At 34.1% G+C, this 72,089-nt stretch overlaps 1 protein-coding gene across 1 annotated transcript; it reads right to left on the bottom strand.

Moving 5' to 3' along the window:
- Nucleotides 1-8,457: 8,457 nt before the first annotated feature.
- On the bottom strand, nucleotides 8,458-40,963 carry LOC128223635 (DBH-like monooxygenase protein 1 homolog). Its single transcript, XM_052932910.1, has 12 exons — nucleotides 40,487-40,963; nucleotides 30,587-30,742; nucleotides 30,040-30,219; nucleotides 28,793-28,873; nucleotides 27,831-27,995; nucleotides 21,011-21,110; nucleotides 18,518-18,702; nucleotides 15,422-15,610; nucleotides 14,578-14,637; nucleotides 12,014-12,136; nucleotides 11,585-11,719; nucleotides 8,458-10,189 (listed from the first exon to the last, which is right to left on the bottom strand). Exons 1-12 carry the CDS (start codon nucleotides 40,817-40,819, stop codon nucleotides 10,097-10,099), a joined length of 1,800 nt encoding a protein of 599 aa, XP_052788870.1. The 5' UTR covers nucleotides 40,820-40,963; the 3' UTR covers nucleotides 8,458-10,096.
- Nucleotides 40,964-72,089: the final 31,126 nt, after the last annotated feature.

The raw sequence follows: 72,089 nt of genomic DNA on the forward strand, positions 1-72,089 counted from the left end.
CAAATTAAACCTGGTGTCCTTGATAAAAAGACATTTTTTTCAACATTTATTCATCCGTCATGGTATATTTAAACAATTGTATTAATCGTGGTAAAATTTATGTGGGATTAAGAGTGCATCTTAACTTTGGCAATTAAGGTAAAACATTTAACATATTACATGTTATTGCCGTGCTCTTATTACAGACAGTAATTTGCTTTGGATTTTGTAATTTTCTCATAAATCCAGTCTAGGATATTTTACATTGGTTCTTTTAAAAGTGATACTTGTATTTAAAATCAATACAAACACATGTATAACAAATATAAATTTTCAGTGATAAACTTTTAACTACTTACTAAAAACGCATTTATGGAAAAGATAAGTTACTGATAACAAGATAATAACTATGAGTCTATGTATTTAATAGCTGAAAACGCACAAATATTAAATGACTTGGAAGTTCTAATATTTTTACAGTGATCATCTCATAAAGTAGCATTACCATGTTTTATGCAACTTATTTTCAAATTAAACATATTAACCTTCATAAGAACCATTGTTTTCATTATTTATTAATCCATTTTGGTAAATTAAAACAATCATATTTATTTTGCTACATTTATTTTGGGAGTAAGAGTGCATCTTTAAGGAGTCCAACCCACACATAAGCTAGTTCTCTGAAATCTAGATTAACAATGACTTAGTACTGTGAAAGCTCAATTTACAGTAATGTTAAATTGTGTTGCCTGTTAACCCAACTATTACAATTTATATATTTGCTCTTTATTTTAACTGAAATTGGATATGAAATTACTCATTTTCCTTGTTTAAGGTTAAAAAATCTGGTTTGTTAGTATAATATTTAGATATTATTTTTATTGACTTGTTCTACCCTATTCAGTTAATTCTAAAATAAAATGAGGTCACTAGGCATCCAAAATTCACATATTTGTGGGTCGAATACCTTAATTCACATATTTGTGGGTCGAATACCTTAATTCACATATTTGTGGGTTTCACATATTTGTGGGTCGAATACCTTAATTCACATATTTGTGGGTTTCACATATTTGTGGGTCGAATACCTTAACACACATATTTGTGGGTCGAATACCTTAAAACACATATTTGTGGGTCGAATACCTTAACACACATATTTGTGGGTAGAATACCTTAATTTACATATATGTGGGTCGAATACCTTAATTTACATATTTGTGGGTCGAAAACCTTAACACACATATATGTGGGTCGAATACCTTAATTTACATATTTGTGGGTCGAATACCTTAATTAGCATTTTTGTGGGTCGAATATCTTAATTTACATTTTTGTGGGTCGAATACCTTAATTTTCATATTTTTGGGTCCAATACCTTAATTCACATATTTGTGGGTCGAATACCTTAATTTTCATATATGTCGATCGAATACCTTAATTCACATATTTGTGGGTCGAATACCTTAATTTTCATTTTTGCTTTGTATTGAGTGTTTTTTTGTAGAAAATTACAAATAAAATAATTGAAAAATTATTGTTTTAGTTTTTAATGCAAAATCTTAAACAAAGAAAATATATTATCAGTATTGAAATCTGTTTTAATCACATTTATTTTTTATTTTTCGCCATAATGAATGGTAATGCAAAAGTACTGTACAAGCTAATGAATATGTTCTGCTAAACAAAGCATATTAAATGCAACAATGTTCATATATTCCTGTATATAAATATGACGAGTAAACATTTAAAACAGCCATGTCGTGCATATCCATTGTACATTGTCTTAAACATTAAAACTAGACGTCGTGCTTCGGATATCCCCGACATGGCTGTTTTAAATGTTTACACTACAGCCATATTTGATGAAACTTGGCATAAATGTTCCAGAAAGTTTGAAGTTAGTTTAATGTTAATAAGAAATAAATTCTTTGAACAGTTATGAAGTAAAATAAATAACCCCTCGTTTGCTTCCAAACATTTATTAAACCAGAATCGTCGGTTCTGAAGTATTTTGATGTTGAGAAAGAGAACTGAATTTGCATGTAACAATTCAGTGTTGCAAAGTTAACTAAAATGCATACTGTTAGATATTGAATTCATTATCTACAGAATATCGTCAGACTAAGCAGCTCAATTTATTATTTTGGGAATGTCACAATTTGAAATGGAAGTTTTACTTGCAAAAACATGTACACTTTGCCTGAACTGACATGTGGAGCTTTTGTCAAAATAGATACTAGTAGATCGTCAGATACCCCCAATACACACTACGCTATGCTTTATTGTTTACCGTGGGCTATTTGGCTAGGAAAATCTCGTAATCATGAATAATTAATGGGGAAGTTGTATTGGTTCCGCAAGGTATCGGATGCTTTCCGGTTGAAATATATTCTCAGTACAATACTATTTGGCAGTAGTCATTACCACACGGCCACGGAGGCTACTGACACTTTAACGATATTTAATAATATTTAAGTGTAACATGCGAATTAATTGGAAGAAGAGTTGTCTCTCCCGCCTCATGCATATTCATTAAAACAAGGGTTTGTCAATCAATTGTCATGAAGTGTAACGGAAAAAAGTACCGTGGTTGCCGACGATGGTACTAGTATGAATAGACTGATATATTATTAATTCGAGATAAGCGATCGCACGATACGTGATAAACTGGCTTTATAATGCGGAATATTAAAAACAGTTTAGTATATAGAGTCAGGGGTTCCAGGATTCGATGTTAAAGGGGGCGTTACCTTGGGGCATAACCTTTTGACTTGCGCATTTCCCTCAGAACCGAACTTGAGGTTTAAAGTGTTGGGGGAGGGGGGGGGGGGGTACTCCCCTTTAATAATTTTAAGTCAAAAATGGTGCATTTCGGACGTATTTTATTACTTCTTTTCTCATATATTGAAATAAAAAGTAGACTGACGATTTTAGGGGGCGCCTGCCGTGTCAATCGTAACAACTCGGCCATCTCCGGCAACCTTCGAGATAGACCTCGTAAATAGTAGTAAGGATATACGAAAGTGCGATGCGGCTGCTGGCGATTAACACCGTTTTCAATCCGCGTAAAGAAGGCCCATTGTAACAACAAGGAAATGGATTGTGTTAAATTGAATGTGCTTGTTTAAGAGAAAATATTTATTGTAACCTCAAAGAATGTTCGTTTTATGAATATTTAGATGTTTCCTTATAGTTGAAGCACTCTATTTCCTCTAGAAAAAATCGTGAGCACACAGAAAATGTACTTGACAGTCATTGAAATGATCGTACGGTTAATGGCATGCATGAATCATTACATCGGATTAAATGCATGCATGGACTAAATGTCAACATTTTCTCAACAGTTATAGGAATACCCTATGAAATATAAGTTTTAAGTCATACGTTGCCGTGTTATTTTTCACACCATGCCTTGCCATTAAAACAACATTACTATTCTGTAAAATCATTGATTGCCTTGTGCAGAGTTTTGTGGGTTGTGGTAGGATGGGTGTGAGCTTGGCACCCAGTCAGCTTTACCAGCTGAAATTTATGCATGCCTTTACTTCAGCATTGTTGGGTTTGGGCTGCAGATTTTTTTTTGTGTAAACAGTTCTGTGGGGTTGGGGTGGAGCGGTGACTATCCACGCAGTAATCTCAATTGTTAGAGTACCAGTACAACGTTCATGTGGATATGCACCAGACAATTGTAACCACGCCCCCACCCCCAGGTCTGGGGAAAAGTGGAGACTTTGACTTTCAGTACAGCCAACCCCGGCTAAAATCCCCACCCTGCGCGGACGATCCAATGGCAAAATCCCTGCCAAATGCCCCCACACCCCAGGGACTCTAGGTAAGGTCCATTGAATGCGGGGGCTATATTTTAAGCGAAGATAAAACCACCGCATTCACCCAGCACTGCAGGGCCACCTGATAGGTAAAAACACGGCCCATTTCCCCGGGTTAGCCCCAGTATTCCCCCGGACCTGGGGTGTGTGTGTGTGGGGGGGGGGGGGTACAATTGACTGGTGCACTAAGTTGACAGAACTTTTCTTAAAATTGTATTTGTTCAAGGCAGATCATACTTCACTTTACCTCCTAGGCTGTGGATAAAAACCACTCATTAGAAGTTTCCTTACACATTATATTTGTCTAAATCTATAATTATTAGTCTCAATATCTTTGAGTAAATTGTCATTTTTTATTAAAAACAACAACACCAAAAGAGTAACTGATAAGATACTCAACTGATTTATTTTTTTGTAAATAAAAGCCTTAAACAAATATTTAGCCAGGTTACTAAGCTTTTCAGCAATGTATACCAGACTTTTTTCAATAATACTTAATCTATTTTGAATAATTAGCCTTTAGATCACTCTTCACCAAATGACTCTTTTATGTCCAACTCCATAAAATGCAAACAAGAATAATTACAGTTTGGATCAACATGTCTCTTAATTTTATTTTTATTATTAGTCAAGTAATAACAGAGCCATCTGTATGCAATCCAATGTAAAATTAATGATAAATTCGGTTTTGCTCCCATTTTTACGTTCATTTCTGTGCCAAGCCCTTTTAAGTGCATTGAGTCTTTTGAGAGACTTCACAATATTTCTGGCGTTTAATCCCCATATATGGCTTTAAGTTGCCATACAAATTTAAGTCTTCATTATACAAAATACTGTATGTCTCCACTTTAACCATACACACACAATGAGAGGACTATTTAAAGCATTACCATGTGTCAGAATTATAGATCTTTCTTTGAATTTTATTTTTCTAAATGTATTACCGGTCTCTTTAGCAATATCCTTGTGCCTCTTTGAGTACTTGGCTTGACAGTTTGGTTTTTATTACATTGTTTTGAATGTTTTATTTGTACACAACAATGATGATGATGATGATGACACTATGCTATGCCAAAACCTCAACACATTTTCTTCAAACAAAAAAGGACAGTCATTCAGAATAACTTTTATAACATCATTTGAGAAAAAAAACTCATACAATCAACGAAATAAACATGCATCTGTAAAATCACAAGTCATGTTATGTGTTCGTTAAATTTAACTTAATAAAGAAAATAAATATTGGTTGCAGTAAGCAATGCGCATCTCCTTCAATAAACATTCCAACAGACTGAAAAATAAATCAACACAAAAGGAAAAACTGTTTGCAAGTCAGCTAGTATCTTATTTTATGCCTTATCAGATTGCTATGCAAGCTGGAAGCTTACAAATCACTCTTAAGTCTGTTCCCTAAGTAGAAACAAGTATGGACATCCTTTTCCTGCGGTCAAGAGAAAGTATCTTGGAGGTCTTGAACTCACAACCTTGAATTTGAGACTTATCCTCTAGACCACTTTCACCTTTTCACATTTTAAAGAGCCCAGTTTACAATATGGCATTTGCAAGGATGTGCCCTATTAACGGATTTTCTGAAGTCTTAAAAATTGAACTGAACAAAATAGTTCTCCTTTATTTGGTCTGCCGATGCCATCTGTTTCTGTTTTTGTAGTTATCTTCCCTCCATAATATAGGAAAACCACTTTAAGCGTAGATAAATCCTTTACCATGTTACCCTTTTAAAATATATGTTCGGATTTATTTAATAATCACGGACCAACAGATGACTTTTATCTTCAACTTCACATCAGTATGTAAGTCATCAAATATTTGAGATGACAAGATGTTCCACTGAACGCTTTGTTTCCATTTTGCACTCATTTTTCCAAGGTAGGCGTTGCAGTTGTGTTAGATGATTTCCACGGATTGCAGGTCAATCCTCATACAATGGCATTTTTAATTACATTCGGATTCCAGTGCCTGAAATAGAAAACAGAAAATACAACAATAATAGGAATTATATTTTCAGATCAATTATTTTAAAAGCCTGTACAACAACAGAAAAGTATTCACAAGACATTTAGTGCAACACCAATTTAAAGCTGCATCCTCACAGTTTTACTGTTCTGACACCTTTTTTTATTTTTATCTTTAAACGAGCCAATTGGCAATTATTGTGCAAATGTATGGAAACCAGTGATATTAGACTGCTGACATAATATCAGATCACAGTCTTTCATATACAAGTTTGAAAATTTGGTAAAAATTCCTCCAACTAGTCATATAAGATCACACATAATAGAACAGATTTCAATGGTTTGGAAAATATTTTTTTGCTATTGTTTTAAGCCATATAATTAATTATATGTGTAAATTTAATTTAATTACTCCTTTGGGCTTTTGAAGAATGACCAAGAAGAACTGTCAATCTGTGAGAGAGCAGCTTTTAGCTCTGGACTACTGGTAAATTAAAAACTATGAAATGAAATTGTTATCATGTTTAAATTCATCTACAATGTTGATATTTTAATACTGTCAATTCTTGTTGGGATTCTGGGAGTAAGATTACGTATTATTGGTCCCAGGTTAATTGTACAAACATGCAGGTACTTTTGGGCTTAAACCAATAGGATACTTGACTGTTAAATTATTGTCCGAAATTCGAAAATAGTACAATCATTACGTCATCTGCCATTAAATTGTTCGATACCAACACTCACGGACATATAAACCATACATCCTTGGTTAAAAGAATGTAAATTTTAATTATAAAAAATTAAAGTTAATGGTATGAAATGTATGAGATAAATACACTGAGAAAGAAAGTCTAACCTATTATCGATCTAAGTAAAGTCAGATTCAGACTTATTTGTTATTTAGAAAAAAATCAAATAGAGTATTTGTTTTCTTAATTTTTGCCACTGATCACTGGAGCTTCAAAATTGTTATTTACTATATTAGAATCTGTCAAATGAAAGAAGACTTTACCCCACCCACTAAGAATTAATGACATTTCCAATTAGTTTCTCATTAGGGCTCTTTTAAAACTATTTTTATATTTTATTAAAATACAATAAGTATAAAAATAACACTTACACACAAATAAGTGGTAAAAGTTCGCTCCTCATTCTGTCTTTGGACTAACATATCTCTTGGTTGTTTGAACATCTTCTTGGTGGGCCATGATGGACTATTTTCTTACGACCCGTATTATATCCGAGGCCGTATCTTGATACTAGCCGAGGAGTTCCGATTGCTGCCGTGTGCGCCCTTCCCCTTGGATGGCGGCTGTAGTTTACACACATTGCAATGCCCTATAACAATGTCTTTATCACTTTTGAAACTTAATGCTTCAGTCGTTGCTCTTGGTGGGCGAGAGGGGCGTTGGCAGTGTTTCACGTATTAAAGGGGTCATTTGAGCAATTAGAGACAATTGTAAGAGAAAAAAGAAAATTGTCAAAAACTTACATAAAGCTGACATTGTTGTGTAAAACGCACTGAATTATTCTTACAGATGTATCACATCGCCTTTTAAACGGGGAAACACAGATGAGACAGCAGCATGATTGTTGCGTTAATTATTTTAACCACGTAAAGTGATGTTACTAATTAACGGCCTCCTACTAGCTGACATTGATAACTCTTGTTTTGAGGAAACACTGAAGTTGTCGATTTGTCGACCATCTGGTGTCTAACCCCTTTAAAGGGACTGTACACCAGATTGGCACCAAAAAAAGTTTTTTTCTGTAACGAATCTAAGGATTATTATTTAATAAAATGTTTTACTCGTTGATATCATAATTGTAAAACATAATACCAAAATAAAAAAAAAATGTGACAAAAACCGGGTTCGAACCGGTGTCGCCAAAATTGCAGTCCAGCGTTGTTTCAACTGAGCTACGAAGGCTTATGCTTAACGGGTGATTTAATTAAGATATACACCTACAACTTGGTAATATTACGTGATAACATCGACTAGCCAATCACGCATAAGTAATGAATTCTACTAGATAGACATACCCAGTAATCTTTTTTTATGGAAAAATACGAAAACACTGCGAAAAATAAATTAATTGTAAACTATGTCGTACTTCAGTTAGTAAGTTTCAATGCATTGTACATATCGATACCAAGATTATGTCAGTTTTCGACAATTCAATTTTCTTTTTTCTTTTTTCGCTATTTCATCATACGGAGTACATTAAATGAAATGTTCCAATCAGAGAATGTTGTAGGCATACTTTCCTTTCGATTGATTTTCAGATCTATTTCATTTTCTCAGGTCACTGTCATCAATCAGTATATATATATACAGCTATACGACGAACTTGCCATGCTTCAAGTATTTAATATGAGGTGTGGACAAATAAGGAATCTTTCAGCAATTATTGCAGGTACAGGCTTCTTAAGTCGTAATTTTAGACAACAATTATGTCTGAAAATCACAGACAGAAACAGGTGTATTTAATTTTAATTTTCATTATTTTGGTATCAACTTTCATTACTGGTTCTAGTTGAATTGCAGACAGAAGTAAAGCAAAATACATTTTAATTAAAAAAAATCAATATTTATTGCCGCTATTTGATAAGAGGAAATTACAGATGTAGGCAGAACAAAAGGACAAAAAACAAAACAAGTATAAAGTCAAGTTTCTCATTTTACTACAATAAAGGATAGCATGCACAATGTCTTTGCTTGAATGTCAAAGAGCTACCAATGTCATCATATATAAATAAGATATATTATTTATCGTTCAAGTACAATGCTCGGTCGTTTATATTCACAAACCATTGACCGAAAACGCAATCAATTATGCACCTATCATAATTTTTCCCCACCGTGGGGGGACGGGGAGGTGGGTGGTGCAACGGAGGATTTAGAAAAACTGTATATTTTGTTGTCTTAAAAAATCACCCAAGAGGATTTTTTTGGCAAAATCGCTTGAGTCGGAAATGTTTAAGGCATCGATAATTCTTTGAAAGACGTATCCGACCAAGTCTATTTATTCCTCGGTTGGCGGTCTCGCCGGGCCTGTCAAAATTCCTAATTTCGGGAAGCACCCTAAATGTTAAGTCATCTATTTGCACGCCGTCCTCCCCGGTCGGGCAAATCATTGATAGGTGTATTCATTGCTTTAAACAAGCTTCCATGTTCAGTGTATGTATAACTAGTGATAAATTACGTCATATATGCTACATCGGAAGGCAACATTCTGCGTTAAATAATGACTTAAATCAAAGATACTTTTTACGACATAATTTTAAATAAAACAAAGGGCAGTCTATGCCCAGACTTCGTTTTATTACCGAAGTTTGATTAGGTGATTACGAAACGCTTCAACAAACCTGTTTCCAAAATAATGTTTTGACAATGCTCCGTCAGACGGCTGTATTGTGAAAAGGTTTGTCGAAGTGTTTTAAGAAACTAAACTCTCAATCGACCTCTTGTAAACGTACGAAGGCGCGGCTCCGTAAGCGGCATAGACTGCGCAATGTTTCATTGAAAATGGTGAAGAAATAGTGAAGTAATCTTTGTTTAATGTCTTCATTGGTTGAAAAATATTGCCGTCCGACGAAGCATTTATGACGCAATTCATCACATGGTATACACACACTGATGTGTTATCAACAAAAGTAGTGAGACGATAGAACGACTGTTTTAACAATATGCAGACGTGCTTCGCGTATAAATAGCAGTAGATTTTAACAATCGTTTTATTGATTTTTTTATTTGCGGACCGATTTTGAGAATGTTCGATAATAAAGCTATTGAAATTCATATATGTATTTTGTAACCGATGTTTTTTATAAAAATATAACGACGCTTTCTGCAATATATCAGATAAAAATGTTCTTATTTTAATTCGTTAAACAATATAAACAAAAATGTATTTTAGAAACTTGTTTTATATATTCAAAGTATGAATTTTCAGATCTTTCTAGTATGGCATATTATTAAATTATAAGTAAGAGAAATTACTTTATAATTTTTAATTACCGAGGTCTACTTTTAATTAACCAAAATGTTTTGTTTTTTTGCACACGGCTTATGGCTTAGCAGCGATCTGTTACTATTTATAGAATCAAAAACAATAACATGAATAGGCAGAAAGCCAAATATATCAATGGTAAAAACGACATGTTAATATCTGAAATAATTGTTCTTAGTCAGAGGTCATTATCAAACAACTGAAACTAATGTAAAATGTAAGCACACACACAATATATATATATATATATATATACATATACATATATATAAAAAAAATTCCGGTAGACATTGCAGGGCCTCAGTTGAAGCTGTTCAGTTTGAATTTCTGGCACTTCTCCGTAGGAGCATGGGGTGTCTTTATTACAGGAATCTCGAACCTGTCTATGGCGTACTGAAATAGACATACGAATACATTTTATAATCACCTGATTTGAACGGACACCTCAATTATCCGGCCATTCCGAACTCCTTTCGTAGAGGTGTCGGTATGGCATATAAAATATGCCATACATACAGTTGTTATTAATCATGTACATAAGAAACTACATGGACCACAGGTGATAGTTTCGGCTAGGGATGGAACAGTTTTGATTTGAACAGAACAGAATAGAACATCGTCATAAAACAAAATAGGCAACGAGATTTACCGAAGTTACATGCGTACTCAACAAAACGAGGCACACATATCTAGCACAGTATAACATTTTGAATTCATGTTTGTTCAGTTTATAACATATGTAAACATCATATATTATAAAGTTTAATACCACTAATAGTAACGTTTAAACAGTGTTATGCTATTTTGAATTCGATTGCACAATGGAAAATTTATCGAAATTGCCTAACTGATTATCGCTGACCTAGCTCATAGTGAAAGCTGCGTAAGAAAGATTATCAATTGAGAACGTATATCACTTTCCAAAGGTCATAACCTTCAATCAAAGAGGATGATGCGTACACATATTAATGGTGTCTTTGAAAAAAGGTTTTGTAACGGAGAATATTAATAGCATCATACGACCAGAAGTTGATATCCATATCCTTTAAAAATGAATTGTGGTTAATTTAAATTGAAAATAAGCAGATGTTCTCGACATAAAAGATTTTTTTACTGAAAGCAGTGCATGACCTATTTTCAAATGCAATATAAATGAGTCGACTTTGCCAGTGGAGGAAAAAATGGCATGCTACGCTAGTCGTGGTCACGGCGAGGGTTATGGCAACATAATATATTTAGGTGGTTGCCCTACATTTATGCAACAGTCAGTTGTAACCACGGCCCCCGGGGAAAATGAACCGTGTTTTTTACCTTACCTTCCTGGTGGTGCCGATTGAATGCGATGGTTTTGTTTTCGCGCCGAAAATAGCGGGGTATGGGCCTTACCTAGTGGGTCCCCGAGGGTGCGGGGGCATTTGGCGGGGATTTTACCAGCAGTTTGTCACCGCAGGGCGGGGATTTTACCTGGGATTGGCTGGACCGAAGATTGATATTTGCTTTTTTTTAACCAGGGAGATAATTAAATTCACTATTTTTCACCAGTTTATCGAAAAGTTTTATATTTGAAAGGATATCACCAAGAAATAAAAGTCATTGTTGATTAGGTAGTCTAGAGCATTTTGGCACACAAACCTTTTTATATTGTCGACAGTCCTTTTCAAATTTCTTTCGAAAATGTGCCTAACTCTTTATTATCTCGTGAAAGTTAACATATTTATTTGAGCACTTACATTGGCAACCACTAACAGTAACTGTATATCTTGTTAAATGACATGTCTTTCAACCTACCGCTGGTTGTCGTGATATAGAAGAGCAAACGGACCGCTCGTCGGACATGGTGAGGGCAGCCTTAAACCTCCTTCTCAGATCGGCATCCCACGCCGTCGCGTTCTGTAGGTAGCCCATGGCATCCTTTTCTGGCACCTGTTAAGGAAAGGCATAAAACAGTTGCTGTAGAATTTACGCAAAATGCTATGCTCATGTAGGCAACGTACGTTTTAAACCTTAAGTTTATGTTTTTTTAATTTAAGTTTAAAGCTTCTTAAGTATTTTACACTGGTACTTGTTCAAGTAAGTCTCGCAACGTCAGTCGTTATTGTTATGAACGTTCTTGTAAACAATACAATAATTACACAACGTTGAGTTAGGATCGTAACGTTTGTAGCCTAAATATTATCTTTTCTTTTATATCTTCTGCCATCTAAGGGCTAGCCTTACTATATTTCCTTTTTCATTCTGAAGCTTATCGAAGCTGGACCAACTGAGGCACATATCAAACTGCTTGACCGGGTAGTAGATCAAGGTGGCACGGCACAGCTCTTGGACGCGGGAAAATCCGCCCTGGAACACAGGTAGGTATATTTATGTATAGAGACTGGAAGATGGGCTAGACCTGTATCAATACCCGTACATGAGAGAAAATGTATCGATTCTTATATTTTAGAAGACGAATACCATTTTGTTATTGAATGTCCATTGTATAATGATATTCGAAACTCTTTATTGTCATCCTATTATTTACCACATCCTAGTATGCACAAATTTATACAGATAATTAACACTAAAAATGAAGGAACATTAAAGAATTTAAGTGTATTTGTTTACAAAGTCTTTCACATTATGTCAAATAGACATTTTGTAACAGTCTAGAATAAGAGGCATTGTCATAAAATGTATTAGTTAATATGTTACCGCACAAGTACATATTATTTGTATTTATCACCATTGTGCACTTTATGCCTCATGGGTCTACGACCTTTTGGTTTATTATAAATAAACTTGAAAATAGAATTTGAAACTTGTATTTATATAAATAATAACCCGCCCTGGATAATATGTATTCATATATTAAAATCCCTCTAGAACACTCAAAGCGCTTTTTATGTAGAATGCAATATTGATTATAATTTGATTCAAGATTGGTGTAACTAATCGGAGTGCATATAGATAACGGACCTATACAGTATATCACGTCAAGTATGAATGACCATAAGACGGACTTAAGTTGCAAATTGAATTTACAAGCAGAAAAGTAATGCTCGAAATATTTGGAAAACTCAGCAACAGTTCACAAGAATAAATCACAGTACTAAATTTGATAAATGGAAATAATTCTGTTCTTTCAAATATTTACTATTTCACTAGCGGATCCAGGCTCTCCCCATTAATCGTTTAGGTTTACTTTTTATTTAAAAAAGCAATAAAATACGCCTAAAATGCACCATTGCGTATTTAAATGATCACGAAAAAAAAACACCATACGATTGGTGTACAGATAAAAAGATATTAGCGATATTTGTTACTTCACGAAGCTATCAAATAAAACAACAACATTTTTTTGCATCAACCCATATTCAGTGTGTGTATACCACGTGATAAATTGCGTCATAAATGCTACGTCGGAAGGCAAAAATTTGCTTCGATTGAAGACTTTAAACAGTGATATTTTATTTTATTTACTATTTTAAATGACACATAGCGCCGTCTATGCAACTTACGGAGCCCCACCTTCGGTCTTTTACCAAATTTTGATTGAGAGTTTAGTTTCTTATAACACTTCGACAAACCTTTTCACGATACGGCCGTCTGACGGAGCACTGTCAAAACATTGTTTGGGAAACAGGTTTGTCGAAGTGTTTGATGAAACTAATCACCTTATCAAACTCCGGTTATAAAACAAAGGTGGGGCTCTTTAAGCTGCATAGACTGGCCTTTGTTTCATTTAAAATGGTGAAGTAAGCGAAAAGTTATCTTTGATTTAAGTCTTTATTTTAAGCAAAATATTGCCTTCCGACGTAGCATAAATGACGTAATTTATCACGTGGTATACACACACTGATATTGTGCGCCAACATATTCTAACATATGCAGCATCGCAATGAAATATCATTACCAGATCAAGGCGGATCAAGGGGCTGGCGCCACAATTTGGAGCCCTGTTGTAGTTTTGTAGGTTACATGTATGGTATCTGATGAATCACGTGAAATTTTAACAATTATTGATTACTCTACTTCTTCTTACCTCCAGGCTTATATTCCTAATCACGCAGCGATCATTATCTCTACTAAGTCCATTATTCATAACTAGTTAAATCTAAATAATCTCATATTAAATTTGTAGTCCAAGACCACTTACACCATTCATAATTTTCTGCACGTGCTTTTTGTACCGTTAGCCAACGAAACGAGGCGAATTTCCATTCATAAAATATCCCGAGTTTAAGGGACTTGTTTTTACAACAGATCTGTTAGTATACATGCCAAATTTTAAGCTGTACAACTTTGTATTATATTGATTTCCTTAATCATGCCTGTTAGCGATTTGTCACTGTACCCGGTGGTAAAATTGCCTCAATTGTTATTTTCCGTCATGTTGTTTACCCAATTGCCTGTATATGTTATTACATGTCTGTTGTAACGATATGTTACCGTGACAAAATAAAAAGTGAATGTGTGTGTGTGTGTGTGTGGTAAATTGTTCTTATTAACATGACTGCAGCTTATAAACTGTACATGTGTATAATTCGTCGCTAAAAATAGCGTATGCTAATTGACCAGTCGCCAGTTGTCAATCAAACAATTAGTGGACCAATTACATGATTATATCTTTTAGACAAATAAAAGCACATGGTTGCATTGTCCAATGGATAACTGAAAAACCTTGCCAATAGAACTCGACATGTTGCAGTAATTCATTTGGCGTTTAGTCCATTGTTCAGCGTTGAGACATTAAATACACATGCTTTATCATTATCAAGAAGCAGTCTATACAGACAACCTACCCGCGTGGGTCCAACCCTATCACTCGTGTCGTAGGTACATTCCACGGCCAGTGTATCATTCTGCAAACGAGGTATATATTATATTAATATTTCATCATATACTTAAAGTACAGTGACCATGCATGTTTCCTGTACTTATTTTTCACCGGGCAATACCATATACTAATGTTAAATATTTGGCATCAAATCCGTAGTTATTGTATAAGTACATGCATACATAGGGATTATGCTTACCTCATGTAGCATTATGCTTACCTCATGTAACATTATGCTTACCTCAATAACAACGTAAAACATAATTTCATGTCGTATAGTCAAGTGATATATAATTTTAAAAATACATCAATTTTTGACAGAATAATGGCCCTTTTAATTTTATTTTTTATCAATCTTTCTCCCAAAATAGGTCAAATTCAAAACCTCGAAAGCTAAGCAGTATTCCCAAAATCTTCTCGTTAATCTTTCAAATTCAGCGCGGCCGCCATCTTTGGTGTCGGAGTTTCATACAAGGTCACGTGATTAAGTGACCGGAGTCAAGAACTAACTTATTTAGCACCACGCAGTGATCTCCCTTGACTAGCAGAAACGATCTCTACCATCACGCTCGCACATATAATGATTTCAGCGTGTTTTTCTCTTTTTGAAATACACATACTCATGCCATATTTTAGCAAATAGCCTTGTTTTATTGTCAAAATAGAAAATTCAAAAAGAAGAAAGTTCATTGTTTTAATAACGTCACGTGATTTAGATTATCATCATGTGGTTTGCGTATTGACATTAATAACTGTTCGGCAAGGAAAATACCTCTGTGTGGAGTTTGGTTTATTAAATAAATACTTACAAATTTTACTTGAACTGGGACGTTGAGTCTCCGAGGCGCCTGGAAAAAGTTGGAAAAAGCGCCATCTGAGTCAATCCAGGGCAGTTCCGTTTCATTACGGAAGTGACGCACCTTCAATGACCTCGCTACGTCATTTCCTTTCAGCAGAACCCCAAACACGTTCATTGGCTCGTTATCGTTATTGAATCCCTGTATCAATAAAATGTTTGAGTCAAAAGTATGTTAAGAATTATCATAATATAATAATGTAGTGCGAGTGCACTCTTTGACCTGTTTACTCATGAAGTGCTGACGTCACTGGTGCGCGCAGATCTCGGGGAGTTCGAGACCAGCTGTTGAAGAAGAAAGACCTTCTTGTGAACTGCTAAGTAAAAGTCCTCCTGTGTTCATTCCTAATACTAAATGGTAAGCTATGTCTGTATTAATAATAGGGAATACTTTAATGGTGGCAGCGGTGTTTTATTAAGCCAAGTGCAATTGTTGCTGAAATTCTGTACTTAAATACATGTACACAATCAAACTAGTTTTACAGACAGCTTTGCTATCGCGAGCAAAACGTAAGCATATTCGTATGTCAAATGTAATTAGAGTTAAACCGTTCTCAGGCGAAAATAATAAAGAAAAAAAATTCCATTTGCAAACTCCTCGGTCATTTTTTTTCGAAAACAAGGATGTTTGCCGGAACATTTGTAGAAGTAGTCCGTAAACTTTTTAATTATATCATTAATTAAATTTAAAGTTTTAGCTTGTATGTATTGATATAAGTTTAATTGATTGCCCAGTGAAGTGTATTATTGCAAACATAATAAAGATTCACAAGAGTTAAGTCGTTAAGATTGACTGTTGAATTAAATAACTACGCGAGCTCATTGTAACACACCATTTTCTGGGTATGTAAACCGTTCAAATACATCCGAGGTTGTTTTCGATAAAAAATGTCCGAGGAGCTCCGCTAATTTCTGGGTCAATGCAACGTTTACACAAGATTTTGAATCATTTAACTCGAATGTAAAGCTTAATAGTTAAAGTACTTTTTAAGAAAGAATGTACTTTTAAAGCGACTTTTGTCAAACAATCAAACTGGCTTACATATTGATTTGCACTATACATTCGTCAAATGTTGACAAGAATATTCGCCTATTGGAACCGGTGCACACTGATTAACAACTAGGTGTACATACGTCAAATGTTAACTAGAATATTCGCCTGTTGGGAACAGCCATTATTGTCGAAACAAATATAGAAGTAATATATTACGGGTCAACGCAAAAGAAGATATTTCCATATAAATTGAGCACATTTTACCAAACATATGTGAAAACAAATTAATTACTATTTCAATCAATGACTTCCTCACTTATTTCGTTAAGAGCATGAATAATTGAAAAAAAAAAACATAAACCAAACTAACATTTCTTGGTCAAACGATATAGGCGAAACATAGTCTTGATTGCATGGCTTAGCGTACTGAAATTTCATGGGCCATAATTTTGGACTTTTAAAGCGATATACTTCTTTATGAAAAACAAATATATTCATTTTGCCAATTATAACTGTCAACCAAGTTGGTACGAGTTAGATACGAGATGTTTTAAAGTGGCACTCTAACTCAAAATCAATACATACACATGTATAACTATCATCAATTTTGAGTGATAAACGTTAACTTCTTACTAAAAATGCATTTATTAAAAAAAAATAATTACTGATTAACCGTGTATTTATAAGTTGAAAGCGCAAACATATTATATGATTGGTGAATGCTTAAAGATTTACTGTGCTTTACTATCGCCGTATAAGGTAGAAATACCGTGTTTTTCGTGTATGCCAGTTTATGAGTAGAAGTTGTTCCTTAAATAATAGTATTAATCAATTGTAGTAATCATCCGAGGATGTTTTCGATGGAAATTAGCCGAGGTGGTCCGAATGTTGTAAATTCTACGGAGAAGAGGAAAAGAGGAGCAAATCCCCATATGGCATGATTCCCTGATTCTCGGTAAACATCAGTAATCTATAGTCATGTAGCAACCACTATAGGAGTAAAACCATTAGTATATGGTACATGTCAAATTGAGCCCGGTCTCCAAACAGTTGGATATATATTAAAGTGTTAGGTCTTGGGGTGTACAAACAATGACAGTTTACAAGGGTGTAACGTTGTTTTCGATGGAAAATGGCCGGGGAGTTCCGATTGACGTATTGTTTTCGCTATTGGCATGGAAACGTGTTATCACCAAATAGGCGTTCTTGTTACACCTTGATTAGCAGGTATAGATGACAAATGTTAACTGGAAATCCTGCGAATCGGGAGCGCCCGCTATTGTCGGAACGAATGTATGAGTAATGTTTTACGTGCAATAGCGAGAATAGACAGTTGAATATAAATGATAAAAGCTGTTATATATTCCTTACATAGTTTGAGAAAATCAATGATAATTCAACAGTTAAACATTTGAAAAATTGTTGATAACTCAGCTCCTCGGGATATTCATGCAAACAAAAGATTGTTTGGTTAAAGGATATTAACGAAATATTGTCCTGGTTTTATGGGTATGTGTACTGAAATTAACAGCGCGAGTTTCACGAAAGTGGAACAATTTCATGCACAATAATAAATTTGGACTTTTTATACGATATAATTGTTTATCAATAGCCACGCGTACTGTTCGCATATGCAAAGGCACAATTCCTTAGCCAACGCTGATTTAAATGACGTCACAAGATCTTGCAGTGATTGACATGTTTTTTTGACAGGGGCACAGCTTAATTTTAAAGCTGATGCAATTTGGAAGGGGCTAACACTAAGTCGGTTAGAGCTTATTAAGTATATTTTTCGTGAATAAGAGACCACAGTTGCTTCACTGCGCTCCGCTCCCTTAGGTTACTTATATACAAATAAATTACTTAATAATCTCTAACCTAGACTTGTCACCAATATTGAGCTTACAAACCAAGTTCTTGCAACCCGCCGAGCAGTGGTTGTGGTTGTGAAGTATGTTTTGCGTATGTATAAACTGAAACAAACAATAGGACAAGCCCTGTCTGGGCTCGTATGTTATCAGGTGACCTACATTGTCCTCAATATTCTATACGTACCCATGTCATACATTTCGGTGAGCAGTAGGCTGTGGATGTGAAGGCTGTTTCTTTATCAGGTATCAGCTGAGACCAACCACTCGAGATAGCCCTTCCTAGCTCCAGCATTCCAGCCAAGTGGGTGACGGGGGAGGTCGTGTAGGTTAGACGCAGGCCTGACCCGTCGGGAATGGTCACTGGAGAACCTGGGCGAACGTGTAAAAGAGTAGCATGAGAGTTGTACATGGACGAAATAGTTAATAGGGTTTCACAATATACAACTATTAACACTAAAGGCACTAAGAGTGGCTGTGAAACCACTCTGAATTGTCCATGGGAAGGGTTGAAAAATACTTTTAAAAACTGTTACAAAATGACAGATAAGAGTTTAGGATATACAACGTAAATAAACTTGCTAAAGGCTTAACTGTCAGTAGGGGACAATTTAATGATTATCAAGAGTTACATTAAAAGTTAAGTATTTTCCTTTTTTTATATACCAAATTTGTTTTAATTTGGATCATATTAAATTGTTTCTATGTTTAGCGGCAATCCTTATGTAAATCAGTAAGTAGTTGATGATATCATATTTTACCCAAGGCAACGCTTGGCGTTTGGAATTAATTCTCGTTGATGCTTATATCCCCTTAAGACATATAGGTATAGTCTGTAATTAAATATTCTTCGCGTTAAAGCGTTCAACAGAAACGGTGCATAACTTTTGTAGAAACGCATTTGTCTATCTCAGGCCCTGACGGGAACCATCCTAGCATACCCAATGCAATATCAGTTCGTGTCCACGTTGGTAAATGTTGTATGCATTTAGCTGCTGAACTGATGCATTTTTTTTATCTTTAGACGATCTTTTGCCGATATTTCATGCCAGAGCTCGGCACCGTAAAAGACTGTAGGGACACATGCTTTCTTAACTAATAGGATAAGTGTTAGCGGGTTAACGTCACCAGAGGTCTTTTTCATTGCGAGGAATTTGGTATATTCGTGTACATTGGTGTATTTAAATCTCCTTTCAAGTATGACCCCCACATGCTTTGCTGTTCTTATGCTATGCATATTGGCGAATTTTATGTGTTGCATTATTGTGTTTGTTATGACTAAACAATATTGCTTTGCTTTTGTCAACATTGAAGACATATCCTCACGTACAAGCATATTTTTTCACAACATGCAATTGTTTTTTCTAATGCTGTTTTATTTCCACATATCAGTGTTAAGTGGCAAAGTACTCCCCCTTGCCAAATTCCTTACTTGACATCGAATTGGTTTGATGCTATCCCATTTATCAAAACGTATCCTTTTAGGGCACTGTATATGTTCGAAATTAAACTTTGAAACTTTGAAACTTTATTCTCGAGAACGATACAACCTTCAAACATAATTTCATTAACATTTTAGGCTATTGTGCTTGTCCTTGCAGTTTTCCAGTGGTTTGCAGAACATACAGGGTGAACTCTACTACTAAAACAGCTTCATTCACATTATATTTACCGTTACACGTAAATCTTTATTGACCAGTCGCCAAAGCAATTACTGTAACTTGTTGAGATCTTTGGGCGGGGGTGTTCAGTTAATATTGTGGGCAATGCAACCAAGTGTTTTCATTAATTGATAAAATATATTCCTCTTATTGATCAACTGGTTGTTTGATTGACAACTGCCGACTAGTCACTTAGAACACATTTGCATTTTTGGCCTTAATGATATGAATGCAAACCAGCTATTTTTCTGTTAGGCCAATTTTTTTTGTTTGTTTAGGGTAACCTTTCCAAAATTTCTAGGTAGGGTAGGTAGGGATTTTTATATATATATTTTTTTTTCAAAATCTGTCGTAAGTTCAGAGTGTTTTCTTGCACATGGCAGTCTTTCTTACATTACTGTCATTGCCTGACTTTGTTTAATCATATAAACAATAATTCTGATTAAAATCTGCATAAATCCGCCCTTCGTAACTCTCTATTCGCTAACGAATATTTTTTTTGTTCAGAAACGGAAATAAATAGTTAGGGTCGGCCCAATTGTATAGGTAGGGTCGGGTTACCCGAAATAGACATATTTTTTTTGGCCTTATCAGGTATATGCAAAAACACGGTGCCGTAGAGGTGACATGTGTTTTATCTCGTGACAACGACTTACATTCTCGTTGCCACGACTAAGTCAACGACTTAGGTATGTCTACGTTTTGGCCACGACATACTTAGGCGTAGGGACGAGTTAGTAAATCTTAGCCACGACATAACTATGTAAGTAGTGGCCATGAGATTAATATGGGAACGATAATGCAAGCCTTTGTAACAAGTTAGTACGTCGTTGTAACGAGATAAAACACATGTCAACTTACTGCCACCGAGCAAATATATGACCGAAGACTGTGGTGTGTGTTTATTGTTTTGGTGGAGTATTCTTATTTACAATGAGTACTTACCTGGCCCTAAATTGCACACCCATAGCCAATGCATTGTGGAAAGATGGGACTACTTATCACTAAGGTCGGCTTACCATTCTCATCTGTCATTTCTTGCCATTTAGAGTAGTGGATCTCTAGCACATAGCCTAAGCCTGCCATTGGAAGACCAACCCCTTCCGGCATGTGGAATGCCTGAAATATAAATTGTGCAGCAGACCTTTAATAAAATAATGGATACATACTAAATGCATTAATATCAATTGGGTCATTTCTTTCATTAACTTATTTCCAAGAAGTTACAATATCTACTACAGTTTAAGATAATTGTTTTAAATTTTTGGTAAAGTCAGTAAAGTTAGTTTAATTTTTAGATTAATTGAGGTGTGACATTTAATACTAAATAATTATCCCTTCTTATCTATTCTTCATAGGGCAAACTTTTGTCGTACGCCTGTTGATAAGGTTTCCTCCCACCCGAGCCAAGTAGATCTGAATACACGGCTTAAATTGCCCTAGGGGCAAAGATATAACAAGTATCCGTATGGAACTATTTTTTCACTACGCACAAAAGAATACCAGCGGAAAAAAGTACACTTTTACGATATTATGTTTAACTAAGGCGGGCGGAAAAGCATCTACCATGGCCGCTGGTGTATAGCGTGTTCTGCGCACGCCCGTAAACATTCGCTCCACAAACAAAAAGAGAACATGAGTGAGTATGACCGACCATAATTCGGGGAATGTAGTCATGGAGATGAATCACGTGACTTCAACTGTGTTCTCACACTAGTCACCACGGGGAAAAACCGATGCAAACAAACACGTACGACGTTAATTTCTACTTTTTTTGACAGAAAATATATGAAAATATAAAAGACTATACTAATCTCTGTTTCTAAACGTGTGAAATATTTCAGATTTGCTTGTATTTAAACGATGAAATCCCTTGCCAAAATTTTAACTTGACGGAATTTTGTAGAACGATGCATCGATATGTGCGCCGTGAAAAAGTATTCATATTAAATCGTTTTTGTAGAACACATAACACAAGTATTTTTACTAATATTTACGTATGTGTTATGCAATTAATATATCGCACCTTAATTCAACTATTGCAAAATAACTGACGTTAATTAAAACCACGCACTGATTTACATAATTGCTATCGTTAACGTGAAAATAATAATTAATATCGATAACGTCAAATATATATGCCTGCATCCATTGAATAACAATCGTGTATTAACCTATCAAATATCAATGAGTTACCGTATATAACGTGAGTCGTGCTAATGCGTATGCGCAACCGGACACTCCCAGTTAATATGACGGATGATAGCTAACACCGCATGTTTCTTAGGGCGTTTTTGTTGATACCAAACCAGTTTCAGTTTTGGTTTCAATGGTTTCAGCAGTTTTGAACTCGGTTTTGATAGTTTGGCTTGAAGTAACAAATGCATGGTTTTGTGTACAGTTTAAACAACATGGCGGAGCTACTGCATGTAGCCATTATTTCCAATTATAAATATAACCTTTATCATTTAGCTCATTTGCCCATGGTAAAGCATTGTTATCCAAAAGAATTGAGTTTCAACAAACGTGGTTGATCACTTTCCGCCATGTTGGTTTCAAAGTAAACTATTTTTTTAAGCAAACACAAGAAGGGTCGGTCGGGCTATTGGAAACATTTTTTTTTATTTTACGCCTAAACAAGATCGATGACAGTAATGGGTTTGGATAATGAGCTAGTCCCAATAGTTTCCGTTGCATTTAAATAACTCGAAAAACATGGATTTTTGCAACATCAAAAGAAATATGATTGAGTATTTTGTTCATCATTTGCATTCCTGGAGACAGATTCACGGAAAACCTAAGACGAGAAATTTGTTTTCCTCCTCAACTGCTATTATCCGATTAGATAGTAATCAGGGTGAGGAATCACGTGACTTGGCAACGCTGAAATTTTGGCCTCGGCGACTTATTCAATTATGTTGGTGAAAACAGGTCCTTATTATTAAAACAATAACATAAGAGCATGTATTCTATTTCTTAAACTCTGACATACATAAAACTGTTCATCTGTGAGGCTTCAAACATGATCGTACGCTTATTATTTTTTTGTGTTTATCTGCGCCATGAAACATGGCCAAACGATCACGTGATATTGAGTATATGTGCCAAAATAAACATGTTCATATTGTTACACTATTTTGAGCATTCATGAGCAATTACACATGATTATACAGTTATACAATTTTGAGCATCTGTAAGACCTTTAAACATGACCATAAGAATACCTAATTTGAGCATCTGGAAGCCCTTTAAGCATAATCATACGGCTACACAATTTTGAGAATGTGTACGCCCTTGCAACAAAATCATACGGTTGCACAGTTTTAAGTGATATCCCTGTGCTGTCTCCGCAGATTCATAACGGTAATTATCCTAAGGAATAAGATTACCAGAAAGTGTTTTTCCATTATGGAACAAAGTTATTTAAGCCGGGAAATTACAGAACAATCCTATGAGGACTTAATAAATTTGAGACACTTAAAGAACGATTGATTTATTACAGCGGTAGTGTTTGAAGCGTAAAGCAATTCGAAAAAAATCAAACCAATAATAATAAACGAAATGGGTTAATTTCTTTCTGGAAGGTTTGCCGAAATACTCATGATAAGAAAATAACTAAGTTACCTGAAATTCACCAAGGAAATACCAATTTCAGATTAATTCCTTTTGCTTCTTCTAGCATGAATTGAGTACAAATGAGTTTTATTACATATTCTTCCATGTGGTAGGAATTCAAACTGGTTCAAACGATTTTGGGCCAATAGGATGCAAGTATTTACATAGTTACCCACGTGGTAGGAATTTAAACTTGTTGGAACGATTTTTGGACGAATAGCATGCCAGTATTTACATACCTACCAAGATGGTAGGTATTCAAACTGCTTGAAACCACTTTTGGACCAATATGATGCCAGTATTTACATACCTAACCACGTGATAATGACTTCAAACTGGTAAACTCATTCTTGGACTACTAGGATGCCAGTTTTTACATACCTACCAAGGCGATAGGTTTTCAAACCGGGTAAAACCATTGTATGGACCAAAAGGATGCCAGTATTTACAAACCTACATACGTGATAGCTATTTAAACTGGTTTCACCATTTTTGGACCAATAGGATGCCAGTATGTACATACCTACCAAGGCGATATATATTTAAACTGGTTGAAACCATTGTATGGACCACAAGGATGCCAGTATTTACAAACCTACATACGTGATAGCTATTTAAACTGGTTTCACCATTTTTGGACCAATAGGATGCCAGTATGTACATACCTACCAAGGCGATATACGTATATTTAAACTGGTTGAAACCATTTTATGGACCACAAGGCTGCCAGTATTTGCAAACCTACATACGTGATAGGTATTTAAACTGGTTTCACCATTTTTGGACCAATAGGATGCCAGTATGTACATACCTACCAAGGCGATATATATTTAAACTGGTTGAAACCATTTTATGGACCACAAGGATGCCAATATTTGCAAACCTACATACGTGATAGGTATTTTAACTGTCTGTTACCATTTTTGGACCAATAGGGTGCCATTATTTACATGCCTACCAAGGTCATAAGCATTCTAACTGGTTGAGATCATTTTTGGACCAGAAGGATGCCATTATTTACATATCTTCCAAGGCGATAGGTATTCAAACTGGTTGAAACCATTTCTGGACCAAAAGGATGCCAGTATTTACAAACATACACACGTGATAGGTATTCAAACTGGTTGTTACTATTTTTGGACCAATATGATGCCATGTTTTACATACACACCCACGTGGTGGGTATTTAAACTGGTTAATACCATTATTTGGACCTAATGTCAAAATGTTTGCATGCTTCTTATTCCATTCTCAGAAAGAGGCCAAGATGGGCCAAATGTAAACATTGCTCACTGTGTAGAAATGTTCAGTTCATGTTAAGCTGTTAATCCATTTAGAACGTTTACTAATTATCACTGTAATGTAACAATAAGTTTCTTTTTTGAAGGTTATTTTCACACTTTCTAAATTTGTAAAATTTATAAAGAAATGCCGGTTAAAAATAGGAAGAGCCATAAGAATTCTAGTCCTGCACTTTGGTGCAAATATCACAAGAATCGTGCAAAAATGGGAACAGCATGAAACTTGGAAGAGATGATCGATATATTATAAGGTATTTGAAAAGTACGAGACCCCGTGCGAAAATGACCCGCTTGACCTCTATGCTGGGCATTGAATGAAGTGACCACTTGATTTGTTTTCTCAAGTACTTAACTCTTTGTCATAATTTTGTATATATTTTAATCAAACTCATTTTTCTAATATAGTTTGTTGTAGAAAAAACAAACTTGAATACTTTGTTCGACATGATATTCATGTTCATTGACCATTCATGATATTTTTCATATTGAATCCACCGGTTTCCATTTCAACCACTGTATTTAAATGGCTCTTTAAGGAAATAAGATATAATAGTTTACATGAAAACGGGAATAAACCGTTACGTGGGAAATAATACAAAACAAATCTCTTGAAAATACATTAACGTCATTAACATATAAGGTTGAAAAATGATATTTTTATCGTATCAAATAATTGTGTTTTCCAAGACGTATTATCTAGTCAATCCCCCATTTAATCGTTATTTTAGAGGCGATAACCCTCAGGGGACCGATTACCATTCCTCAATAAGAAATACGTCGGTGTAGAATAATGTTGCAATTTAATTTACAACTAAGTTATGGCAGACTTTTTTTCCGAAGAGATAAAGAGTCAAATTAAAGGTCAAACCAGGATAAAACTCCAATTAATATAACATTAAAAATAATGGTTTTAAAGCTGCACTTTCACAGATTGAACGTTTTGACAACGTTCTAATTATTTGTCTTGGAACGAGGTAATATATGCGAACATGCATGGAAACTAGTGGTTTAAGACTGCTGACAAATATCAGATCGCAGATTTTATATTTAAGTTCAAAAACTGATGTTTTGAGCAAATTTCTTAAACCGTTAGTAACGCTTTGAGCCATTAAAACATTAATTTTCGAACGGAAATAAGTGATCTGATCTTTTGTCAGCAGTCCTATATCACTGGTTTGTAGATATTTACGCAAACGTTTGCTCATCCCAAACAGAAATAAATAAAAAGTTATCAAAACGGTAAATCTGTGAGAGTTGCAGCTTTAAATGGAATCTGGTAGATCATGTTTGCGGTATTTTTAATACATTTTTTTCTCTCATAAATCTGCTTTATTTGTGTTATTGTCAGATTATTTCATGTTATTGTAAAGAAAGTGATCCTAAGAGGCTAAAACATGTGCTACTTTCTGTGATAAAATACTCTATTATTCCTAATGGAACAGAACAGAACAGAAGAGAACGAAATTCTATTAAAAGCTGCACTCTCACAGATATACCGTTTTTACATTTTTTTTTGTCTTGGAAAGAGCATTTTTTGCGAAAATAGCTGCAAAACAATGAATTAAGATTGCTGACAGCAAACAGATCGTACATTTTCATATTCCCGTCCAAAAATTAATGTTTTATGGCTTAAACCGTTACTAACGGTTTAAGAAAAATGCATAAAACATCAATTTTTGAACTTAATATCTGCGATCTATTTTTTTGTCAGCAGTCTTATATAACTGGTTTCCATGGATTTTTGCAAAAATTGGCTCGTTCCAAGACAAAAAATAAAAAAAAGTTGTCAAAACGTTCAATCTTTGAGAGTGCAGCTTTAAAAATGTACAACGTACGGCGACTACAATACATAAATGTTTTAATATATTTTGGTAATTACGCGCAGCGTAGCATTTATAAATTTGTTTGTATAAATACGGAATAACAAAATTAATGATGATTTACGCTGGCAATTTTCTACTTGAAATAAATGGTAACAAAGACATTTTTCGTAATGTAAGAAATGCGTTCTTTTCGTTCGCTTCTTTATGGTATTTATCATTTGATATTTACACAAAAATACAGATCACACATGTATTTATCAGTGTGTGTATACCACGTGATAAATTACGTCATATATGCTACGTCGGGAGGCAACGTTTTGCTTAAAATGAAGACTTAAATAAAAGATAACTTTTCTTTTAATTAAATACATTTATAACTAACACAGGGCAGTTTATGCCGCTTACAGAGCCCCGCCTACGTTGAATTACCAAAGTTTGATAAGATGATTAGTTTCATCAAACACTTCGACAAACCGGTTTCCAAAGTGCTCCGTCAGACGGCCGTATTGTGAAAAGGTTTGTCGTGTTTTAAGGAACTAAACTCTCAATCAAACTCTGGTAAAAGACCGAAGGCGGGGCTCCGTAAGAGTCGTAGAATGCGCTATGTTTCATCTAAAATGGTGACAAAATAAACAGTAAAGTCATCTTTGTTGAAAGTCTTCTTTCGGAGCGAGCAAAATATTGTCTTTCGACGTAGCATTGATGCATTCGGAACTCGGCCATTTTTTTTATCGAAAACAACCCCGGATGTATGCCGGTACATCAGTTGAAGTAGTTCGTAAACTTTTGAATTATATCACTAATTTAATATAGTGATTTAGAGTTGTTTTTAATGATCTGAATTTAAATTTCCAGTGAAGTGTATTATTGTAAACATAATTAAGATTCCCAAGAGTTAAGTAATAAAGTTTAATTCCTGAGTAAAATTACTACGCGCAGCGCACTTAAACGTACCGCTTTTTGACTTTGAAATCCGTCCAAATACATCCGAGGTTGATTTCGATAAAAATGGCCGAGGAGTTTCGAATGAGCAGTGATGATGCAATTCACCACGTGATATACACACACTGTTTATGAAATCCCAAGACTGCAATCTTTACCTGTCCACCCATTGACCACGTGGCCACCAGCCTGGACCTGACAAGTGACGAAAGGTCGTCACAGTTGTGAAGCGTGTTCTCTAAGTTTGACGTCACATTTCCACTCTGGTACAGTGACATCCGGTACACATGCGGCTCGTTACCAGGGGTGATCGAGGGCTCGAACTGAATATATCATGAAATAAGACACAGTTATGTTTATCTTACGCCTACTTAAACTTAAACTATGATAACTAGGGGTCCAACGTGTTTTCCGAATTTTAAGTGAGGGAAATTTGTGATGCGGAATGAAATGGAGGTGTTCGACGGGAGTTTTTTGTTTAAGGAGGATATTTTCACCTGGTAAGTAATTTATATCACTTTTCTCGCAATATAAATACGCCAACCCGGAGGGCACACGTGTAAGCTTCTCTCAGTTTTTAACCTATGTTTCTAGAGGACTTAACAAAAAAGTCATTGGTGTTTTATTGCTAAAAGCATTACTAACGCTTTAAGAAAAAATAACTTTCGGCAGTTTTACCATACATTTGAAATTGTTTCGTGTTGTGAATTATCTAATATGACTGATTTGATGACTTTGATGCCCAATTTGAATCAAATTCTGGAGATTTTTTTTAAAAAGTGTCAAAACTGATCAATGTGAGAGTGCAACTTTAATTAAGTAGGTCCTCCTTGTAAGACTTTGAATTATCTGAAACTGTTTGAAATATTTAAAATCAATGAAACAGAGGTCGTGCTTCTGTCAGTTCAAAAAGGTTATTCCCCCAAGGGGTAAAGCGATGCTGCGTTTTGTTCATAATTTATGAGGATAATACAGTTTCTTAGCCAATGTATCAGAACTAATCCGGGACAACTTGCTTAGTGGTAAAATAATACACAAATGCCAAAGACTTGACTTACTACAGTGTAGAAAAATAAACATGCTTAGCCTAGAACTTATATTCGACATTTAGAAGACTGACCTTTATCAAGTTCCCTGCTGGGATAGCCCCGTTAGCGAACACTCGGCACTGCAATGTGGATCCTACAGCCGGAATGGTAAACTGAAACGAAAAGATGTAAACATAAGAAACACTTTCTCAATTTGTGAAAAAATAAGCTTCCCGTCGCCAATTTCGCCTATATGTCAAATAAATATAGGCTAATTGTGTGAATCTCCCACCCAAGATAAATATTTCCTTATATTTGGCCACGCTGGAAATTTATTTCTTGCCCACGGGCAAAGATAAAAGAGTACCCGTATGGAACTACTTTTCTCGCTTCGTACAAAATAGTTCCAGAGAGAAAATACATCATTATTATATTTTGTTTAACTGAGGAAGGAGATTCTACCATGGTAAACCTTGTTTAAGCCTAAAACACTTACGCTCGGATTGAGATGAAACCATCTAACACTCCTTGCGATGGATAATAATAATAATTTTTCACCGATTAAAGGGACTGTGTCACAGATTGGCACCAAAAAACGTTTTTTTCTGTAACGAATCTCAGGACAATTATCTAATAGAATGTGTTACGCTTTGATATCATTATTGTAAAAAAAGTACCAAAATGTAAAAAATAAAATTGTGTCGGTGACCGGGTTCGAACCCGCGTCGCCAAAATTGACGTCCAACGTCCTACTAACTGAGCTATTAAGGCCTACTCTAACCGAGTGACATAATTAAGCTATACACCTACCTCGGTAATATCACGTGATAACACCGACTAGCCAATCACGCATAAGGAATGAATTCTACCTGGTAGACATACCCAGTAATCTTTTTTAATGCAAAAATACGAAATAACTGCTGAACTTAAATAAATTGTAAACTATGTGGTACTTCAGTTAGTAAGTTTCAATGCATTGTACACATCGATGCCAAGTTGATGTCATTTTTCGACAATTTTCTTTTTTCCCCGCTATTTTATCATCTGTGAGACAGCCCCTTTAAGCACCAAAAGTCAGTTTTTAAACGTTGCAGTGCGACGAGTGAAATATCTAACTTTGGTGATAGTGATACAAATGTTGATTATTGAACATGTTTTAAAACAGACTTATTTTTTCATCGAAATTGAGCGCTTAGTCCCAGTATATTCGTGAACACTACGGTTCGTGAAGTGCTATTTTAAATTTAAATGAGTGTAAATTCGATTCCTTTTAATTTTAATTTAATAAAATGAAATAATTGTTGTCTCTATCACAACCTCCTGCTGTTAAAGTACAAACCTCGCCAATTGTAGCATCAATCATATACGTATCCGACGGAAATGACGTAAGCATGACGTCATCGTTCAGCAAGTTCATGTTGACTACTCCTCGGTTGTTCATGTCGTGTTTCTGCATCAAACCAGTATTAACATCTGGTTCAATGTCATGGTAGGCCCAAATCACTGACATTCTATCGCCCTTATAAAAGAAGAAAAATAAGGTATTAAAGCCCTTTAAAGCTGCACTCTCACAGATTGAACGTTTTGACAATTTATTTTTTATTTTTTTGTCTTGGAATGAGCAAATTTTTGCGTAAATATCTGTAAACCGGTGATAAAAGACTGATGACAAAAGCTGAGATCGCAAATCACCGCCCTACGGGCACGAACTGCTGGTTGAATCCCCGCCAAATGCCAACGCACACAAGGGACCCTAGGTAAGGACCATTCATTTTCTGGTAGGTGTCTAGTCCCTTTAAATCCCTTTCGAAAATTAATAAATTTACAGAACCAAGAAAAAACGCAGACAATGCACTTAAATCAAGTTTAAAACGGAAGTCACATACCGTGATAACCTGATCCTGAGGGTCGCAGGTATCCAACTTCCTGGAGAATCGAAGGACGGTGGTACCGTTCACTTCAATCCCACCCAAAACCACCCAATCTGACTCTGGTTTGTCGTCCATTAGCGGTATGCGGTCCGTTTCATTCACGTGATAGTCCTGGTGGAAGAGAAGAAAATCCAATTTGCCGTAAAAACATAAGCATCATTAACGAAAGATGTGTTGTGTGGTACTTAGTGGTATGAAACAAGCAACTATATGGTTGGGAACGACTCTATCTGACCGCCCGTCCGTTAATGATACTCTGCCTTCACCAACTTTGTGGTAGTTCTGAGACAAAGTAATTCATACAATACACGGATGGCGGATGACCCTGGAGAACTTTGTAGTAGTAAAGGCCCAGTTTAAGGCATCCGCCACCTCAACCCCCTTCCCCCCGACACCTACCCCCTCAAAAAACAAACAAAAAAACAGCAACAAAAACGAACATAAAACACCAACAAAAAACAAACAAATAGCAAACAACAACAAAATCAACAACAAAAGCAAAAGCAACAAAAAAAAAACAAACAAAAACAATAACAAACAAACAAAAACAAACAAAAACAAAAACAACAAAAAATGCAACAACAACAACAACAATTAAACGCAGTTGACGTCACATCTTATAGAATAAGTTAACATGGAAATACTTTGATGAGAACATTTCTGTCGGATTGTCGGTCAATCGCAGGCGATGTCTTTGTAGGGAAAATAATTATATTATCAGGATCTCAATATTTCGGACACAATGAATTGTTATGGTAAAAAAGTGGGGCTGAAACAAAATTATATCAGGAAGGAGAGCTTTGCCATAAACAAGAATCGCAAACAATATTTTAGCTAATTTTATTCTAATCTGGATTTACAAGGTGGATGTAATACCTATGCGCTTGATTATATGTCTATCACTTTTCTTTTTCCATATCCAACAATATAAATACAGGGGTGGTATTCAATATCGATCTTATTGTATCTTAGGACGATGTAGCTAATCGGATTGCTCGATATAGATAACGGGCCTATACAGTGAATGGAGTCAGTGATGTATGACCATAAGATTGACGTAACTTGCCAATTACAACCCAGCACACCGTATTGAAACATCCGAATTACGCTACTGTCGTTTTACAAACGCGTATTAGAATAGTAGCACGTGTTGAGTAATACCATTTACACACTGGTTTTATTATAGTTAATTACTGTATAAACTTATTATTCATTAAACATATTTTTTCAAGACTGTACTATATTTTCCCAAAAAAATCTCGAGTGAATGCAACTAAAAAGCAGTGCATTTAATTACACAAATATCGAAGGAGACATACTATTTTATAATAAAAAAATAAATAAACAATACAGTAGAGCGCTTTTCTGGCGACCTGTAATACCTCTTGTTTTGTGCATTCGGAACACCTCGGCTATTTTCCATCGAAAACAACTTTGGACGCATAGATGATTTACAATGTCGGACTTCATTATATTTAACAACGCTGCAGGTAGATTGCGTAGTGATTTTGATACATTAGGACTATTTTCTTGCGAATTTTTATGCAATAGTACACTTCACTGCCAATTAGTTTGAACCTAGTCATACTAAATACACGTTAAAACACTTCAAATAATTAAACTATTATATTCAATTTAACGAACTACTTCTATTGATATACTGGTACTAATCCGAGTTTGTTTTCGATGGAACATGACGGAGGTGTTCTGAATGGTGTATTTACATCGGCCACGATCGTTATGCCTTATCGACGGATACACACCGAACTCGACGTAATATCAAACGTCATAAAAGCATCATAGCCATGTTATCTACATATATGTTAATTTTGACCATCTACGATTAAATTTTATGTTAATAAAACATAATTAGTAAAGCATTGACCTTATGGAAGTACATATTTTAAATGCGAGACTGTTTGACGATAAAATTGGTAATATTACATGGAGATCCGGATTGGTATTAATTGGAGCTAAGAACGATGTAGCTAATCGGATTACTTGATATATAACAGACCTTAATACTGTGAATAAAGACAATGATACATTGAATTAAATTGCATATTAAATGCCGTTTAGGGAAATGGGGCATCTGTCGTACATTACAGTTTGCCCTTCTTTTTTCGCCAATTAAATCGCTGTATTGCTTTTTAATTTGAAAATTATTTCTAATAAAATGCCAAGACGCCTTTATAAGTAGACAATACATTAGTTATTTTTCCTGTATGCGGTCTACACATGATCAAACTCAATAAAAGGCGCATTGCGTACGTGGCAAAATCAATCAAACTAATAAATTTCATACCGTTCATATTTTACTTTCATGGCACATAGCACGGCGCTAGTAACTCTTGTTATAGATTCCATGAACTTCAAAATATGAACAATAAATATTCCTAAGAAAACAACCGACATTGACAGCCAATGAAAATGCAGAAAATGCAATCATTAAGCCAATGAAGTTGTATTCGAAGTCAGTTAGATGACCTGAATTCAAATCTTTATGATCAAGCATTAAGATTTAAATTCATGTCATCTAACTGTTACTAAAAATGTTGTTTCCGCTGAGGTGTTCAAATGTGTGTCATTCTTTTAAAGTATTCAAAAGGGATAAATCGGACCACTTTCCCGGAAACTTTATTGGCACGACTAGAATAATGCCATAAATCATCAAAGCACTTTAAAAAGGATGACAATAAAAGCCAGGCGTTCTTAGGCATATGTCTACTAAAACTTAACCTAGTGTATGAGAATGTTATTTCCGCCTTACATAATGATAGCGAAATATTTAAATCGAGCGAATTAGAACGTTGCCTCTTAAAAAAAAGTGCATATTAGGCTAAAAAAAGTTCTTTGTTTCCAATGACATCTCCAAAAAAATGGAGATGTAGGTAGGTTGGCGTAGCTTTTTTTATGGGGGGGGGGGACTGGGATTCTGTACCAAACTGACATATATCAGTGTATTTTATTACTGTAGAAAACTTTCATTATAAAATAGTCAAACTTTTAAATTTTCAAACAAAATTTCACATTTCTTATTTCGGAAGTACGAAAAAAATCCACTCTACGGCAAAAAAATGTACGAGCGACAGGAAAAAATAATTTGGTGGGGTTAGTGAAAACAAACATGTTTTTGTTTGTTTATAAATAATGTTTATCAGAAGTATTTACACATATTAATGGTATTACATAGTCGACATATCGTTGAATCATTTGGAACTCCTCGCCCATTTGTATCGAAAACAACCTCGGGTGTATAGGGACGGTTTACAATGTCAGAAATCGATACACTTTAAGACCGCTGCAAGTAGATCGCGTAGCAATTTTATTTAGCAGTTAAACTTAATGACTTAACTCTTGGGAATCTTAATTATGTTTGCAATAATACACTTCACTGGCAATCAATTTAAACTTATCTCAACAAATACAAGCTAAAATAATTCATTTAAGATATGATATAATTTAAAATTTTACGAACTACTTCTACTGATGTACCGGCATACACGGAAATTGCCGAGAAATTGTCTGCGATAGTAACTAGAGTAAAGTTCAATGCCCTTATTGTCTATTGAGCTAGAGAACAATATAATATTGAATAGGGAATATTAAACCAGGAACATAAAAATAAAAATCTGTAAAAAAGCATTTCAGAATCCAATTATCGCACCTCGAACACATTTTAAGTGATAATAAGCCGTAAGGGAAATAGTTAAATGGCATTAGATGCATTGATTTGAAAAAGCACATTTAAAACCAACACACATCAAACGAAATGACACTTTTAAGAGATAAAACATGTCCCAGAAGTTTTCGAACTATTATTGAAATGATTTTGTTAAGTTACGAAATCATTTCGATTCCGGTATAAGGTGACACTATGTAAACGCAATATTTGTAATCGTTTTACGAGTTTTATCTTGCTTTTTTAACAATTGTATTAAAAAGTCTACTAGCGGAAGCAAGGATAGGGGGTGCACCCGGCGAAATGAAATAATAATAATAATATTAATAAAAGCAATAATAATGATAACAATGATAATAATAATAAAAAATAATAAAAAAAATATTAAAAAAATAAAATAATAATAATAATAATAATAATATTAATAATAATAATAATAATAATAATAATAATAATTATAATAATAATAATAATAATTATAATAATAATGTTTGATTCCGACATAGCATTTATGACGTATTTTATCACGTGGTATACACACACTGACAAAGGTTAGTTTCGTATCTGGCAGCAAAAAATATATGGCACAGTTGTACGGTAAGGTCATTGCAACAAATAACACAAATTATAGAATATATGTGTCTGAAATAGGATTTTACTACTCAGTAACATAATGCGGTTGTAGCAAATATTGAACTCCAAATGACGTTAACATGTAGTTGTATAATATAGAACACATTTGTATCACATTTGGCCGAATGTTCAGACTTTTGTTGATGTTAGCAACGTTGTAAAAGTCATAGTGATCCGTTGTAATTTTAACAATATTTGCAGCCACTTTTTCAACTGTTGGTTATATTTACATATGTAAGCATATCATCAAATAGTTCACCCTTTATAAGTTAACAACCATGTTGTTTATCACGTTGGTAACTTTAACAACGTTCTGAACAATCGACCCATTGTTACCAAATGTAATACGAGTATATGTTCTATGGCAGTTAAATTACATTTCTAACATGCATTCCGACATAAGCCTAAAACCATTTTATATGCAGCAACACCAATAACGTCTCATTGCCGGTTGTTTTGAATGTCTTACTGTGTTCTTTACATAAATAACAATGCCTTGTTTCCTTTTGATACACGCGGCGTATTCAACAAAAACAATGACAATAGTATGTTTAACATGATGCTATTCTTATTGACAAGGAGAGGCTGCCGACAAAAAGGGCATAATGTTGTTGTTTTGGCGAATAAGACACGTGTAGTAACGTGTTCAAGAGGATGGTTCAAGGCCTACATACATTAATAAATGTTGTTAAAAAAACGTGTTCATCTATACTACGAAACTAAACGTGGGGTTTAAAGGGGGTAGACACCAGAGGGTCCAAATATCGGCAAATAAATTTAATATATATATTTCTTCAAAACAAGCCTAGAATTGTCAATACTACCTAGAAGGAGGCCGATAATACACCACTTTACATGATTAAAATAATTAACAATCTCAACAATCACGTTGCATTATCATCTTGGCTACACGTGGCAGACAGCCCTAATAAATTTCGAATTGGAAAAATATGCAAAAACTACGAAAGATGCATGTGTCATAAGCGATGTGATACATCAGTAAGTAAGATTCGATGCAATGTACACAACACTGTCAATTTTATGTAAGGATTTTACATTTTTTTTTTCTTGCAATCGTATCATCTGGTGTCTAGTCCCTTTAATGCCGGAAGGAATAAAGCGACATAATAAAACAAAAGTTTTGGTAGCTTTTAGCATTAACCCACTTAAGAATGTAACGAAAATTTATCATAGCGTTTGCTTGCACACGATATCTAGAACGGTGTGTAGTTTGTATTATTTGTATTACACACAACTAGGGGCCATATGTCATTTAAAGCACCGGCCAGTCAGCTCCCGTATGTGTATATGAACCGACCAATTTACCTTCAGGGGCGGATTGCCGGTCCTTATTATGCCCCGTGGCCCTCAGTGGTGTGTCATATTTCTTATATTATACCAAACATTTTACATTACTATTCAATATCGCTTTTAATGTGTGTTTTTTAGAACCTGGTTTTATTAACTTGCTCATATTTTTAGCCGTTGTGAAAATCGCAGTTTAAGACGCCAGCGGTCCATCGTGTTTGGATAGGTCCGGACCAACCGAAAATGCTATATGGACCGCTGACGTTATACAACTGAAATGTTATTAAACATTGATACACGGACCCATCGATGTATAAAGAAGGTGCACATTTATGTAAGGTATAATATTTTTCATAACTATAGAATACCTTACATAAATGTGTCCCGTCTTTGTGTATATAAAGTTGATCGGTCCGCATGCCAATGTATTTTAATAAAAATCCAGTTTTTATGAGGTCAGCGATCCATATGATGTCGGCCCGGACCTCGCCAAAAATATGACGTTATAAAACTGGTGAGTGCTGCTTGCAATTTTCACAACGACATGGTACACATTCGGGGGCTGACTGGCCGGTCCTTATAATGACATATGATTTTCAGTGGTGTGTAATATTTCTTAAAGAATTAACTCGTATACGTTGCTGCTTTTAAATGTAACCATTTGAGAATTGTTAAACATTATTGGATTATTTACGTACTTATAGTTTAACGCTTGCAATGGTTACGTGTCCTCTACTTCGTTTATTAGCGTACGTAACTTAGTCGATTCGTTTATTGGTCGTGACGTCATACTTAATAATAAACTTACACGAGCTCCAATGATATACTATATACGTAGGTTTTAGTTCATGGGGCCGGTAGATCACATCTCTGTTATGATAAACTACATCGTTGTTAACTTTTAAACGTAGATTATTTGATGATGTCCTCACATATTTAAATATAAACAATTACAGCTGAAATAGTTGTCACAAATCTTGTTAGAATTTCAGCAGATCATAACAATATCATTATATTTCCAGAGTAGTTACGAGTTGAAAGTTAACAACGACGACGTTTACAACGTTATGACGTTATGGCGTTGCGCTTCACGAAAGGTCTAAACGGAAATATCTTTATACTGCGTTTCGGTTATCAGTGTAAGTAAAGATTTCATACCACTGCTTTGGAAATGTTTATGGTCATCTTACAGATTAATGTCTATAAACGGTCACTTTTTGTCTGTTTATGAATGCATTCATATTACTAGCGAATCCGGAGGGGTGGTGCAAACTCCCCAACATCGCCCAAATTTACTTTTTATTACAATATAGGAGAACAAGAGTAATGAAATATGCCCAAAATGTACCATTTTGGACTAGATTATGTTAAAACTTTCATGGGCGAATGGGTGATTACCCCCCCCCCCCCAAAAAAAAAAAACAAAAACAAATTAATATCGATTGTGAGGGAGGGGCGCAGGGCAACTGGCAACTAACGCCCACTCTGACATCAAAACCCCGGATCCGCCCCTGCATGTAGTTAATACATATGTGAAAATTACGCAAAACAACAACAACAAGGCGTGGTCGTATATATTTTGGTTTTAGTTGCTTTAGTGAACATTCCTATCCGTTTATTTCATGGCGTTAACCCAATACGGTTTATGCAGACAGTCATTTTACTGAATATTAACCTTTAAGACAGAACACAATTTAAGTTCAATCGCATTTAAGTCGAACACAATCCTCAGTGCAAGGTGTCAAGGTGTAGGTTGTGAACATCCTATTAGTTACAAGCATTTTTGCTGACAAAATATCTAACAAAATATCAGATGAAGAGCTTGACATTTTAAATATATTATTTATGACTTTAGAAGAAAGATCGTTTTAATTAACATTTAAACGTATTTTTCTCGTATTCAATGATTCTTCTAGAAGATTCTAAGAAACCCGTTTCTTCGAAAAAAAGGTGTGGCGGTGATTACTGTACTGTAAGGGAAGTAACACTGCGTTGAGTTTGGTTTAAACCAGTGTTTAAGTACTCAACCTGACACTTAATAATAGCCAAAAGAAAAGTAGAAATCTGAAATTTTAATATTATCTACTCCCACTTGTATTTTATTTTATTTTTAGGAAATGTCATAAGAACAGCAAAAAAAAGGACGATTGAACTTTTAAAATGCTCAAACGTTTTGTATAAAATACTTTACCAATATTACTGTACCCACAAATGTTTTTCTGATCTTCATTTTGCAAGCGCATGTTTATAAAATAATAATTCACAGTAAAATGTTATCGATTTAAACACAACGCTGTATTCAAATATGTATATAGTATGTTGTAACAAAGTTAACCATGACAGATAACTGTTGTTTTTGTAGTTGTTGAAGAAATGTGTACACTAAACAATATAAATAAATCGAATCAAAACAGTTGAAAATTCATCAATGCTACATGCAATTCATTCTTGTTCACCAGCGTGGAGAGTTTTGCGTACCACAAATTAATCATTATCAAACCTCTGGTGAATGAGAATGCATGCAATCAGAAGGACTAATTATCTTATAGTTTGATTAATACAATCCAAACAAGTAATAAATTACAGTATTAAGGAATGTATGTTTGAGAGAAATAAAGTAAAGGTGCATTGAAAAACATTCAGTGCTGGTATTCATAAACACCCGAAGTATTTTTTTTTAACTTAAAGCTTCACTCTCACAGATATACCGTTTTTACAACACTTTTATTTTTTGTCTTGAAAAGAGCAAATTTTTGTGTAAATATCGGCAAACAAATGATATTAGATTGCTGACAAAAAAACAGATCGTAGATTTTCATATTTCCGTTCAAAAATTAATGTTTAATGGCTCAAACTGTTACAAAAGGTTTAAGAAAAATGCATAAAAATTATTTTTGGAATTACATATAAAAATCTGCGATCTATTTATTTTGTCAGCAGTCTCATATAACTGGTTTCCATAGATTTTCGCAAAAATTGGGTCGTTCCAAGAAATAAAAAATAAAAAAAGTCAAAACGTTCAATCTGTGAGAGTGCTACGTTTAGACGATATCTTAACATTTTCATAATCATATTGTTGTTTTTAAAGCATCTGAATTTAATAAAATCAATGAAGATTATATTATATACTATCAAGATATATTATCACACAATGAGTGAGATATTTAATATAGGAACTGACTTAAGAAGTTGTGTGAATACCGGCCCATATTCTTAATTAACTCTTTAAAAATAGATTATAGAAGTGTCTCGTGTTATGCGGAAGAACCCCTCTATAGGGTGCGTTGTAACGCCGCATAACAGCATCGCCACATAAACGAAATCGACCACGTTTATGCGGTGATTTTCAGTGCATACACATGACTTACTTATATGAATATATGTGGCAAAAAGGCACACTTTCGCCGCATAAAAACAATTAAAACACATACTAGTACAATAGTGGTTGATAAAGTTTCGTCAAGATCGGACTTTTGCGTCCACCTAACCAAGCTTTGAACTAGACTTTTAGAGACGTAAATTCTGATTTAGAAAGATCTGTTTAAATGTGAACCAAACCAATTGATCTTTCTGCGAAAATGTTTGAAATGACGTTTGGCCCGACTAAAGGCGGGAAAATGTCTTATGACAACGCATAACACCGTCATTTGGGACAATCAGAAAATTGAATCGTCGTATGACTTAATTTATTTCTCGCTTTTTGTCAGACTGACGGGCATGTACCCGTGACAATGGGCACCTTTAACGTCATTTCGAACGTTTCTAGAAAAGTCAATTGTTAACGCCGAACAAACAACAGAAATCAAAAAATCCTCACAGCTTCACATGTGCTCTTTGTGCTCAGATGAGCTAAGAATTATTTCCTTGTGAAGAACCACTGGTTATTGTGCAATTGTAAAATTTATTCACGTCTAGGTCATCAGCGTATATATCTGGTTACCAGGGCAGCGAGATGAATACTTAAAAATATTGGTTCCAAAAATTTCAACACAACATTAGTTTTGGGCACTTGAACAAGAGGACTCAGATGAGTGATATAAGGTCATCATGGACGTATTTCTTTCATTTTAATTTGCCTGCCTACTTTTCCCGTATTTTTCCCAAATGACAGTAATATGCTACGCCCTAATCTTAATCATCATCATAATCAACAACATCATCACAACCACCATCATCATCACAACAATCACAGCTACCACCACCACAAATATTTCGATAGTTTTGTTATTTACCCCAAGGTACATTTGGCCGTCGGTAATCCATCCGATAACCATATCCGACGGTCTCATTTCGCCTGTCTTGGAGAATCCAAGTCCGACATAGCCTGGCGTCTGGACGGTGACTTCAAACTCAATATCTGTGGCATTGTGCTTCCATCCTAGAATGTATTTTCCTTCATAGTCCAGCTGACGGTAGTTTGTAAATTCCGGTGCCGACACTGCCGTCGGAGGGGTAGTAGATTGCGAATTCACAGAATATATAGTCATAAAAAGGTACATCCATATTGCCATGCTGTTAGAGTCTGAGAGACAGTTGTAAAATAAACACGGAAACGAAATGTCCATTTTTATGCGGTGTTACGCAAACCAAATATCACAGAATGTTAGTATGCAATGAATTAAGTCCTGTGAGTAAGTGAATATAAAGTTTCAATGAGATAGACTTTGATAGAGGAAAAGACCGTTTGACATGGTTACAGATCGAACGCTTCAAATGCAACTATCTCTTATGAACGCTTCACATCATTTACGCCAGTATTGTACGTACATTTCACGCATGCGCAATATATCGTAACTTGATTGGCCTGTCAAACATTCGTTTGACGCACATACATTTGGGCAGTTATTAAGCTGTCAGCGCATGAGTACAATTGCCCAGGAGTCATGATTCATGTCTGTCACACACCAAACAAATATCAGTTCCCGTTATGCTTCTTGACAACTATCTTTAAGTTTAATAAGTTAAGAATCTATACTAATAATAATATTAATAATAATAATAGTAATAATAATAATAATAATAATAATAATAATAATAATAATAATAATAATAATAACAATAAATAATGATAATAATAATAATAATAATAATAATAATAATAATAATAATAATAATAATAATAATAGTAATAATAATGATAATAATGATAATAATAATGCTGCTGCTGCTACTGCTACTACTACTACTACTACTACTACTACTACTACTACTACTACTACAATAATAATAATAATAATAATAATAATAATAATAATAATAATAATAATACTAATAATAATAATAAAATAAATAATGATAATAATTACAATAACTTTACTTTTTATACATTAAGTCAAAAACATCACATAGCATATAAACATAACACAGGTTGTATCTTCAATGTGGCCTTCTTGAAAAAAACAACATTAACACAATAATCCAACCAGTATACTTACCAGACATTAATAAAACAAATAAACAACGCACGCACGCACGCACACTCGAACACACGCAGGGTTGAATGATATAAATTGTAGAACTGTAAAGGTGAGAAAATATGTTAGTGAAAAAGAGTTTCAGCCTTTTAACAGAAGCAAAATGACATACATTACCTAATACAAATAAATCATGTGTAGTGGTTTATAAAACATACAAATGCATAAAAAAATATACATTCTATTATTTTTCTTTGTAAATGATGGCGCAATAAAACAACGCCAGACACGATCACATGAACGAAAGCGCTGAAAGCGTTAAAATGCTGTAGGCGAACGAAGCGTGATTTTCTTTTTGTACAATTATGTTCACAGACTGACATTAAATTTAAAATCGAATATCAAAACTATTTTGAGTGGCCCAAAACTGTAACCTATAAATGCCTAATTTTAATTTATTATTTATTTCAATACAATTATTTAGTTTAATATAAGTATATGATACACCTCCATGTTAAACTAAGATGTATAAACAATGATTTTATCTCACAAGTTTATTGCTAGTATAAAGTTAATTAAATGAAACCCGGTATTGGTGTGGACGTTTTGACTATATGTAGCAAGCAAACTAATGCTTTCAAATTCACATTAACATTGCACTTTTATGAACAAATTAAGATAAAGTGGTCTATTAATTTGCACTTCAATTTATTTTAAATCGCATAACAATATATATTTCATTTTGTAACCCCTGCGCATAATGATTTTATATACTTGTCGTGTAATTTTTTTTAGATCTAATGATACATGATTTCGATCTGCGGTAGTGAAGTCTATAGAACTGCGACCTTCAGCCTATAAACCAAGAGTATGTTTTTAAATACTGTTTTCTGCACGAGGTTTTAATATTAAACAATAATTAATAATATATTAGTTTACTACTGAAATGCTTAACCACAGTTTGAATTTATAACAATAAAACATTTCAAGGAAACGTTTTATTGGATTTGCAGTACTTTAAACATGGCTTTTTACCTGAATAATTGTATTCATTTATGTATTCAGAAGATGTACTGTTGTCCAAGTGTTAATAAATTGTCTGTTGTGTTGTGCTGATTTTTGTTGTGTTGTGTTCTGTTCAATATATTAACAGTTTCGTTTAATTGCACACGCTTCTTCATGTAGTATTAACGCTATCAGTTTGTTTTTCACGAATTATATAGTTTTATAAACATAATGATGAAAAGTTAATAACAATTTTTTTTATATAACTGCAGGCAGCTGGATTCGATCGCATGTACTCTTGGTCTGCATTGTGGTACCATTACACCACGGCAAATAGACACTTTATCCATTTTACAACAATTGTGATTTTTTTTATTTTAAAACTATATTAATCATTATGGCTGCCACGATTTTACACGCATGTGTGGTCTGGTGTTGTGGGGTAAACCGGAGTACCTTCAGGAAACCCACTTGTTCGGCTTGGTGACCACACACCAAATTCACATGCGCCCAGGCCGGGTATTGTACCTAGGTCGCCTTGGTGAGAATCGAGTGCGCCAACCACTGCCCTAACCGGACAACCCATACTTTCAGAGAGTTTTTATGCAATATTGAAACAAAAGTTGTGAACATATGCATGTTTTTATTATTGTTTTGAAAGCTGTCGTGGGCTGCGGAATATACTCTTAAACAAAGTTGGTTTTTTTTGCTATTTTGTAAGAAGTGAATACGGAATAATTCTTACAGTTTTTTTTGTTACTCCTCAATATAAATAAATATGAACAAACCACCCTTTTATTTTGTGTAGCTAGCATAGCTCTTTGTTGCTATATTTCATTAACTGTTATGCAACTTCATATACTATGACAAATCACGATTTATGATGATTTATGATATTTGACGAAAGTAGAAAGTATTTATGTTCGCAGCGCTTACAATTTATTCTTATGAACATGCTTAATAAAATGTCGGCAATATGTAAAATTATCTTAGCGCACTCGTTTAAAGTAGTTCTTCGATTCTAATGTTTAAACACATTTTTATAAAATGTATTTGATCAAAATTTTATGTAACATATCCACTTTCCGCTCGGTTTTAAACAAATGATATTGATGATAAATCCATTCATGGTTTACGTAATGCTTCCATTTTTCTTTCTGTTTATGCTACAATTTTTAAAATACACACGTCGTGCATTTTAATACATGATAAATTAACTTGAAAGTCTCTATTAAAAGTTCTTAGAAGCTCTTAGAAGCTCTTAGTAGTTTTTAATACTTACTTCAGTCTTTGGTGTACTTTCATTCGGTAATGATATTATTTGTGTAACATCTGTAATTACTTGTGATCTCGGGGGCCGTTGAGATGTGTGCCTGACGTATCGGTGGGTACCACTAGATCAACCACACCTGCGTGGGTGACGTCTCGATGACTTAGACGGGATGCAAGTTATTGCAGGGGTGTTTCCTGTGCTAGAGTATTGTGTATAGTACTTGATTACAATGTGTGCTCTTTAGATCCCTTCTATTTCGTTTCGAAAACGTATTTAATGCATGCTACACATTCGAACCTGTATTCCGACTTGCATTTCTTTATTTCTTAACTCTTTAGCTTTCGTGTTTTGTTTTTTTCTTTTGTTCTTTTTTTCCATTCTCTTGTTGGTATCTTGTGGGTTTTTTTTCTCTCGTTTGTTTGTTTTGTAATTGTGTTTGTATTATATTGTACATTCTTCAACCGATGTTACCATTGTTGCTTTTGCATATTTGTAATATACATATTTGTTATATTGGGCTGATGGCCTCAAGCAAATAAAATATTGAACTTGAACTTGTACTAGTATGTATCTAAGCTTCTTGTAGCTCTTAGCAACTTCAGACGGGTTCCAACATATCACCTGTTCGAATTCTTTGTTCAATTTTAAAGTATTGCATAGACAGTTACACTTTTACATGTTACATTTAGCCCGAAACTGAAATAAAGCATTTTGTTTTACTCTGTAAGTTGGTTGTCTGTAGCCGAATAACGGCGTGACCAAATGATTAATTCGGAACTCCTCGGCCATTTTATCCAAAACAAACTAGAATGTATATGGACGGCTACAATATCAGAAATCGGTACACTTTAACTACGCTGCAAGTGGATCGCGTAGTAATTTCAGTTTAGCAGTTTAATTTAATGACTTTACTCTTGGGAATCTTAATTATGTTTGCAATAAATCACTTCACTGGCAATCAATTTAAACTTAGATATATAAATACACGTTTAAATCCTACATTTAGTTAATGATACTATTTAAAAATTTACGAACTACCTCTACCGATGTACCCGCAAACATCCGAAGTTGTTTTCGATAAAAATGGCCGAGGAGCTTCGAGTGCAACTGTTTATGTAATTCTACTCCGTTTTGCTAGCCTGGTCAATGGTCAACCTGGTGTTTTCTTCCGAGTAGTGTGTGTCATGGATTGTTCTACAGCTGCCAGTACCTTGTTTTTCAATAGGGCCTGTTTGAAAGATAAAATCCAGATAATTGTTTATATAGAACATATAGAAAAACGTGTGGTCTCAGGCCACATCCGGGCATTTGGCACTTAGTTATTACGAACATTAACTGTTGTTGTAAAAAACGTGCGATTGCTTACCTGCCTGTCTGTCTGTCCATGTATATGTGAGAGTAGAAGTGTCATTTACATTGGGTGTTATGTTTGTTTATTATTATTTCATTGTTATATTATCGTGTTTAAGACATTTTACTTAGTTTTTCAACAACCACATTATGTCAATTAAGCTCATGTAAAAGGCAGAACGCATACACTGGACTTTGTATTTCATTATACACAATACGGAATAGGAGAACTGCACTATGTGACATTACTTTGCATTTGTCATATGTTTTTGCCAAGGGCAAATGTCTTATGAATTATGACCTAGCCATTAAAACTTGAAAACTTTAAACTTGTAAAACCAGACAACTTTATTTATATGCTGAGTAAAAATATAAACATTTTTAAGATGATACTAAGTCGCTATTTGTATTATTTGGTGCCATTTCAATGGCATAAAGGATCACGTTCAACATCAATTTAACAAATGAAATAAATATTTTCTCAAATATATAGTTCAAAATACATTCAAAAACGGATATAGTTAAAAATAATGAGCTAAAAGATGGCGACCTCATAAATATTTAACGTTTGTTTAAAATGTGGAGCTGAGACGCAGATGGAATATATTTGAAGTTTCAGATATCACATTGTGCAAAATATGTGTTACTTTAATTTAGCATAATGTTATGATCTTGCAACATTATGTCTGATTAATCTCATATAAATAGGGAACTAATAGTACAAAAGCATGTTCAGTTCAACTTGTGTCTCTCATAGACATCCAATGGACAATATCGGTCGCTGCAGCACAGAAAGTGACTTGGCTGGATGTAAAAACTCTGTAATTTAGTCTTACACTTAAACAAAGAATTATCCTCTTCATCCTTTATTATTAAAATAAAGAACTTTCGCTGTAAGTCTGAAGCAAATATGCATAAAGAGCATGGGTTTAATTTGTAAATGATGGATATTGTTATTGGAAATCTATGATAGCTGTTTTTGCATAATTTATGTCCGATGTCAATCATCTGTAAATTGTTAATACGTCAATGCATATCATTGAATAACATTTCCATAAATATACTACCGAGGTCTTTGATATATAGTGTCTTTATATAATGCTTGACGTACTTTTCTGCAATCCGAAGCTAATTATCGTGTCCGATTGCACTGGAATGAGATAGCTATAAGAAAGGACTTCTTGTACTTGATGAGCAACCCGATCATAATCCACCCCAAACTATTCTTGTTCAAGCTTAACAGGCATACGAAGTATTGTACCCATTGTAATTTTACCTTTAACTATTGAAGTGTGAACCTAGTTTGGAAATCTGGGCGGACGAATCTGAAGTTTTAATGTTGAAACACTCAATTTGATCCCATGTATTAGCTTCGCCCACCTAATTTTGAATACTCACGGGCCATTTTATAAACGAAAGTTTTAATCGTTCGAGTTTTTCGTTCTTTTACTGCTGGCTTTATTGCACTATATTTTACTAGGTTTATTAAAATATGCAAGTCATCCAAGTTATCCGAATTTATAGATTCGCTCAGTATTCAAAAAAGTATCCTTTCAGTGTGTAATAATTCATCATAGGAACTTTTGGAAAATAACACATAAATATTTGGTATGTTTTAGGACGAAACATTCTCCTTTCAATCCATGTCCTGTTTTTGAGGTCTGTTATCAAATACGGCGCCAACGAGATTTCCATGAAGTTATCCGCCAAAAAACTCTCGTTTAAGGTGATAATTCTTCGTTACTGGCCCTTCCTGTGTGATGTCGTTGGAAGTCAGGCCCTGAATAAGTTCCAAGAAAGTCGGGTTGTGCTAAGGCGTTGGGTATTTTGAACACTTTGCTTTATATTATTGGCTTCTAAGAGTTAAAAAGGTAACTCAGTAGGAGTAAAGTCTTTTAGAGATTTGCGGTGTCCTGAGAGACAAAGCAAGCGTGCAGGTTAGAGAAGTTTCTACCACTACAGAGGCAAGAGATACGTCCCTGTAACGAATGACGTTATATTCTGAAATGCATTTGGTCTGGACTGTTTTATGGCGCTGACGATTTTCTGGCCGGATAAAGCAGGCATTGAGGCTAGGGACGTTTCTACAATGCTAGAGGCAAAGACGGAGTCACTGTAACCTTTGAAGTAATACAGTGCAAGGTTTCTGGTCTGAACCTCTTGTTTTGCGCAATTACTAAGGTTTATATTTGTAAGTAGCACTAAAGGTAGAAAAAGAAAGGCTTCGTGGTACTGATACGAGGTTATTAATTAGAACGTTTTACATGTGTCACACAGGAAGTTGATAATCAGTTTTTTTTAGTTTTCTGGCAATATCATACAAAAGCACTGAAGCAAAATACCAATAATTGAGTTTAATTTATTATCACTGAGGTTGAATAATAAATGATATAAACCATATTAACAGTAAACTAAACAATGATTTAGGTACTTTCCAGATGTATACCGCGACCATATCTGTTTTGCAAATACATGTTTACTCATTAACATAAACAGTTTGATTTCAGAATTAAAGGTAATATTTTCGTTGGAATCTTGAATTCGTGGATAGGCCAACCCACGAAATCCACGAAAATTAATGTCCCACGAATATATATGATTTCACAATAGTAGTGTTCTGATTCGAAGAAATTTGAAATTTGTGTGTTTTGTGATAACATTAAAAAGCCAATTATTTTTTTTGAATTGATAGGAATACCAAATAGTTTCTATTTTTACTATTCCAATGATATACATCATTTTTTTATCATTTATATCTAATCAAAAGGCCATGAAGCCAAAGCAAAATTGTAAATATATTTACGAAGATCGCTACCAATACGTTACAAATTTGATTGCAAAGTTGGGAGTGTTTTAGAAGAATCGGAAATACGTTACGAAGATTAGTGACATCGTTGGGATTGTTTTTAATGAATTGGAAATACGTTACACGTTGATATTAGTTTTTAGGTGTCACATAAATACAAATAAAATCTGCCAGTGCCCTTTTGTTACATTATGGCACGACCCCACCGCATCCAACATGAGGTATTAAATATAATTAAAGAAACCGTAAAGGGGAATTTTAACATCAAAGCTGCACTCTCACAGATTTGCCGTTTTTACAACTTCTTTATTTTTTGTCTTGGAAAGTGCAAATTTCAGCGTAAATATCTGCAAACCAATGATAAAAGATTACTAACAAAAGATCAGAGCGAAGATTTGCATATAACTGTTCGACGTTTATAAATGTTTCCGTTTATTTAGAGGTATATGTGTATATAGCAGGATGTCTCAAATAGTAACTGTTCCCCGGACACTATCAATGATTCTGATCGGATAGGATGAAAGCGTTAGTCGAGTATCTGAGCCTCTCTTGAGCTGATTCATTGCAAATACCTGATTTACTTTGAATTGCGCACTTCCTGCACCGGAGGCGAGCAATTAGCAATGTATTCATACCTCTAGCATCACCGGGTTCACTTCTCCGCTTCGGGTGTACAACTCCAGCACCGGATGCATACCTTCAACAACGAGCTCCCTCCTCCAACAATGGGCGCTCACCTTCACCATCGGCTACACAACTCCTGCACCGAGAGGCCGCGTCCAGTACCGGGCGCACACGTCTAGCACTTACATACATAACATCGTTCGTTGCATATCCAAAACATTTTAAGAAAGAAAGTTTAATTCACAATGAAGTTGGTTTGTACCCAAAACTTGACATCAGAACGTAAGTGGAAGCCTGGATTCCTGGCTCAATGAGTAATATCGAGTCCCTTTGTAAGCATGCAGGCAGGAAGTTTTGCGGTTTTCTGCGTTATTATTCTTAGTCTATCAACACTGCTTAGAATAAGATTTATTTATTCATTTTCAAGTAGAATGAAGCTTTTTTGTTTTTGGCACCTTAAAGTACTATGTTTTAAAATTTACCAACACAGAAACTACAGCAAAAGACAACAAATACCCTTAATTTTGTCTAAATTAATGCACATACACCTTTTAAAAAAACGGTACTGGAGATGTGTGTCGAACATATGTTACATGTTCCTACCATTGATAAGCTAAACCAAATATTTTGCCATGTAGGAATTCTTATCTTGACTACGGGCGAAGATAAAAAAGTAACCGTATAAAAATAAATTTAAAACATTATTACTATACTTTTTTAACTGAGATGAGAGGAAAAGCATCTTCCATGGCTGCTCGTGTAAGATATAATTATCCCAACACTTGCGCAGGGTTATCTGCGGAACTTCGGTAAACCTCGTTTCCACAAAACACCCTACGCTCGTGGTGGTGTAAACCTATCTTACACTTTCTTGAAGAAAATATTTATATTGTTAAATCATATTGTATTTCGTAAGTTCTATTTCATAAACAACAGAGATAATCTACGTATATGTTAGACTTCATTTTGGCAACAATCAGAAAATGGAATGAGCGCAGCGAGGCCGCAGGTATGTTATTACCTAGGTATGATTGCATTGTACGGAACTTTACTCGAATAACCTTGTATTCTATTTATAACGATTAACAAAAGATTGCACATTCTGAAACTGGTATTTGAATATTTTAACAAAACATTGTTTATTGGTCAACAATAGTTGTCAATATGATTTTATATGTGTTTATACTTTTTTTTACAATTTCTAGTTAATGAGGTAAGCTTAAACAGCCTATGCATTATCTTTCAATCATAGTTACATCGCGCATGCGAAGACGGCTGATCGATCTATGAAATATTACGACTTTACCAAGTCACCATGGTCATCGCAGACCGACAAAGTATGCTCTTTGAAAACAAATGTTGTATTCACCTTCACATCTGCTCTACATGATATGAAACTTCAGTATCTTCTTAATTGTTATGATATGCAGCTACAATAAATGGGGTAATCCTTAATTGTCATTTGTCAACAAATAAATGGGAACACCAAAAAGTTATGAATGTAAGTTGACCATTATGAACTTATAACATATTACTGCGGAAAATTGTTTTCTGATGGACATTTTTCTGATGCAAATGTAAATAAAAAATAGGGCAAGTCAGGACAAATAAACGGCCATCAATTGACTGTAATGAACGAGTATCTTACAATCAAATGACATACATTTTAAGCTCTTGTAGGGCTTAGTGCAACACTGTGTTAACGCCATCCATTTCTACCCTGAGTAACAAACGTATTGCACAAAGCCCGCGACTTTACTACCTTGTTAGGAGACATAAACCATTTACATACAACTTCCTAAGTTTTACTGCGTCTAAGTATCAAATACGCTGCCAAAGAGATGTCCATTAAATCTCGGCAATGAATCAGTCCCGATTCGGTTCTACGATTGTTCTTTAATGACGTCCCGTTCGTGACTTGATCTTGTTTCATGAAAGGAAACATATTTCCTTAATGTAATATAATTAATACGCCGACTTCGCTAATTCATTCTTGGTGAATTTATGAATGAGCTCATGGTCAGTAATATTAATTCTTTGGTAAAGCACTATGTTCATATTTTCTTTATCTCCGACCAAAGCTCCATCCATTACCGTTGATATTAGATTGTATGGGGAAACGATATAGATTAGAGACGTCTCACTGTATGCAAACGTACATCTGCTTGATAGAAAATTAGAGGTATTAAGTCGGGAACATTACCGAACTATATATCAATTTAGAAACATATTTACGATAATAAAAGTGATCGCGAAGCTCATAGATACACTCGTGATACGAAACTAATTCGAATGAAATTTTCATTCAACGGATTGTCACGGATTTCATGGTGGACACAATGGTGTTGGTTTTTGAATCTCTGTTCCGATTGCGTTGTTTTACTAACTGACATAATACATTCTATCCAACAATTTGCAGGTCTTCATTTGAATAGTTCATTCTTTGTTAAATCCAAGCCTTATACAGTCAATTTTAAATAATCTTAAACGTATAGCATTTTCTATTAAACTTTTATATACTTATTTAAAATCGAAATCGAACTCAGATTTATTTATATCAATTTTTAACACCAATCCTGATATGTCGAAGTCGTTGGGTAAAAAACAGGTTGAACATGCTGGATCTACTTTATCTACTTTGTATTGTTTACATTTTCACCGCATTGTACACAAGTGAAGCTTTCACTCCATAATATTTCATTTATCTATTCATTATGTTTCTCACAGTTTGATTTTGATATGCATCTCTTTTTCGTTTTTGATACCTTCTTATATGTTCTTAAAATTTATCCTACTTATACCTTTCTCTTTTCCTTGTATTATGCCAAGTATTCTTGTGACCATACTGACTATTTCTATATTTGCTTATATTTATTATATTTTGACAAGAAACTGTTATATAACATGTTTACGACAATGCACAATGCACTTGTCCGTCTTTATGTCTGTCTGTCCCGATAACGACATTTCAACCATTTATATTTCAGTATTGAGGCCAGAGGCCCATATCAAATATTGATACCTTTGTTACGCCCCCGAGCTAAAACCACCGGTCATAATCAAATGTAATGTTCAGAATGTTCCCATCAATTTCAAATCGCACTCATAATCGAGAACAGATTACTATGTAATGGCGTTGTAGCTATCCCCAAATTTCATTATATGCAGAGCAAATTCATTTGGAATGCCTTTCTTGAATGTGTAAATTTAATAAGATCGAGTTTGCATTTGAATAATGACTTTCCGGGTGTAGAAATAACCCATAGGAGACAACTTACCGGTGTAACGATAGATAATGACCCCCGCTCACCGAAAATAATGAGTGAGGGCGGAAATTTTCTATGGTCATTTTTTATTACAACGACAGTTCTGAATCGAAATTGTATTGTATTTTCAGAGTTTCAAAATTGCTTCATGACCAGTTTAAAATACATACTGAAAAATAATAATAAATGTATTATATTATTAGATCTTTTCCGGAACTGAAGTACGGTTATGAAATAACAAAACTAAGTAAACAAGCTAGAAAGTGCGCATTGATTATGCATAAGCCATATTCATATATTTAGTATAAACATATTCACTACTTTTGCATATTCTCAATAGAAGTGTTGGTTGATGAGCGAAATTGAAATTTCTTTCGGCTGTTGTGTAATTAACAAACCATAGCTAAGAACATAGTTCAATTAAACAGATCTTTGATCGACATAAACATGTTTTAATACCAGATATATCATCTCCTTCAGAAATAAGGACGCATGCACTACCTAATGTATTTGTAGGAACTAGTGTTCGTTCACTTAAGGGTCTCTGGAGGAACATATTTATGAGAAATGCACTTAAAAATACAGTACAAATCTCTATTAAACCCTCATGACAGCATGAACAGTTATAATGGTAAAGACATTTCAGATGGGAAAATGCTCTTAGTTATAGACGCCGTTAGGACGATTATCCCAAAATAAAACTTAAATGTGCAGTTCACTGTCAATATTTTTGTTCGGATAAAACAAATGGACAGTGCTGGAGGCGAGCGCCATAATTAAGCGCCTCCTGTAGTCCGAAGTACCTCCATATCTATTGGATGCCTTAACGGCAAATATGTATGTCTCAAATGTAACAGTGTTATATATATATACATCACGAAACGTCCTGTTTTTACAAAACATTCTTGCACTGAACTGACCGCATTTCTTACTCATCCTTTAAAATGTTCCTTTCTTACAAGTTGGTGTTTAAGATACATGTACTATCAAAATTCTATAATTACAGATAGTTTAGACAAGAAAAATGAAATCATATCCAATAGTCAGCGCGTTAAGACCACGCTATATGTTATTAATCGCTGGTCTCGCGGCATTTTTGGAACCATCAAGGTGACGGCGGTTTATCGTGGTAAGTCGATTGCCATGGCCCCTTTATACACATTGTCGCGGTTGTCCTACAACAGGGGTACAAATACCAACGCTGTTACGTCGACTTTCCGTAGGGTTGTACAAGTATACGTAACGGTCATAGACGTATTGCCAATGGTTGAGTACGGTTTGCTACGTTTGTTCTAAGACCCGGTCACGTTCAAAGTAAATTGGATACACATTTATCCATATGTAAGAGCGTATTGCAACTTTTCCACATCAGTCTATTGAAGGGCTTTGAGCAGTTTATAACTGATACAACAATGTTCATTGCCACTGTTTTAAGGTAAAAACAGAACAGTACTAAGAACAGTACTTAGGACAGGGCAAAACTGCAACGATAAAGTGCGGAAAATTATATTGTCGATGTCCAGCAACCATCACTTATAAATATAGAATTAACCATGAATTATGGTGTATACGTACGATCAAAACATGAGTAAAATTGTGTTGCCGTTAAAAACAACTTTGACTAAGTCTTAGTGACCAAATGCCTTTTTGATTAGATGAATTAAAAGAAAACTTGCAATATATTACAACAAGATATGTAAAAAAGGTCGAAATAATAAAGGTTTGAGAATTAATTTGATGAAAAGAAGAAAGTATCGAGAAAACTCATTAAGACGATCATCCACGATTATTCCCGAATTAACACGACCGGCTGGACGAATGTTCCCGACTGAGTTACGAATGCACTCGGATTGCGTAACGGTTTAAAAAAACACACAATTGTATCTAAACTACGACTGCTTTAAACAGTTCAAACTTGTATTGGAGCTTCAAGGCTCGGCATAATTCATTCATGCGATTTGCGATTTCTGCGTTATCATTCTGAATCTATCAACACTGCTTGGAAGAAGATTGTTCATTCATTCTAAGGTTGAATCACGAGTCTTATTTTTAGCAACTTATAGTACTATGTATGGAAATTACCAAAAAAAAGAAACTGCGAAAAAAGACAACAAATACCTTTAATTATGTCTAAATTAACACACATACACCTTTTGATAAGCGGTATTGGAGATGTGTGTCGAACAAATGTTAAATGTTCCCACCCAAGATAATTTAAACCAAATATTTGGCCATATAGGAATTCTTATCTTGCGTACGGACAAAGATAAGAAAAGTATCATATGTAAAATATTTTTTATTTATTTTGTTCAACTGAGGTGGGAGAAAAGGCATCAAGCGTGTTCGCACGTGCAAAAAAGAACAATCCCAACACTCTCGGAGGGTGATCTGCTGTAACTATGTAAACCTCGTTTCCGCAAACCTCCCTACGGTCTGGTGAGGATGAACCCAACTTACACTCTCGTTCATGAAAGATATTTATATTTTTAAATCATATCGTTCTATTTAATAAGACAACCCAGAAAATGGAGCGAGTACCGCGAGCCACTGGCATGTTTTTACCTAGGTATGTTTTCATAATACAGCACTTTACTGGGATGACCTCATTATTTTTTAGTAATCATAATGAATAATGATTAACAAAAGATTGCACATTTTGGTACATCATTTGCTTGATTGGTTGTATATTTAAAAGAGTGTATTAAAGGAAGAAACGGAATTGCTTAATGTGAATTTTAATATTGAAACACAAATAGTTTTATCGTGAAAAAGCTGTCAATAAGATTTTTTCGGTGTTAACGTACCTTTTTCAATGTCTAGTTCATGAAGTTACATTAAACAGCTGTAGATCTATCTGTTAATCAAGCATTTACATTGCGCATGCGTAGACGGTTGAGTGATTTATGAAAAATAAACGGCTGTAACAAGTCACCATGGTCACGTAGACCGACAAAATGAACCTTATCAAAATAAATGAAGTATTCTCATTCATATTTGCTCGACATGAAATGCAGCTAAAGTGAATGGCGATAAATCCTCGACTGTTATTGACTCACAAATAAATGCGAACACCAAAAAGCAATAAGTTTATGACGTATTAATGCGGAAAATTGTTTTCTAAAGAACATTTTTCTTATGCAAATTCGAATAAAACCCCCCAGAGAAAGTCAGAACAAATAAACGGCAATCAATTGACTGTAATAAACGATATTTTTACAACCGAATGACATACATTTTAAGCTCTTATATGGATTATGGCAACACTGTTTTAACGCCATCCATTTCTACCATGAGTTACAAGCGTCTTTCACAAAGCCCGCGAATTTACTACCTTTTAAGAAGACACAAACCATTTACATACAACTTGCTAAGTTTTACTGCGTCTAAGTATCAAGTACGCTGACAAAGTGATGTCCATAAATTTCTCGGCAATGAATCAGTCCCGATTTGGTTCTACGATTGTTCTTTAATGACGTCCCGTTCGTGACATGATCTTGTTACATGAAAGGAAACATATTACCTTAATGTAGTAGAATTAATACGCCGACTTCGCTAATTTGTTCTTCATGAATTTATGAACGAGCTCATGGTCAGTAATATTAGTCCTTATTAAAAGCACTATACTCGTTTGTTCTTTATTTCCGACCAAAGCTCTATCCATTACCGTTGATACTAGATTGTATGGGGAAACGATAGAGAAATGAGACGTCCCACTGTATGCAAACGTACATCTGCATAATAGAAGATGTTAGGTATTTAGTCCGGAACATTACCGCAAACTATATTTCAATTCAGAAACATATAAACGATAAAAAGTGATCGCGTCGTATTTCGATAATTTAGCGTACACAACAATGCTTTATGCCTTGACATTTTGAGAACATTCACGCATACTATAAGACTTATACAAATGCCGTAATAGTCCCGACAAGCCTTCTGACTGACAGTCAACCGTTGCAACCGTTGCAATAATCCCGACATGCCTTCTGAATGACAATCAACCGTTGCAACCGTTGCAATCGCAACAAAACTGTATTGTCAAAACTGATGATTGTTTTTTTACACCTTCACACATTTGAAAAGATTTGATAGTGACAATAATGCTACTTTGCGTTATGCACATTCCTTTATCATTTTTTAAAACAGTAACATACAACAAAATGTTTTGTAAAATATGGAAACATTAAAATCATGAATAACGATAAATTGATATTTACCTCCTTTCCCGATTTTCCGTTGCCGTTATAACTCAATCCAGTTAAAGTGCTGACTCACATCGAGTTTTTGTGAGTAGCGTCTCTTTTGTAAAAAAGTAAACACTCGTGTTTGTTTTCAATTCATTTCTCAATAAATCATTTTAAAGTAAACATTCAATAAATTCTGCGTTTGTTAACGTGATTTTACCTATGTCAGTTGTTCTCTTCGGTGACGCAGTACAGATACTTACTATTAACGCGTTCTTCCCCGGTCCGATATTTCGACCTGAAATGGACTTGGAAAACCCCCAGATGAAATTCTAATAGCATAGAAAGGACGCAGGCAATTTTTAAAACGAGACTTGGGGTTAAAAAGTGCGTCCTATGCATGATATAATACGGTATCTCAAATTATATATATATATATATATATATATATATATATATATATATATATATATATATATATATTTAGAAACATATTTACGATAAAAAGAGTGATCACGAAGCTCATAGATACACTCGTAATACGAAACTGAATCAAATGAAATTTTACATACAACGAACTCGTTCATGGATTTTATGGTGAACACAATTATTTTTTCCAAACTTTGTTCCAATTGCGATATTTTACTAACTGGCATTATACATTCTAACCAACCAAATTGCAGGTGCTCATTTGAATAGTTGATGTTTTGTTAAATCCAAGTCTGATTCAGTCAATTGAAATAGCCTTGAAAGTATGGCATTTTCTATTATACTAATATAATTATTATCATTTGAACTCAGATTTACTTATATCACAATTTTCAACACGAATCATGCTATTTCGAAGTCGTTTTGAAAAACAAGCTGAACATGGTAGATCTAATGCTTTGTATTATTGACATTTTCACCGCATTCCACACCAAATATTGTCATTTTACCAAATACGCTGTGGTTCCCTTCAACCAATTATACTTTTTCTCAGGAGAAACGTAAGATTTGTCTTACGTTGTTTAATGTTTAGTACACAAGTTAAGCTTTCACCCTATAATATTTCTCTATTCATTATATATCTGACCGTTAAATTTTGATATGCATATGTTTTCTTTTTGTTGTATGTTCTTTAATTAAACCTACTTATACTTTTCTATCTTCTTTGTATGAATGCAATAAATGTTGTTACCATACTGACTATTTATATATATTTACTTATATTTAATAGATTTTGTCAATAAGCTGTTATATAACATGTTTGCGACAGTACACATTTCTGTCGTTATGTTTGACTGTCTGTCTGTGCCAATAACCACATTTCAACCATTTATATTTAATTGTTGAGGCTAATAGCTCATATCAAATGTTGATCCCTTGGTAACGCCCCCGTAGCTAAAACCACCGCTCATAATCAAGTGGAATGTTCTTTGAAAATACTTCAGAAAGCTCCAATCAATTAAAAATCGCATTCATAATCGAGAACAGATTAATATGTAATGGGGTTCTAGCTATCCCTAAATTTATTATGTGCAGAGAAAATTCATTTGGAATGGCTTTTTTGAATGTGTCAATTCAAGTAGATCGAGTTTGCATTCGAATAATGACTTTTCTGGCGTAGAAATAACCCATAAGAGACTACGTGCCGATGTAACGATAGATATTGACCCCGCGCCCAATATTGACTGAGGGTGGAATTTTTCTATTGTATTACTTTTTGTAACAGCCACAATTCTGAATCGCATTTGTATTGCATTTTCCCGAGTCTCAAAATTGCTTTACGTACATGGACAGTTTCAATATACATACTGCAAAATAATGTATTATATTAACATATCTTTTTCGAAACTGAATTACGGTTATGAAATAACCAATCTAAGTGAATAAGCTAGATAGTACGCATTTAATATGAATAAGCCATATTCATATTTTATCGTTTAAATATATCCACTACTTTTGCATATTGCGGAATTAAACAGAACAGAACAGATTTTATTTCAACTTATGCATAAAGCATCTCGTTACAGTATTCGTACAAAGAAAAGACAAATGTCATAATATGTGATCAACGTGTAAAAGATGGTACTTTTAGATAATAGAGTAAACAATAAACTGTAGATATCATATTGTTATATGGAGAATGTTAACAATGTATCAATAAGCTAAATTATAGTAATATAAAGTAATTGATTCCACAAAATAATAGCTAAATAGTGGAAATGTAAATGGTGATAAAGGTGGTTACTCATTTATATCATTAATGATTGTATTACGTCTATCGTTAGCAAATAATAAGTATTTACAAAGATTAACAATAGTTGTTTTACAAGAACAGTTGAGTAATTCAATAAACTTATACATATTTGGTCTAATTCTAAAATATCGTTTAATGTACTGTATCCTTAGATCGTTATAACGACTACAACTTAAAACAAAATGAAATTCGTCTTCAATGTCCTGTGCATCACACAATAAACATATTCTCTCGTTTCTTTGAAGTCTATTTGCCCCATATCTTCCGGTTTCAATACGTAAACAATGGGCTGACACACGTAATTTGGTAAGATATTTTCTATATGTCTTATTATATAGCAAATTTAAATAACTGGCGATTTCAAACTTATCATGGAGGTGTAAAAATACAGTATTAAGTTTTGTACTGTTAGTAATATCCGCGCGCCACTTCTGTAAAAAAGTATCAGTAAGGCGCTGTTTAAATAGCGGAACAAATGTTTTAACATTATAATTCCATGGGTTGCACCAGACATCATAAAATCCATATCCCTCTAGTAATGTTTTAACATTGAATGCCCAGTTTTTGCGTCCAAGTTCACACGACTGAAGGGATTTACGATAAAGGGATGTAAGCAATATATTATTGGAATCTTGTGCCTTGAACCAGTACTTAATTATTTTTAAATATCGGGTAAAATATAATGGATAGCGTCCTAATTCGCCATAGACTGCTGCTGTGCACGTTGTTTGCTTGACACCAAGTAGAAATTTACAATATTTAAGGTGTATTCTTTCCAGGTCCTTGGACTTCGTAAACCCCCATATCGGACATGCATAATTAAGAATAGACCCGACAAAGGAATCAAATAGTTGTAATGCTATTTTAGGACATTGTATTTACTTATATTTCTGGTTAATACGTTCATCGCCTTTAGTGCTTTACCCACTACATACTGGTTGTTTAAAACAAATGATCCCGTTTAGTTAAAAACAACCCCCAAATAATTAAAATCGTCGACTATCTCCAGGGGTTCATTATTATAGTACCAAGTTTCGTTGGGTCTTGTTGGGCCTCTCTTTCGAAATACTACCACTTTAGTTTTGACAGTATTAACTTGTAAACCCCAAGTGTGACAGTATTCATATAATTTGTTTAAACTAGTTTGTAGGTCCTCTGGAGAGTTACCAAATATGACCATATCATCAGCAAATAGCAATATCATAATACATAAATCATATAGTGACAATCCACTCCCAATATCGGATTGTAAATATAATTCCAGGTCTTCTAAGAACAACGCAAATAATATCGGTGAATTATTTAGGCCCTGTTTTAGGCCGATTGAAATGTCGAAAAAGTCAGAGAAGGAATTGCAATGTTTTACACATGATTTGACCACAGAGTACATTGCTCTGAATATCCGAAGTATTTTCCCGTCAAGTCCCATATTAAAAAGCTTATACCAAAGAGCATTCCTATAAACAGAATCGAATGCCTTTTTAAGGTCAATAAACGCACAAGGTAACCTCATCTTCGAACAAAGTGTGTCTTCAGTAAGATTATGAAGGAAAAATATTGCATCTTCTGTGCTGGACCCTTTTCTAAACCCAAATTGTGCGTCTGATAACAGATTATTGTCTTCGAACCAAGTTTCAGCACGTTTGGTTTAAAATACTAGTAAATATTTTGCCCAGGTTACTGACAAGAGTTATGCCCCTGTAATTATTGGTGTCATTCATATCCCCTTTCTTATATATTGGGACAATATAGCCATATGACCAGGACAACGGAAAGTGACCACTATCTAGTACGACATTAAACAAATCGGTTAAATGACCAACCAATATATCTATAGTTTCAATAAAAAACTCGTTTAATAGATTGTCGATAGGGCATGCCGATTTATTCCGCTTAAGGCCCTTAACTGCCGATCTCACTTCTTCTGCCGTTAAAGGAGAGTTTAATTCTTCAAATTTGGGATCGCCAATATTAAAATCGGAATTATTAACAAATTCATCTATTTCGTCAATCTGTGTTGCGCGTATGTCATTAAACAAACCGGAAAAATATTCCTTGAAACTATCCGTATCGATATTACCAGTACTGTTATTATTCCTAGATTTAAAATGATTCCAGAAATCTTTCGGCCGTTTATTTCTCAAGTCATACAATTCCTTCGCCTTACGGGTTTTATACGCTCGCTTTTTCTTTTTGATAAGCGTTTTATAAGCGCGTTTATGCTCGTTTAACGATGCTCTATTATACTCCGACTTATTAAGATTAAAATTCTTTAGTGCGTCCGTATATACTTGTTTGGCAATATAACAATCATTTTTTTTTACTTTTATTACCATTGCTCTGCGTATATTCTTTTTTAAAGTATGGCTCCGCGCTTTTAAGTATTGTAGATGAGAAATCATCAACTAATTTATCAACGTCGCGGTGCTGAGTAAAATCCGCGTCATGGAATAAATTATTAATATTATTTAGGCTCGCTATGAGATCCCGTCTAAATAATTTTTTGTGTTCCTCGCACCATTTAAAGTATGTCCGCTTTTCATCGGTCCCATCACGCGTATCATCATTGACCGTCCGTGTATGTACTTTAATATCAAACGCGATCGGTGCATGGTCACTAAATATATTAAACGGGTTTATATCGAACTGATTTAACAATGTAAAATCAATTTCTCTACATACCAGGTAGTCGATAGTAGTGCAAGTATTATGGCTTAAATATGTGTATGCCCCTTTGTTATTGTCATTACTTAATCTCCCGTTGACAATGCGCGTATTGGTGGCCTTGCAAAAATCAAGCATGCGAATCCCCCTTGTATTACATACTTTATCTTGGGAGGCCCTTCCCGTAAATATATCAGGTAAATAATCATTATCGTCTAAATCTGACACCAAGTTATCATGCAAAATGCTGTCAGGCCTTTCACCCACCCTACAATTCCAATCGCCTGCTAAAATATATTCCCTAGATTTTCAAAATGAAATATATCATCACTCAAAATATCAAATAGGTTAGCGTCAAATATTGCATTAATTGGTGAGTCATCTGACCACAAATATAAACCACATAAGTATATATCATTATCAAGTGAAAAATAATATTTATCAATTTTCATCCAAATAAGTGTGTCAAAATGGTTTCTGACAATAGACACTCCTTGACTAATAGCACTTTTGACATATATTACTATACCACCACTGTGTCTCTTTGCATTTTTGTGTTTTACCTTTCTATAGAAATTATAACTCTCATAACCCTCTAATGTAATATTTGAATTAGAATTGGTCCATGTTTCGGATAAAATAATAATATCATTATCTATCAAAGTTTTCAAAAAATCACTATCCGCAAGCTTTCTTTCAGTTAGACCATTACAGTTCCACACAAGTATCTTAAGTCCATTCCCCGATAATTCCTAGTGCGACGTAACTGGTTTTCCATCTACATAACAAGTGTCATAGTATTAAATATGGTTCCAATAGAAGTGTTGGTTGATTAGGGAGATTGAAAGTTTTTCGCACAGTTGTGTAATAAACTGACCAAATGCGTAGCTAAGAAAATATTGCAATTAAACAGAGCTTTGAACGACAAAAGCTTGTTTTATACCAGTTATTTATCATCTTCTTAAGGAAGAAGGACTCATATACAACCTTAATATATTTGTAGAAGCTGGTGTCTGTTTATTGAAATTAGTCTAGAGGAACATATAATGTGGTTATGTAAACAATAACATATCGGTTCATTGACTGGGTTTCTGTTATAGGAAAGAGAATGAACGCTAAATAACTGTCAACATAAACAGTCAAAAATATCTTTGTAAGAAGTGAATGGAATGTGGCGTTACACGATAAGAATATCCGTACATATTCTAAACGTCATAGGAAATAGATTGAACGCCAAAACTGTTTACAAATACACGCATATCTTGACAAAATCTAATACGTCTGTTTAACCGTCGATAAAATAAAAAAAAAATTCTTCAAGTTTAAAGTTCATTGTACAAAAGGCCTCCGGCGCATACAGAAACTCAACTGCATACATATACAATACAAACGTGATATATAGTGAAAATGATATGTAATGCTATCAAAACTAAGCTTCCGTAAAATATTTTCTCCCTTCAAAATGCCTATTACTAAAACATTGGTACCTTTCGTTTAGTCAAAGTATTTTTACTATACATTAAAGAATAACATTTATATATATACTATGGTAGTCTCGATAGTACGTTGCAATATAAACATATAGCATTATATAAAGGTCATATCCTCAAAAATTTGAATTCATATTCAATATACCATTCGCAGAATGTGTAGGTGCCTTCTTCTCTGTGTATCATAAAATGTCTACTAATTTTAATAGAAAGATTATGTACCATTCTTTACATCCCGTTGCCCTGAAAATTTCTTTGTTTTTGACGTGTCTAAACGTATTGTGATAATACATAAGGCTATGCAAAACGGGTAGGCAAACACATACGTAGATCTTACAAAAGTTAATGTTGTTGATGATGAATAGTACATGTGTGTGTCCAATTTAAGGATTTGGAAGTCTCCAAGTTGACACGACTGCTCGCAGTAAACCTTCAGCACCGACATTGCTTACGCTGAATTAGATGTCTTACTGTGCGTTCAAACTGACAAAATAAAGGGTAGTTTTTGTCAGCGTTTGTTCTTTGCATACATTTTCCATGTCTTGTCAAAGTTCCTAGAACATATTTACACTTTAAATTGAACAAGGTATCTATTAACAACATAATGAATGATGTCACATTCATTACGAAGAAATCGCAAAATATTTGCATACTGACATGCTCGAAAACTAAATTATTAAGCGTTCAGTTTATGTTTCTAGTGTCTTTCTGTTAACCTGTTGATACAATACCATGCCTCATTCATCGTTTTGAATGGAATAGATATCATAAAATGTTTTCGGATAAAACAAATGGTTAGTGCTGGAGGCGAGCGCCATGATTAAATGCCTCATGTAGAGGGTAGTACCTCCATATCGTCTGGACACCTTACATGCAAATATGTATGTCTCAAATGTAGCAGTGTTAAAAAAGTGTTCGTTATTTATATATATATATTTATCACGAAACGTCTTGTTTTCACAAAACCTTCTTGAACTAAACTGACCGCAAATCTTGCCCATCCTTTAAAATATACCATTCTTTCAAGTTAATTGTTTTTATGATACATGTAATATCAAGTTTCTAAAAATCACTTAGTTAAGACCAAATTAATGTAACCATATCCAATAGCGAGCGCTTTGGGACCACTTAAGATTTTATTATTCGCTGGTCTCGCGGCATTTTTGGTACATGATTACTCCTTTGGCGAATATTTCATCAACCTGTGGGGACAGAACTCCCCCCTTCGTATTCAAAATTTAATTAAGTCACACTTGGGAATGTGACGGAGTAAATCAATAATGTAGCCATTCTAAAGCACGGGGAGACCTTTATAAACTCAACAACAACTAGTTAAAAAATACAAGATAAAAAGAGTTTTTTTTTTTTTGACACGCCAATATCTCTGTCATATATTTCGACATGGTGTTAAGAATCATTCATAATAGCATGTTCATTGGTTAACCATGTTAATAGTGTCTAATTTATTAATGTTTAGTAAAGTCATGAATTCCTTACTAGAACATGGTCCAAAAATGAGCGGAAACAGTATGTTATTGTTATTAAATAAATGGTACACTACTGTTAACTCTTGAAGATAGTGTTTGAATTATATATCACCTAAACACTGCCAAAATTGTTCAATTATAAACAAGAAATAACCATTTGTCTGATGTATAAATAAATGTCAGAAAATGTCTTCTTTGTGAAAATGAGTCCGAGTGCAATTATTCCAGTAACGAAATACGACGTTTCATTCAGAACTGTAGTTAAAGAACAGTAACTATTTTGTCAATTAAACATGAAATGAAAATAAATCTTGAGTGTGAAAAGATTTATAACCTCTGTCAACTTATCAGGCAAATTTAACTTCTTATATACATCAGTGTTACCAATTATATTTGCTTATTCCTGTTCAGTCATTCTTTAAATGTAAAATATACTAAATGCTATGCTCATTGTGTTGCTTATGCACGAGAATGACATGGCTTTAATTATAAAAAAATAGCGCATAAAAAAGAATATGAGAAGTAATGTAACACAAAATTGCAGTTATAACTACAGATACTGTGCATTTAGACGGGCTTGACAGTATTAAATTCAGTAATATTGTTTTTATTATATCACAATTTAAGTCTTTATGCATATCAATAATAAGTCACTTTTACCTAAGTCATTTGACGTTAGCCTTTTAAAGAAATATTTTCTGTTACAATTGAACATTTTGGAACCCAGAACTTGACAGAGACTTTGCTGAGTAAAACGATTTTAAAAATTATGTTTTGAGCAACTCTTTATTTTGAATTATTTCTTTTAAAAACATAATGGCCGAGAGCGCTTTCTTAATTACAATTTACATGCACAGTTTAAAAGTCATATGAGTGACATTTGAAGAATTTAGAAGTACAGTACTGTGTGAACCAAAGTGTTGATTTTCATTTGTTTTATATATAAAACCTTCTTGTTTATGTCGATTTTTTATATCGAAGTTGGATATTAACAAACCATACAAGGCTGTTTCTATTTAAGATGCCCTGGTAACATTCCTATGGGCTGTAAGGATTTTCACTCGGAGTCAACCAACATGCTTACGCCGGAACATTTCTAGTTGGTGACCAGGGAGTCCGTGTATGTGGCCCAAACAGATGACTGTACCCGAGAACTGGCCGAACAATTATTAACAGGCCTGATGAGATGATAACTTGGATGAGCATTTTGATGCAAAATCTTCAGAAAATGTTTCATTTAGCACTGATGTGAATGACCTTACTCTTTTATGGACGAACCAAAATGAGCCAGTCGCGTTCCTAGCTATCGGGCAACATAGCTACACTGTATTCGATCAACAAAGTGACGGCATTTTTACTCTGGAGTTGATGCCTTTGAGTTGTAAAATAATCGCTCTTTACCTATGTTAGTATTCGTTGTCCAAGCTTTATCACACTGGTTTATAGAGTTTACAGTGGGTAGCATGCATATAATATCTGAAACATGCTTACTCAAAAGCCAGATCAATTTATTCACTCTATGGCCCATGTATAGTGATCGTATGTCGTTAGTCTTAATCGAACATTTCTTATCGAAATTCGTATTTTTTAATATTTGGGTGACAATTGTAATTGAGTTGTTTTTATGAGTAGTCAGATTGTTTCATTTATTCCAGAGTTCTTCTCGCGTTATAGCCCATGAATTTATGTCAGATAACTTTCACTTTGGAGTTATTGGCCTTGAATAATCATAATAGGTGCTCCGAGCAGGCAACTTATTAAAATCACGGAATTCCAGCTTCTAGTTGCATGTCTTATTTCAAGTATCAATCTCAAAAAGTCCCAAGTTCTTCTGTGGCTATTGTACCATATTCAATTCTAAAAGATGTAAAAAAAATTTAGAATATATTAAATCGGAACATTTATACTCTATAAACAAGTATAGTTTCTTCAGTTAGTAATATTTTACCATTCATGATAGAATAGACACGTTAATTCAGTTTTGTTTATCGTACTTGATTTACCAATCGACATCTTTATAGTAATAACTTGGACCCATCTGGTATAAATTGAAAGCTTTACTCATTGTAACATTGTAGGAAAATTGCTTAAGACATTTATGCAAACTATTGAATACTCATACCAAATAAATTCAAACAACCATTTTGAAAATGCACAAGTACGATTTAAGATATCATACAACACATAATTCAACAGTAAATAAATAATAAACTGCATCCATTTTTTTTAATTACAATTGGAACGACAATAAAATACAACGAGTAAATTGAACAATAGAAACTCACATGCAGTTAGAGATTGAACAAAAACTTTTATGAAACATATACAATTGTCTCAAGCTACTTCTGAGTAATTTTATAAAGAGTAATGCAGCTGAAAAACATACATATTCCACAAAGGTTCAAAGAAATGCTATACCTCAATCGGCGGGATCTCTGAACTCTATCAGGAGATTTTTTTTCCAAAGTGAAAGCGTCGAGAGTAAACATGAACCTTATGAAGTTGTATACAATACTTCCTCTGAGTGAGAAAACACACAAATGCACATACAACGAGTATAATTCAATACAAATTTTCTAAACGGATGTCGTATAGGGAAAACCTAGGTTCCTCGGGGCCTTTTCAATGAAATGTCTTGGTCGATGTTTTTGGAAACGTAAAATAATCTTTATATAAGTGAGTGTTATTATTTTGTTCGTTTATTACATATTAAAGTGAATAGGGCTTTAGCTAGTTTTAAAAATTATCAAGTGAGGAAACTAAAACAAAACAATGTATGTTGCAATCTTTGTCGATTATACAGATTGAAGATTATGAAATTTACGACTGAAATCATTTTTTGAAACGGCCCCAGGACAACATAAAACCACATATGAGCATTTAAAGGGGCAGTTATCCGTATAATAAAATAGCGGAAAAAAAGAAAATTGTTGAAAACTGACATAAACTTGGCAACGATGTGTACAATGCAATAAACTTACTAACTGAAGTAACACATACAATTAGTTAATTTTTAGTTTAGCAGTTATTTCGTATTTTTCAATTAAAAAATATTACTGGGTATTTCTACCAGAAATAATTTATTCCTTATGCGTGATTGGCTAGTCGATGTTATCACGTGATATTACCGAGGTAGGTGTATAGCTTAATTACGTCTTCTATTTAGAGTTAGCCGTTGTGGCCCAGTGGATACGACGCTGGACTGCAATGATGGCCACACGGGTTCAAACCCGGTCTCCGACACAACTCTTTTTTACATTTTGGTACTTTTTTTACAATTATGATATCAAAGCGTAACACATTCTATTAGATAATTGTCCTTAGATATGTTACAGAAAAACAACTTTTTTGGTGCCACTCTCATGTACAGTCCCTTTAAGATGCCACTAGAAACAATACACACAATAGTGACATTCAAAGCTTTTTGGAAGTTGGCACTGTTGTTTAACGCAATTATTTATGGCCTATATATACAAAACATGTAAATTCGACATTTGTTGGGCAGCAGCTGATTGTATAAAACCTTGATGAGCTGTCCACATGTTGTCTTGGCCTAGGTTTCACTTTTGAATAATTTGATTGGTTCATATTATTGTTAAAATATATATTAGCCAGTTAATAAACAATTTGGCTGTTTGACCAAAAATACAAGCGTTCATCATCGTTCATGTTAAGTTAAGATAATTATGTTGTCATGATTGTTCTTTTATAAAATCCCTATCATGACTGCATATTCTTTATTGGGAAAAGAATGGGACCGTTATTTATACCATATATACCGACTACGATAATTGAATCGTTTTGAATTTAGAATGAACCCATGAGAAGTGGAAGTGGGTTTTTATTTAAACATAACGTTTTATATTTCCGATTTACAGGCGTCATTCTATTCGTTAAAAAATAGTTAACAACTGAGACATGAATTTACTTTTTACCTCTACATGAGAACGTTTGAATTATAGTACAAATTGCAAACTGTTTTAAGACAATCAGTGTGATTAAGAAACAAAAAGTAATATACTCGTAAACCTAATTGTTAGCCTCAACTGTACACGAATCTTAAATTATGAATGAAAGCTCATCGCTTCTCAAGCACGATGCATTTGGCACCTATAACGCCCCATATATTGACTGTATCTTATCCTCTGTATATTTAATCTCCGCATATAGTATTTCCCGTATATGTACTTGTTCACATAAAGTATATCCCGTATATGTAATTTTCCGCATATAAGTTCCCTCGTATTTTTCGATTTCTGTCTATATTGTATTTCCCGTTTAATTTGAATTTAAGTAAAAAGAGCTATTTCCTAACTGGGCCGTATTCATAAAGCTTCTGAAAAAATCAACTTAGACAAAGTCATAGTTAAAAGATGCCTTTTGAATAAAAGAAAACTAGCAATGCTTTACAACTATATATAAAAAAGGTCCAAAAAATAAATGTATGAGAATAAATTTGTGAAAAGAAGAGAGTATTCATAGTATTCATTGTAAAACAATTTTAAATTTTTCACTAATTTAAAGTTGAATTTTTTTCACAACGAAGCTTTATATCGGCCACTGGATAAGCTTTGGTTCTCCACGAAATCTCGTTCTCATGCAGAAGCTAATTTAGCAAAGATATTATAAAAGTTAGTCAGAACAAAAATAAATCTGAATATACAACTTATGTTTGAATTAAAAATGTTGTGTGGCTTTGACATTCAACACAAAAACAAAACAACACACCACTTTGTTTCTAGTACAACTATCATATGATTATAAGTAACGAAGCAATGTTTATAGTTTATGAATTAGAAGAGAGAAAACATAATCATTTTGGAGATTAGTTTTGAAATCATTACATGTCATTGTCACAATCGATCACGTTTGTATTGAATACGTAATATCTTCTTTAAGTGAATAAGCTGGAGTAACTTTTTGAAAAACAACAACAACACCTTTGAACTTTGTTGCCAAATAATATATATGCTGAACATAACTCGAATGATAAACAATGTATGTACTATTGTTCAATCCATACGGCATTATAGGAATATATGCATACGTGAACAAACTTCTTAGCAACCTGAATCATATCATAGTTCAGGGCTAGTAAACATAAACCATCTTAAATTAGTCATTTCCTTGTTTCTGAAAGTTATCTTCCTAATTTAGGTATCTTACTGGTTATATGATAAAACTACTTGATGATTTCTGTTACTCTATTTCGATTGACTATATCTAAAAAAATCACTTCAACTCCTTGAATAAAATAATAAAACACTTAAGTAAAGATCGGACTTACTATAACATGAATACCATCCCTGACCCATAAAGGCTTAAAAGTACCAATAAACGTTCACTGAAGCATGTATGTTTTGTCTTGGTATTATTATGTGTTAACAATGAAGAGGTTCGAAGTCATTAGGAAAAATAAACATTGCTTTGTAGAGATGTATAGTTCGCATATAATATCATTATTAAACAATTCATTTTTACAATGCAATAAAACATTATTTAATACTGAAAATAATGAAAGTATATGGGCAATGCAGCTATTCCCAAATTCCATTAGGTGTGGAGCCAATTAATTTCGCATGATCTGTTTTTAAGCATAACTATCAGTTACTTAAGGAGATTTTTATTACAAGAAAATAATGACTGCCCAGAGAATAAAATGATCAAAATGGGATTATTTGCCGATGTATTTAAAACGCATTGTATGTAACATTTCCCCCGGGACCGCAAATTTTCTAAACATGGTCACGCTTTTAATATTGGGTATAAGGAACATTATTTATCAACGTGATAGTACCATATTACTGTAAATTAACTGGGGATTGTTTTGTGAAAGAAATGACTCATCAACAGTGAATTCTGAAAAATGTTGTGTCTTTTTGAAGGAGGGGTTTGTTTTACTTGGGATGGGAAACGCAAGTATTCTTTGGATAAAGCCTGCCTGTTCTTGTACAGGAGTACAAATACCAACGATGTAAAGACGACTTTCCGAAGGATTGTACCACGAAATGTAACGGTCATAGACGTACTGCCCACGGTTGAGTTCGGTTTGCCACGTTTGTTTTTAGACCCGGTTACGTTTCAAGACAATTGGATACATATCTATCCATATGTTATAGCGTCCTACCACATTTCCACATACGTCTTTTTAAGGCCTTTGAGCAGTTAATATCTGATACAACAATGGTCCTGGCTCCTGTGTTGAGGTCAAAATGAGCTTACAACCGGGCATAACTGCATTTATAGATTGCGAAAACTTGTCGTTGTCCAGCAACTATCACTTGTAAATATAAACTTAGCCATGAATTATGTTGCATATGCACGATTAACACATGATCGATGGTTTATAGAGGTGGAACGTACTTAATGCATTTGTTTTGCATTGGTTAAAACCAAAAACCGTACTGGCTTCGCCATCAATCGTTGTCGTATATTCGTGTATTCGTGAACAATCGTAGATAATCCTTATGAATATTACGTTGGTCAATGGGAGTGCGTGCAAAGCCGAAACATATACATCGCGGGTCGTACTATAACTTTATTGACGAATCGACGAAATCGTCTTTTGAAAGTGAGACGATCATCCGGGATAATTCACGAATTTACACGACCGGCTATACGATGACTGTCCGAATGTACCCGATTGAGCTACGAATGCGCCCTGATCGCGTAATGGTTTTAAAATCAAATCTGTCTGCACACTTTAACAGTAAACAGTTCAGACTTGTCTTGGAGCTTCACGACTTAAGATAATCAGAAACCTTCACACTGGCGACAAATGTAGCCCAGAAATGTTTTGCGGGTTCTATAGGATGGTCATATAAAATGACACCCTGAATTCATTATTTGTTTTTGTACCATAAAAGCAAATTGATTAAACACAAAAATGGCATTTTTATCAAAGGTTGTCCTCGATATTTAAGACCATTAGGTATGACTAAGCACGTTTTGAACGCATCCCTAGCGTGCTCCTATTTTTTAAATTCGACATGATTCTTGGAAATTTCAATTACACCCGTAGTTTCTTTTATTCTAAGAAATAGGCATTGCGTAAATAGAATGATGTCAAATAAGACAGGTCTTACAAAAATTATTTGTCATTATAATATATTTCAAAGAGAAAAAAAAAGTTACGTAACTATAAAATTGTTTTTTTTTAAAGTTCACAACAGTATAATGGAAAACAGGAGCGGTTAGTGAATTTAACACAAGGTGTGCGGTGTGTTTAAAGTTGCACTCTCACAGATTGAACGTTTTGACAACTGTTTTATTTTTTGGTCTTGGAACGAGCAACTTTTAGGCGAAAAGCCATGGAAACAAATTTTATAAGACGTTTGACAAAAAGTTAGATCTCAGATTTATGTATTTTGTTTAACTGAGGTGGGAGACAAAGCATCTAACACAACCACACGTGTAAGATAGGATCGGTAAACCTCGTTTCCGAAGTTTTGTGCTGTTGTTTCATTTTTTTTATTGATTTTTTTTTATTTTTGTGTTCCATAACTTTTCAAGGTTCAAAGAAATGCTATACCCCAATCGGCGATCACTGAATTCAGTCAGGAGGTTTTTTCCAACGTGAAATCGTCGAGAGTAAACATGAACCTTATGAAGTGGTATACCATTCGTTCTCTGAGTGAAAAGAAAACACACACAAAAATTCACATTCAACGAGTATAATACATATTATCTAAAAGGATGCCGTATAGGGAAAGCTCTTCATCGGGGCCTTTTTAATGAAAGTCTTGGTCGATGTTTTTGGAAACGTAAAATAATCTTTATATAAGTGAGTGTTATTATTTTGTTCCTTTACTACATATTAAAGTGAATAGATCTTGAGCTAGTTTTAAAAATGATCAAAAGTGAGAAAACTAAAACAAATAGAGCATTAGCTAGTTTTAAAAATGATCAAAAGTGAGAAAACTAAAACAAATAGAGAGTTAGCTAGTTTAAAAAAAAAATCAAAAGTGAGAAAACTAAAACAAATAGAGCTTTAGCTAGTTATAAAAATGATTAAAAGTGAGGAAACTAAA

The sequence above is a fragment of the Mya arenaria genome, chromosome 17 (genome assembly GCF_026914265.1).
Source record: "Mya arenaria isolate MELC-2E11 chromosome 17, ASM2691426v1".
NCBI classification, from domain to species: Eukaryota; Metazoa; Mollusca; class Bivalvia; order Myida; family Myidae; genus Mya; species Mya arenaria.

What these genes read in the sequence shown, in the direction of transcription:
- LOC128223635 (XM_052932910.1), bottom strand. Translation starts at nt 40,819, where the DNA reads ATGGACATTTCGTTTCCGTGTTTATTTTACAACTGTCTCTCAGACTCT. An exon ending in TTGATGCTACAATTGGCGAG is followed by an intron (nt 28,874 to 30,039) that starts GTTTGTACTTTA and finishes TTTTCGTTTCAG; the next exon opens with TTTACCATTCCGGCTGTAGG. An exon ending in ATAGGGTTGGACCCACGCGG is followed by an intron (nt 12,137 to 14,577) that starts GTAGGTTGTCTG and finishes CCTGTGTTCCAG; the next exon opens with GGCGGATTTTCCCGCGTCCA.